The 72089-nt window shown below is 36.7% G+C and overlaps 3 protein-coding genes across 4 annotated transcripts; all 3 read left to right on the top strand.

Annotated features, from left to right (window-relative positions):
* The first annotated feature begins 16703 nt into the window (after nt 1-16703).
* On the top strand, nt 16704-43281 carry LOC140170111 (interleukin-1 receptor accessory protein-like). 2 transcript variants are annotated; one of them, XM_072193439.1, is made up of 8 exons: nt 16704-16969; nt 18132-18345; nt 19860-20177; nt 24372-24642; nt 27145-27305; nt 29354-29521; nt 33610-33750; nt 41893-43281. In XM_072193439.1, the coding sequence occupies exons 2-8, from the start codon at nt 18264-18266 to the stop codon at nt 42522-42524; spliced, it is 1773 nt and encodes a 590-aa protein (XP_072049540.1). In that variant the 5' UTR covers nt 16704-16969; nt 18132-18263; the 3' UTR covers nt 42525-43281. The 2 variants fall into 2 exon arrangements, with proteins under 2 accessions (XP_072049540.1, XP_072049541.1); XM_072193440.1 differs by lacking the exon at nt 16704-16969 and adding an exon at nt 17503-17637.
* A 5759-nt stretch (nt 43282-49040) lies between these two features.
* On the top strand, nt 49041-58072 carry LOC140170109 (E3 ubiquitin-protein ligase TRIM56-like). Its single transcript, XM_072193438.1, has 3 exons — nt 49041-49143; nt 54140-54468; nt 55453-58072. The coding sequence occupies exons 2-3, from the start codon at nt 54147-54149 to the stop codon at nt 56007-56009; spliced, it is 879 nt and encodes a 292-aa protein (XP_072049539.1). The 5' UTR covers nt 49041-49143; nt 54140-54146; the 3' UTR covers nt 56010-58072.
* A 5980-nt stretch (nt 58073-64052) lies between these two features.
* LOC140169033 (uncharacterized) lies at nt 64053-67184 on the top strand. The gene is made up of 2 exons (XM_072192319.1): nt 64053-64374; nt 65307-67184. The coding sequence occupies exons 1-2, from the start codon at nt 64053-64055 to the stop codon at nt 67004-67006; spliced, it is 2022 nt and encodes a 673-aa protein (XP_072048420.1). The 3' UTR covers nt 67007-67184.
* Nucleotides 67185-72089: the final 4905 nt, after the last annotated feature.

Below are 72089 nucleotides of genomic sequence, written 5' to 3'. Positions count from 1 at the left end.
AATTAGAGCAAAAATTTGGCATAAACACAAGATTTTGAATGCTTAGACGTGTTCTGGGGAGGAGTAGATCATAATATGGAAGCAAAATTTACATATTAATGATGTTTAATTTACCCTATCCACACGGTTGAACAAATACACCTGATCCGTGAACTTTGTCTTTTTTAAAGACAATTCTTGTTATGGTTCTTTTAAACCGTAAAATTGAAAACAAATTTAAGTGAAAAGGTTCTACAATGGAGTGTTATATAGAGTTGAGACCATTTGGTTCGTCCTTCGATTGAAGCAAAAGTAAAGTGATGGAGAAGAAAACGATTTTGTTTGGCTTCCCTTTTCCGATATTTTCCTTGCATACATTTTTGTAAATAACAATGAAATAGTATCAGGCAGACAGAACACTTTGACTTAAGATCATTAAGGTTTGATAAGATCGCAAGTTTTCTGTTATTCTGGTTTCAAGCATTTTTATACAGGTTTTAAAAGTAACTATATACATAATGAGAATAAATATTTAATTGGCAGAAAATATTAGGCCTTCTCTAACAAGCAAGATAAGAACGGTTAGCGGAAGCGCGCGTCAACTCGTTATTTTTAATTGGGTAGCCATCAAAAAGAGAAAATATAAATAAATAAATAATTTAACATAGGATGCTGTAAATATTGGGTTTTACTGTAATACATTTCCTATAACAGGCTCATTATCCTTATCAGTGCGGCGATCATGGTTAAATAACGAATTTCATCATATAGGGCTTTACGGATATCCGATTTTGGTGAAAGGCTAGCAAGTCAAGCTTTTCCGCCACAACGACGAAAAGTCAGTGTGCTGCCGCGAGAGGCTTTTGTTGGAGTGGCGACAGAAAATTGACTTCTATTGTCACCGTGCGTGGTCGCCTGTCAGAAGAGTCACAGGGGGCGGAGTATTTGCGTTGGGGACAATACGATAGCGTCAAAATGTCACGCGTCAATCGGTAGTGACAAGTCAATGAGAAAATGACGATTGAAGTTTTTGCTGTTAAATCAGTGGTATTTTAAAAATTTTAAGGTGATGCGAAGAGTTTATATTTTCTTAGAGCGATATTGCAAGATTTTTCACAAAATTCTGATTTTTCACCGTGACTGTATGTACATAGCCCTACTTTAAGGGCTGGGGTATGAACGTTTGGACAGTATTTATTGTGGAACATTAGAGCACATCAGACATATCGAATTGCATTCTGATTACGAATAATGTCATTCTGATATCAAATACATATGATTTTTCGCAATTCGCAATTTAATACCCATTTTATGGCAAATCATTAAAAATTGATATTTTTGATATTTAACAGTACTTGAAGTAAACTTTATAAATCTGATGATTTATACTTAAAGTGTATGTAGGTGGGAAGAAAAGCCGACGATCAATTGAAATTTTTGATCTTTTGTATTGAAGATATGGATTTTTTTCCCAAAACACCAAAAAAAAAATTAGGTCTTTTGGGAAAAAATCCATATCTTCAATATGAAAGGTCAAAATTTTCAATTGACCGTCGGCTTTTCCTCCCTGCTACATACACTTTAAGAATATGTCATTAGATTTATATAATTTACTTCGAGGACTGTTATATATCAAAAATTTGAAAAATATCAAATTTTTATAATTTGTCGTAAAATTTGTATTATATTGTGATTTTCAAAAAATGAAAATTATTTGATATCAGGTGCTCTCATGTTCCACAAAAAATACTGTCGAAACTCAATAAACGCTCATTTTAGATCCCTTAATAATACTTTAATAATGAGTTATTACCGGTAGCTCATTAAATAAAAGTAAGGGCTACATTACAGTCACGGTGAAAAATCAAAATTGGCGGCGGAACATTTAGGCAGGGAGAACGAGCATATTATTTTGTGCCTGTTCGATGGACATTTGCGAAGCGCGTACAGGGCCAGATTTACCTTTTTGGGGGCTCTGGGCCAGGCCAAAATTTGGCCCAAATTAACCGCGAGGAAGGCTTGTGCACTCAAGTGGCTAAGTTTTGAGTTAGGCCGCGGGAGCATTACAATTTAGAGGGAGACGAGCATAGATGTGATTAAGATATTTGCGTGCGAAGCCCACGAAAAATTGCAATTTCAGACAAATAATAGGCCTATTTAGCCCCAAATGAAGGTGAATTTTGCTATATAATAGGCCAGTGCGCGCTAATTGCGCTAAATTTTGTAATGTTACACTATTTTGGGCCAAAATAGTGTTTTGGGACTAAAAATAATGAAAAAGAAAGATGCACTGGGCAATTTTGGGGCCCCCAAAGTTTGGGGTCCCTGGGCCCGGGCCCATCTGGCCTAATGGTAAATCCGGCCCTGAGCGCGTAAACAATTTTAAATTTGGTTAGTATTTGATGGTCCAGGGCGTGCAATTTTACCCTATTCTGGCCAGGGATTTTTTTTGTGGCTTAACAGGAAGATACGCAGAGCAATTGTTACTTCTATTTTGTTATTTCTATTAGGAATTTTTTTTATCTCACTGTATTAAATCCTGCTTAAAAAAGGTTTTGAACACTTCAATTGCTGCGAGAATTGCTGACTTGCCCCCTAAAAAATCATCCGGTTTCTTGGTTTGATTTTTCTGAATACTGCGAAGAAAGATGACACCCATTTGCGTCACCTTAAGTGGGAAGAGAACGACGATAGGGCCTACTGTAACCATAATATTAATAGTACAGTACAATTTAAAAGTGTGTCATAATTCTGTTGGTTCATTGCAGATCATTTTGGCAGTAAATTAGGACTATTGTTTAATAATTGTTTTGAGGAAACCACGCTCTGTTGATTTTGTTCAAATCGTTGCAGTAACAGAAATAGGTTGAATCCGTTCGTTGACTCTTATTCAAGTAGCATTAATATACCATGTTTACGAGAAAGCCTAAAAATTTGATATTTGGCCCATTATTTTATAGGACTACTTTCAATTAAGCAGATGCATAGGATTTCTGTCAAATTTTATTTTGGTTATTCTTTGCCAAATACATTTAGTAACAATTGTCAGGAAAGTTTTTTGGTCATTTTTAGCTAAACTAAAAATATACGGTATTGAAGAAAACTCACTATCTTAGCTGCTTCTGTTCTATGGGTGATGTAAAGTGATAATAATGTCTTTAATTCAAACTTGCTTCGTTTTCCCCAAAACAAGACGAATTTGATTCCATATAGGTGTAACTTAAGACATGTGCAAACTTCACAAATATACCAAAAAATATCAGATTTGAAAAAAAAAATGACCGACTCATTTTAAAAGATCATTCTGTGGCGGCGATAAAAAGTGGCAGTTGCGTAGCCTGGGGGGGGGGGTGACTGGGGCCGCCCCTAAACCACCAAAGGCCCAAAAGGTTTGCGAACGTAGTGACCGACAAAAACCCAGCTCCCCCCAATTACCAAAGGCCCAAAAGGTTTGCGAACGTAGTGAGCGACAAAAACCCAGGTTTTTAATGCAGTTTGTTCAAAAAAAGGTCAAAATTTCCGAGCATAGCGAGCGAAAAAAATAGGTTTTTATGCTTTCTTGGTTAAGGAAATCCAAAATTTGAGAAAAGGTTCAGTTTTGGGAAAAAATGTTCACTTTTTCAAAATCCGCTCCAAATATAATCTTGTCAAATTTGACAAGGGAAATTCTATTCAAATGGGGACATTTAACAGATTTCTCTTCATTCTTCTTGTCATTTAACAAAATGAATAGGCTCTTGTCAAAAATAAGCCAACTTATTGATCAAATATGAGTAGTTTGTCTTGTCAAAACAAAAAAAATCTAGTCAGAGGGGGACTTAAAGGAATTGCCTAGTAAGAGGGGGACTTAAAGGAATCTTGTCAAAATGAAATGGGTAATCTTGTCAAATAATGAGTTGGGGATCTTATCAATTTGAATAGTTAAGCCTACTAAGCCGAAAACTATTCATTTTGATACGATTGTCGGTTTAAAGTGATACAATCAAAGTGATCAATATACTTCATCAAAACGAATAGTTACGGGATCAAAAAGAAATGAGTATAGGGATTCTATATAAAAAGAAATTGAGAAAAGGTCCAGTTTTGGGAAATATTTTCACTTTTTCAAAATCCGCTCCAAATATAAACTTGTCAAATTTGACAAGGGAAATTCTATTCAAATGAGGACATTTAACAGATTTCTCTTCAAAATGAATCGGCTATTCTCATCAAAATGACAAGAAACTCATCAAATTTGAAAAGATTGCCTTGTCATTTAACAAAATGAATAGGCTCTTGTCAAAAATGAACCAACTTATCAAATATTAGTAGGCGTAGTTTGTCTTGTCAAAAATTACAAAAAAAAATCTCAAAAATCAAATTTGAATAGTTTGCCTAGTCAGAGGGGGACTTAAAGGAATCTTCTCAAAATAGAAATGGGTAATCTTGTCAAATAATGAGTTGGGGATGTTATCAATTTGAATAGTTAGACCTACTTGTTAAAAAAACCAAAACTATTAATTTTGATACGATTGTCGCTTTAAAGTGATATAATCAAAATGAACAATATACGTCATCAAAACGAATTACGGCTACGGGATCAAAAAGTAATGAGTATAGGGATTCTATAAAAAATATCTTCGATCTTTCAATAATTTAACATTTTTAATGAAGTTGTTTTGTTGAATTGCACTTAATTATGTTAATGATTTTTTTTTTAAATATTTGTCTCCGGGGTAGGCCCTATTTGTCTCAAAAACTGCAAGTCTTCAGTCCTTCTTGAGCACATGTGAAGGCATTTCACGAGATTCATAGACATTGAAATAAAATCGTTGTGCTATCAATGGTCAACATGCAGTCAATTTCAGTTGGTATACGATTGACGAGAAAGGGCATTTCGTGGTCCACAGCATCATCCCCTACTTTTCTCAACAACAACAAAAGTTGAAATTTTTATATCACTGGATACCTCTGGCTACATTGTTTATGTACAAAAAATTCTTGCAGATTAATTCGTTTTAGCAAAGATATCGTGAAATTTGAATTTCGTTCTGGTATATCAGAACGAAATCACAACACATTGTCTATGGAGCAGTGTAATATACATAATCGTGCATTTTTTTCGTGGATATTTACAGAAAAATGTCATAAAAAGAGAATGCTAGGATCACGAAATGCTCCTTTAACACCCTTATCATGTTTATGCTATACCGCGCCATTTTTGCCCTGATGTGCATGGCAGTGACGTTTTTAAAACGTTTTATATGAAAAATCACTACAGCAACTTTTCATTTAAATGTTGTTAAAATGTTATTGTAAAATATTTCTGGGCAAATTGTTTTTGTAAAATATATTCATAATATTTTGCAGCAAATTTTCATGAAATAATTTTGAATGATATTAAACGTTACATACCCTTTATTATCATTTTATACCCTTAAGGGATCTAAAATGAGCGTTTATTGCGTTTCGACAGTATTTTTTGTAGGACATGAGAGCACCTCAGACCTATCGAATTGCATTCTAAATACGAAGCATGTCTTTCTGATATCAAATATTTTTAATTTTTGAAAATCACAATATAATACAAATTTTATGACAAATTATAAAAATTTGATATTTTTCAAATTTTGATATATAACAGTCCTCGAAGTAAATTATATAAATCTAATGATATATTCTTAAAGTGTATGTAGCAGGAAGGAAATGCCGACGGTCAATTGAAAATTTTGACCTTTCATATTGAAGATATGGATTTTTTTCCCAAAAAGACCTAATTTTTTGGGTGTTTTTGGGAAAAAGTCCATTTCTTCAATACGAAAGGTCAAAATTTTCAATTGATCGTCGGCTTTTCATCCCACCTACATGCACTTGTAGATTTATAAAGTTTACTTCAAGTACTGTTAAATATCAAAAATATCAATCTTTAATGATTTGCCATAAAATGTGTATTAAATTGCGAATTTCAAAAAATCAAAATTATTCGATATCAGAAAGACATTCTTCGTATTCAGAATGCAATTCGATATGTCTGATGTGCTCTAATGTCCCAAAATAAATACTGTCCAAACGTTCATACCCCACCCCTTAATACTATAACCGTGGAAATTATCGTTATAAATAAAAGACAATGTCTGTCTCGAACCTTTAGTTTAATATGCATATAAAATGTTTCTGATATATAATTACCCCACAGTTCGAACAAGGATTGAATCAAATTTGAATTCCGTACAAATTAGATGACTTCGGGAAGTTCGTTCTGGTAGGCCTAAGGTTATATTGTTTTACAAGTAAACATCTCTCACATTTTAGAAGTTTCTGTACAATAAAAAGCGGCCAGTTTGTAGCCCTATTCTCTTATACATGTATGACAAATTAAAACTTACCAATTTTATCACACACCTCTGTCAGCTTTGGTCTGCTCGTCAACTCGTGGGGATTTCTGCAATTAACTCGTTTTGAAATTGGTACACTAATTAATTCCCTTGTATATAGTCGGATGAACAAAAACGTTCCCACAGTTGAAGAGGTTTTCACTACAAAACTCAAGACTGAAGTGATTATCATATAACTGGTTTGCTTTGGCTTTCAAAAACGACGTCTTCTGTAATGGCACCCTCTTATTTCCAAGTAGGCCTATTGTAGGCGCAAATTATAATACGCATGTGTATCGATATGTGTATCCACGATAGAAAATCATTTTGTCGTCTGCTCAAAATAATATCATGCCCCAAGTCGAAGTTCCTAAGCGTTTTAAATACCAAAGTGTGACCGTTCATTCGATACATTCGCAAATCGTGCGGAAGACGTTAAGGTCAAATTTGCTATGTGGGTATTAGTTAACCCTCACCCCTGATAGTGAGACTAATGAATTTCGTCTTATTTAGTTCCAGTAAGCTTAATTCGCTGTCGCCAAAGTCTGTTTGCAATTTGGTGTTGTTTTTGATACGGCGGCCGAGCTCTGGGCTTTCCGGCACCAACGTAAGGCCGGTAAGTTCCCCGCCATATCGACGGCAGGAAATATGCATTCAAGTATGACAAACCGATTTCAACGCAAATTCTTCATTCTTTTACTTGATTGTGTGTATGTATATACACCTCTTCATAACTAAAATTGTAAATTGTGTTGATTAAATATAAACAGAAACTTCAATAGAAAAAGTATAATATATAATCAAATATACTCTTTCACAATTGTTGAATGAAAGAATAGCGTGTGTTTTAGCGTATAATAGAGAAACTTCACAACTATTGTCACATAAAACTATGTTAACATAAATCATAGCGAACGTGATTATTTGAAAACGTGTAAAAATGCTCCTATTTGGCTAGAAAAATCATTTATATTAAATTAATCAAATTTCATCACGAATATTACAAAATGCGACTTAGGGTCTCTTTGTAATTAATTAATCTGTTAATTAATGTGGTCATTGTTATTATTAGGAATCAAATGAAAATCAATTGTACCCAGTCGTTCTGTCCGTTTGGAATTGACTATGCAATGCACGGTTGTTAATTAGGGCAATTACTATCTTCAGTAGATAGCATGCATGACACGCTTGAAATACCAGTGGCTTAATTAATTACTTGCACATACTGCACGCGGAGGGCTGAACTCGATATTGATGGCGCACTGAAGTATTGCAGCGAGGTTGTCGAAACTCGGGCTTACTAACTCAATTACATATATATTTGAAATACAGTACCTAAATGTGAATGATAATTCTATAGAAATCTTATATTATTTTAGTGCCTTTTCTAGCTAGGCACAAATTTAAGCTCTTCAAGATTAAGAAGCAGCTGCACAAAGGCCTGAACCTGAGGAAGTTTTTCTTCTCCCAGAGAGTGGTAGATACATGGAATAAACTTCCTAAAGAAGTAGTGAATGTTTAGACAACAAACCAATTCAAGGGCAGAATTGACAAGTTTTGGAGCAAGAACGGATGTGGGGAACTAAAAGACTTAAAACTATAATTTTAACCCATCAAATCTAAGTGTAAGTGTAGGTGACAAAATAAACCATATTCTACCGGTCCAAGTGAACCAGGTTTTAACAAAGTGGGGAAAATATTCTGTACAAAATGAAAACCGACCCAAATTTCGAAAATATGAGAGCTTTTTTAATTTATTTCAAAAAATTGCAAATATTTACAGATTTTGGTGATTTTTAGGCTCATTTGCAAAAACAACAACACGACTGACTCCAATTCCCTGACTTGAAAGGTCCGTCCGCCCATAGAGAACATGGTTTTTCGTCGTCATGAAGTGAAGAAAAAAGAGAGGGGAATTAAGAAGAAAGAAAGAGGAAATAATGATTAATATAAATTAATATATTTGAAAAGAGATATGAACAGATTAGACAAAATTTCATTTAATTACCTTCCATGCGATATGCGCTACCTTTAGTAAAACAAGTTAATAACCAGATTAGTTTCACTGTCGCAAATATAGGAATAGGCCTATCAGTAGACTGATCAGCCCAGACATGAAAAATAAACCGTTAAATAAACATGGACAAATATTTGAAATAATCAAAAAGATAATTTTTTTACTGTCAATCATTGTTATAATATGGTATGAAATTTACCTTGTAAAGGTGGAATACATGCAAACTTAGGCGACGAAAAAAAAACCGGTTGTCCGGGCGAACTTTGTGTTTAATGATAAATCGAAATGCTTATACAGTTTTTAATATGTTTTATATGTTATTGTTAACATATTAAATGTTTATGAAAACGTTCAGGTAGGTGTTTATAACGTTTTGATGTGTTTAAGTGCCAAAATTGAGTTCTCTTATTTAAAAAGGAAATTATGGTTTTGGATTTTTATTGGGGTTTGTAGGAGCAAAGTCCAAGAAAATGTCAATATTTTTTTTCACTGTAGATACATGTATTAATTATTATCATAAACGTGTCAATGTATTAAAAACTTTACAGAAGTCCAAACGATTCTATGGTGTTTCACGAGGTATTTATTTTTCTCAGAAAAATATTTTTCCTGATGTAGGCTACTAAACAAATAATATTCATCCCAGAAACAAAATCTCAGAAACAAAATTTCTCCCCCTTGTATTTATTTTAAATTTTTGTATTAGTCTCAAAAAAATATTTATCCCAGAAAAAATATTTCTCGACAGAAAATTGAAACTTAAATAATTTAATGAAAATTTTAGCTTCAAAGTGAACACATAGACGTCGTCTGTCTACCTTGTTTACAGACTGATTTACTTGGCTCCAGTTTTCCAGCGGATTACACGGTATTAGTCCAATAATAACGAAAGATAAGTAATAAGTAGTATATAATTGCAAACGTAAATAATAAATAACCCCAATCAACCCGTGTTTTCAAATCCAGATTGAAGTTGGCTGGCCCAGATCGGATTAAATTTTGACATACATCTTTATGAACATGATAAGCGTGTGCACTGGTACATTTTGTTGCCAAAGATCGAGAGGTTGTGATAAAAAGAAAGAAAAAAGAATAATATAAAAACCCGAAAAAAGCCTCATCTCAAGTTTTTAACTTATTTACGTACCTGAACGTATATAGCCAACGCAGTTAAGTTTTGATGCAGTTTTTGGTTAAATAAATAATCCATGTAAAAATAATAAGTTTTGGCTGGACCCCAACTAATTAGGCTTACTTTTTAACCGTGTATTTATGGATTTAAACTATTTTACTCCTTTTGGAAAGTTGCCATAGGATGTGGGAGAAAAAAAAAACTAATTTAATTGCCAATTACCGTGAATATTTTACCATGTCTAACTTAGGCCTATTTATACCACCCAATCATTAATTTACTTATTTGATGCAGTATCATAATGATAGGCCTACTCCGGAAATCTTACTTCGATTCAGGATATTTTGATTGTGAATGCAGGGTTGCCATACCTGCGATTTGGTATCCCAATTGGGCCGCTTTTGGGCTACTTAAGTTTTTCAGCGAGTTTTAGTTTTGCTATTAAAAACAAAGCAACAATGTTTTTGAGCATGATTTTTGGATCAAATTCACATAAAAATTCAATTTTAATTGGTCTCGAAATGCTCCCTATAATGGATTCTGACATTAAATTTTGGGTGACTTTTTGTAAATTTGTGCGACATTTCAAATATCGCGCCCGTGAACTGGGCTGAAAAGTTACCATATTTTAATTGCCAATTATCATGAACATTTCGATTTATCAAAGTCCGTCTTTCTTGTTCTTTTCCGGTTATCCAAAATGAATGTTGCTGCCAGTGATCGAATGATTCGATCTCCGAACTTTTGCATTCAGTTAATTTTTTTTTAATTGAATGGTATATATAGGCCTACTAGTAATCAACCAATGAACTGTCTAGAATTTGTGAGTAATGAGGGTTAAAAAGTTGTTTCTCGTTGCTCGCATTTCGTTTTTGAGCAATTTTACCACGATTTCGGTTTTTAAAATTTTATTTAAGAAATCCAGAAGAACATATTTTCAAGCATTAAATGAATGGCAGATCATTTCAAAAGATTACATTTGATTGTTTGATAATTATGGAATCAATAAATTCTATGAATATTAAACCAAAAACACTTTTCGTATCTAACCTACTCTGCATTGATTTGTCCAATAGAAATATCCAAAAGGGAGAGAATTGGTGACAATGCATTCAACAAGTCCAAAAGGGCAATTTTTAGAGGTTATGTCCACTTTTTACACCCACAAAACTATCCACTTTCTTTTTCGAAAAGGGCACACTTTTTGGAAGTCCATCCAGTACCCTCCATCCAGACCTGCGTACGAATTATAAGCACAAAATAGGCAAAACTATTATTTTCAAGGGTACGAGAGAGGGCGATATACCGTTTTGGTCGCATCAGTGATATTAAAAATATGACAAATTAAAGCTATTAAAACTGATTAAAAACGTTGATCATATCTTGTTTAATTATCATTGTAGTGAATTCAAGGAAAACAGCCAAAGCTATTGATTTCAATCTTCCTTCAGCGGCGGAAATTCGGTTTATTTTTAGATTTTCATCATCATCACCATCGTTATCATCATCTTCATCTTCATCATCATCATCATCATCATCATCATCATCATCATCATCATCATCATCATCATCATCATCATCATCATCATCATCATCATCATCATCATCATCATCATCTTCACCTTCATCTTCATCTATCATCATTATCATCGTGTTACATTATATCATGTTTTTTCAACTATGTGCTTCATGTCTTTTTTCCGCAACAGGCTAATGATCTACATTTTCAGGACGGACGTCTCTTTGCTGCCCTCATCATAGTCTAGGATAGGAAACGCTCTTTATGTATTTTGTCAGGAAATGAATTCAAAAGGTAAGAACCGCTGTGCATTAATAGAAACAAAATCAAAGAGAAAATCGCCGCTTGCATGTTACAGAAATTGTTACAAAGAAATAATTCATTGAATTTTTTATACCATAATTTTCCACTTTCATATTTGTTTTTATTATTCAAAACAAATGTCCAGTTTTCTTACTTACACAATCATGTTCAGAATTTTTACCCCCTTCCCCTCTCTTACGTGCGCATTATAAATAGTGTCAGAGAAACTCGTGGCTGCTATTGAAAACACCTATGAGAACACTGCCCATGTTACCACACCAAATGGAATCACTGACGACTTCCTAATTCAGGCTGGAGTCCCGGGCGCGGGCTGGAGTAGTACAGGGGGACACCTGTGTACCATTTCTATTCATAATGTTTACAGTCGACTATGCTCGCAGGAAACATGGGAATGAAGATAGTCTAGGGCTGACACTAAAAACCAGAAAAAGTCGGAGGATAGGCCCGCAAACAATTACAGACCTCGACTTCGCTGATGACATAGCACTATTGGACGACAGTCTCAGAGATGCCCAAGAGCTACTCCATCTTGTTGAGACTGCAGCACTTACAGTCGGTCTCAGCATGAATACCAAGAAAACCAACACCAAGGCAATGGTTTGCAATATGGCCCATCCCCAATCCAAACGCTTGATGACAGCGATCTTGAAATAGGTGACGACTTAAAATACCTTAGCGCTTTGATTGGTCATGTTGGTAGCAGTGAAAGGGACTTTAATTTAAGGAGGGCCTGCAAGTATATGAAAATGAGCAAGATATGTAAGAGACTAAGAGCAGCCTGCTTAGAAATCTAAAACCAAGTTTTTCACCACCATAGTTGAATCAGTCCTGATGAATGGTGAAGAAACCTGGACAATTATATACATCAAAGTTTAGGAAGGCGCTTGATGGTTGTTACACAAGACTACTGAGAAAAGCACATGAGGAGCTGTTCTGCAATCTCTCCCCAATTTCCGACCGAAAGACTGAAAATGAAAAGGCTGAGATTTGCTGGACACTTTAGAAGTGAAACAGAGGCAGCTTCCAGAGTTTTGCTGCCAGTGACAGCCTATACGCATTACATGTAAAAGATCAAGAGGACAACCACGGAAGGACTACATTAAGCAATTAATCAGTGGGCTAGAAAGACGAGACATTTGGAACTGCATGCAGAACAGAGTTTGTTTGGAGACAACCACGGAAGGACTATATTTTATCGAGGATACTGGGCTAGAAAGACAAGACAGTTGGAACTGCATGCAGAACAGAGTCGTGTGGAGACAACCACGGAAGGACTACATTTTATCGAGGATACTTGGCTAGAAAGACAGGATATTTGGAACTGCATGCAGAAGAGAGTCGTGTGGAGAGCCATCAACAGAGTTCGACAAAACAAGTCGACCTAAGCAAACAAGTAAACAAGTAAATAACTTAAAGGATGATTTCGTGATCCTAACATCCTCTTTTTATGACATTTTTCAGTAGATATCCATGAAAAAAGCTTATTCCCAAAATTTGAGTTGATTCCGATTTTGCGTTTGTGAGTTATGCATGAGTATGTGTGTACGTATGACACGGCTCCATCTAGGCCACTGTTGTAATTTCGTTCGGGTATACCAGAACGAAATTCAAATTTGACGATATTTGTGCTAAACGAATTAATCTGCAAGAATTTTTTGGGGGGGGGGTGTGGTTGTGGATCACGAAAAGTATGCCCTTTTAAAATTTCGAAAATCATGGACGGCCACTAAAGAAGAGGACATTCTTAGCCTTATCAACAAAAAACAAAAACATTTGAAAAAGGGACCCATCCATAGGCTGTCACGTCAGATTTGAGTTTCGTGAAAATATTTAGCCATTAAATAATAGTTCCCTCGATTTGTGCTATGCGTCCAAGAGTTGTATAGATTCAATGCCTATAGAGGGTATTCATTACTACGTCATTGATGTGATTGCTCATGCATAAAATTCCTCCACATAGGTTGTTTAGCTTAATCGGGAGAGTGACCTCTTGAAATGATGATCACAGTTATCTTTGAGTTATTACAGTGAGGCCCACGTACAATGTTCAACACAAAGTGAACAATGCTATAACTTGGAGGACAAACAAACCAACACCGCCAAATTCGACTGACATGTGTACAGCGTGGGAAGCTATGGGGAAATTGAACACTCGTTGTCTGATCATGCATGTGTTTATGGTTCGGGTAGCGGTTACTTAGCAACTCTCGTTCCGCTTGGGTTTATTGCATACACTCTATTGACCGTGTTCAGTCAAAAGCGAAATCGGAGCAACGAAACGGCGATCGGGAAAACTTCAGAACAATAAAAAGTAGATGTTCGGATGCGAATACCAATTGTTTAGTTTTGTACGGGAAAGGCCGAGGCAGGGATCGATATAATGGGATAGGCATCGTAGTATTACGTAACACACTGGAAGATGTAGTTTAACTCTAGACAATAGGCGCCATATTGCAGGAGGGTTAGAGTTCATAGAGGAAACGTTTAAGGTTAGTAGATTAGGTCACCCAGGCACATCCCCGGGGCACATCACTAATGTGTTTCACGAGTTGTAATACCGACAGGTAAAAACATTGATTTTGATGAATCTATGCAATATGACGGTAATTTTTGAAACATCTAAAAATCAATCTTAAACATCTTCATGATATTCATTTTTTTGCGCATGGTCAAAGCATGCTCTTGCGCTATCCACAGACTATCCGGTGGAAACTTCAAAGCAACGATCATGCGTTAATATTTACAAAATGGCGAATGATGTAGTTTAAGTCGAACAATAGCGTGACCGGCGTGACGTAGTTTTTGGCATTGTTCCTATATATGCACTTTCACCCTCCTGGCCGAGGTTTCGAATCCCGCTGAATGATAGCGCGTGGATGACTGGGTGGGTCACTTGATCATTAACATCCAACGAGGAAAGACGTGGTTTTCAATCTATACCACCTCCCCGAATAATCGGGTTTGATTTCAATGAGTCGCGTAAAAGGCCACTAATACATACTATAAATTGCATCCAAGCAAATTATACGAGAGTATGTACATAAATAATGGTTCCAATAAAGGTATTGGTACGAATGTAATTATGTGGTTGCGAGCTCAAGGGGTGCCGTCTAGAGGTCTTGCATCTGTGTTTGATGATGGCAGTACCGAGAAATTGACCACCGTGTGAGGGGAAGTCGTTCAAGTCACCATTTTTTTGTTTGGATCCAATTCCACCGTTTTGTTCCTGTAATTATCTGATTATCCTGAGTTTGGAAAACCGGAAACAACTGGGGTCAAAGTCAAGTCTACATGAGGGTCAACTAGGTCAACTCAACATTTCATCTCAGAACTCTTCGCTACAATTTTATGAACTGTATTTCTCCGTAATTACAACGATTATTCAAGTCATCGCTTCAATGCATTTTCAGACGTTATATTCGCCTGCATGGTATTTATAAAATTATAAAAGATTCTTCGAAATCCATCGCTATTAATTATCGCGAATGTGCACAAGTAAATTAAGTTTGGGGTTTATATCAAAATTGTTAAAAATGTAGTACACTAAGGAAGGGAAAAGTATTTAAACAATAATCTTGGTGTTTACAATTTTTCATCAAAATTCACGTTTGGACTTAGAATATTTTTGAGATCGATTGTCATCAACATTCATATTTGGACTTGCAATATTTTATAGTTGATTATTATTCAACAAAGATCCTATTTGTACTTTGAAAATATTTGTAATTTGAATTTTGGAATCAAAAGTGTTTGTACTTTGACAAATTTTGGAATGTTCATGAAGTAATTAATTAATCCAGGTCATTGTGGACTTAGTCCATTTTCATAACAAATTATATTAGGAAATCAGTGTGGTTTAATAAGATCATAAACATAAGGTTATATCATCCGGTAACCAGTTTTCTGGTTAACTCTGTATTGTTTTTTTTTATTGATGGAGAAAAACTCAATGAATTATTATTATTATTATTAATTAAATTACTTGTAAATAATTTATAGTATACACTGGTCCGTCTGATTGTTTTTCCTAGTGTCCTTACTGAGCTATATTAGGGTTTTAATTGCACTTCGGTTGGGAGTGACATAGCCCTACACCAGAGTTGTCCTAGAAAAAAGGGTCTTTGATAATAGTATAGCAAAATGACACCCATGTTTGCAACATGTCCCCATTTGTTCATTTGTACAGAGTCAGTGGCGTAGCTGGGGGGGGGGGCAGGGGGGGAATTGTCTATTTGGGCCCCCGCCCCCTAGTGCAAGGAAAAAAGAGGAAAAGGAGGAGAAAGAGGAAAAGAGAGGAGAGGAGGGACAGAGAGATGGGGAATCCATACGATATGCAAGACCATGCGATTGGGCTATTCCAGAAAATAGATGCACACCCCCTATAGAGGAGTTCGGATATCCGGACTTTGTGTCCAGTCGTGACTGTTGGAAATCCAGACTTTTAAATTGCCCAAAGGCAAACAAATCCGGCAGAAAAATAGTTTTAAATCAGAAATCCTCAATATGAGAGCTCATTTTCAACATTTCCGTGATTTTTCCTTCATTTGATTGGATTTCCAAGCTTTTTCCAGTAACATTGGCAACTGGAAATCCAGTCGTTTTCAGAAAGCAAACTTGGAAATCCGGACATTTTTTTGATTGAAAATTTACTCCTCTATAGGGGGTGTGCACCTATTTTCTGGAATAGCCCATTATTACCGTATCAATAAGCCTGATCAAAAATTGTCTATATGGGTCCCCCCCCTCCCAAGTGCAGGGAAATTTGGTGGATATGGGCCCCCGCCCCATACAGGCTTGCCCCCACCCTGGAAAAACCCAGCTACGCCGCTGTACAGAGGCCCCCCCCCCCCCGAATATAAACAACCGATAATTTCAGGTGACCAATGTGTTGTGACATAGGCCTATACTGAATAAAAATAGGTTGAGTCATATAACATTAGTCAAGCCTTCTGTTTGAATTGAAACGTAGGCCTAATTAATTATAGGCTAGGTCTACATGTGCAAAGAAAAGTGGGTATATGCATGAATATATACCAGATGATCGCCAATAGCCGCCAATGTCAATGATCGCTTTAAAAATGGATTGTAGGCCTACGCGTGAAGCTGGACATACTGGAGTAGAGGTCCGTGTAAAGGTATCCTAGTGTTTTTCATGAACAAATCACCCTTGACGATGTTTGTTTATATTAGTTTCAGGAATGAGCAATTTAGCTTTGAATCGGTGCAGAAGGGCTATATTGTTGTTTTTTTACTTTTAAAAATTTTCGCGGCAAGATGTTTCAGGTGTTTTGCGCATGTGTATACAGCGCCATGCTCCCTCTCGGTCGCTTCCTACGCATGCGCACACTAGTTAGGGAATGACCCGGAACCCGGAACAAGGAACAACAACGATGGATTTACTTGGAATTGGAGCAAAGTCCATTGTGGTCCGTCATCGTTTCATGCATACATGAATGTACCAAGTCTATATCGTTTATTTCCTGCATACATGAAATAGTTGGATGTACCGTCAGATGGCTGTTTGTAAATCAGCAAAACTCGTACCTTACTGCAGTTAGGTCGAGATTTCGGGTGTCCGTGTATTTTTTAGTTCAAGTTGCCCATGAACTAAAATGTACAAGTAGACATAAGTTTAAGCTTACAACGTAAGTTACACAGGCATGATAGATAAGTCGTAATGCTATGACCACGGGTCCACACAGCTTAACTTACTGGATAACTATATAGCTTCAAATATAAACACCGTACTTCATTACTCGAGAACTCTAGCTTTGAATTTGCACACGATAGTTACGCATTCGATGCTAGAGTACGTTGCTATTATTTTTTGGTCGGATACCGTTGACAGTTTTTGCAATGGATTTCGATGAGTCAATTGTATCTTGACTCGGAGTAAAATTTGCCAATTTTCAACAGTCTACTTAAAGTTTGTTGAAGTGCAATTTTAGTAACATTGATGTTTTCACCCGTCATGATCTGCTGTGTTTACTTCTGAACTTCCATTGCCTTATATATCATGCTTTAGCGAATCCCACTAGATGTTGAATGCAATGGTTTCTAGATTCGAATGTGAAGCTATCCATGAGCAAATTTGTGGCTAGATAGATTTCTCGAGCAAATTCAATGCTAAAGTCACATCCATTACTATCGTTTTCTGTAGATCAGCGTTGGCGTACATCTTTTGTAACAGATGTAACTTACTGATTATTCTGTTGATCTTTAAATTTGGATGGAGGCTATTTCGATGAGTCATCTGTATCTTGTCTGCAGGGCCCCGTGTTAGACCAGCTTCGGCTGAATCGGGCTACCCTGGGTAAACATGTATTAAATAAATAAATAAATCTTTGGAGTAAAGGGTGCCTATTTTGAACAGTCTACATTGTAAAATTTAGTTGAAGTGCAATTTTTGCAACATTTTTGATGCGATCACCCACTGTGATCGGCTGCGTTTTACTTATAGAACTTACATTGCTTTACATGGTGTATGTAATGCATCATCAATTTTTACTAAATTTCGATAGCAGTGGACTCTACCAAGAATTTAGAAAGAATAGACAATTGGGTAACCGTAACTTCCATTTGAAATACTCACTCCAGTTGTGGAAGATATAAGTAAAGACATAATACATGTAGTATGAGTTGCAAAATGATTAACCCTCACCAATAACATTTGAAAATATACTCCCCTGTGAAAGATATTTCCAAAATCTTCCACAGTGGAAGTGTGGATTGTAAACGGAATAGCCCAGTGTTACTCTTACTAGTTTGGTCAAATAAATAAACCAATTTTGCATTTTTAATTCACAGGTTCACAGTAAGCAGTCTTGAAGCTCTATATTACAGTCACCGAAATTGGTGAGACACCAAAAAAGGCTCTACTATCAAATATCATCAACTTTGCTAAATATTTTTGATCAAATTTACGGCTCCCTGCTCACCATGTACCTGCTAGTACTTCTGTTTCTTCACTTGCAGCTTGTTTTGGCACAGAATAGGTCATGTTATGTGTATAATAACAATGGTAAGTACTGGTACTGTGAGTAAGGTTTAATGTTTCCCTAGAGAAGTCCTTTTCAGAGGGCTGAGCTTTCTTAAGATGGCACTCGCTAGAGTCCAAAAAGCTCAGCCCTCTGAAAAGGACTTCTTTATAGGGAAAGATATCAAACCTTACTCATGTTTACCGACATAGAGTACCAAGTAATTTCAAATCGTAATGGTAAGTACTGTACTACTCTTGTTATATTAAAAGCAAGTACGAAACAAGTCCACATAATTTGTTCAAATTACCATTTTAGCCTAAGTCTCCTATCCGACTATTGTTCCAACATTATTGTGCTTGAAATGCGTAAGTAGTATTGATCAATGGGACTTATCCATTGCAGCCATTTTTATATATCCCATTTTCGCTGAAAATGGGTTCCAGTTGAAATCCATAAACCCCTTAGGCCGTGTAAAATTAATATTTTGGTTCTCGTCCCCTCCCTCCTCAATTTCTGGGATTTGTCAGATTTTTTTTTTTTTTTAGATTTTTCAATTTTTTTAGACTTTGGAATGATTTATGAAATCTTCATACATATAAATAAGTTTATTAGAGAACAAGCATCACTTCCAAGTCTTTTTGTGGTACTCTAGGGGTTTATCCTCAGAATCTCACATTTGAAAAAAAAAAAAAAAGGCCTCATCGCTTCCTCGAGCACTGTTGGAGAAGACCGAAAACTACTGACAATGCTAATTTTACATTGAAAAAAAACAAAACAAAAAACAAAACACCTCCCTCCCTCATCAATTCATGAAAATCCTCTGGACGAGAACCAAAACATTAATTTTATACGGCCTTATGAAAGACCTAACCTTAAATTCCTTAATCGCCAGGGGGTGTAGATTTGAAATGGAGTAACCCATTCAGGTAACCTTATTTGAAATTCATACTTCTTGTGTGGAAGATGGAGGTCATATATTTCATAAGGGGTACAATGTATATAAACTTGAACTGCCCTAAAATATTGTTTGTAATGTTCTCTTCTGGAGATCATTTTTTGTGAGCAGTGGGGACACTGAGGGAGGTGGGATTTTGGCCCCAAAATTGGGCTTCCCATGGTTTCTCCATAGTTAAAACAAAAATCATTGATAATCCCACTATTCCTAAATTGAATGAGTGGTTCCATTTGAAATCTACACCCCCTGTGCGGGAGATTAAGGTCAGATCTTACACGGGGATCTTACATAAGGGGTGTATGAATTTCAACTGGAATAGTGTGAAATTTCCAAAAAGTGGACCTTTTCCCTAAATAAATTAATTGCTTGCATGCTAAAAGTTGACTGCAAAACATAACCCCCTAAAATGGACCTTTTCAGGCTAATTTGAATGGTTTTTAAGCGTTATAAAGTGAACCCTTTTAATATTTCTTTATAATTTGGACCTTCTCATGTATATTTTCAATATTTTTCCCTAAAAAAGTGCACATTTTGTCAATTGAGGAGGGGGGTACAATCCCTATACCCCCTTCAGTATTCTATTTATGTTGTATTTTACAGGAGGAGAGTTAAACATTACAGAAACACAAACCACACCGCAAGAAATAGTGCATGACCGACTCCTCTCGCTATACTGTTATGCAGATAACTTCTGTCAAATCGACTGGTTCAGAGAGGGTATTCCAATGAATGGCTATAAAAATCTGTGGGATTTTCCCTCTGATTACCAGGAGCAATGGATGCATCTGCCGCCAACGGATGATAACAACCAGACGCTGACGTTTGATAAGTTTACCTGTGATGCGGAGGGGAGATGGACCTGTGCCGTGTCAGGAGAGGAGAATCAATTGAACCGTACTATGGAAATTATAGTCACAGGTACTAATTTGTGTTATATTTATGTTGTATTTATTCAGGAGGAGAAATAAACATTACAGATACACAAACCACACCACAAAAAGTAGTGAATAAACGAAGCCTAACATTATACTGTCATGCAAAAAATTTCTGTCGAATCGACTGGTTCATAAACGGTAAACCAATGAGTGGTCCTGGCTTTGAACATCCGTGGAATTTCCGATCAGATAGGCAGAAGCAATGGCTGCGTTTGCCGCCAACGGATGATAACAACCAGACTTTGCGGTTTGATAGAGTTTACTGCGAGGCGGAGGGACAGTGGACTTGTGCCGTGTCGGGAGAGGAAAAACAGGTGAATCATACCATGGCAATTATAGTCACAGGTAGATATGACATTATCAGGGACATCAGATCAGCTAACCTGGGATGCCATGCAAGCCTAATAAACAAGAAAAAATGGTAATCATAAAAGCATTCTAATAAAGACAAAATGAGCTATTCCAGGTGAAATCCATACCCCCTATGGAAAACATAACCTAAACATGACCTATACCAGTGAATGGTCCTGACTTTGAGCATCTGCGGAATTTCCCTTCTGATGACCAGAAGCAATGGATGCATTGGCTGCCAACATAAACAAAGATATTTAACAACCAGACGTTGATGTTTGATCAAGTTTTCTGTGAGGCGAAGGGACAGTGGACTTGTGCTGTGTCAGGAGAAGAAAAACAGGTGAACCATGCTTTGGAAATAATAGTCACAGCTAGATATCCAGTGGCGTACCGCACCCCAGGGGGCTGAAGAAAAGGTAAATTTTGCCACCCCCTTCATCAACAGTTGGAAAAGGTTGACCAATTTTTTTCCGATGGTTTGAAAAAGTGAAGAGCAAAAGAAAAAAGAAAAGAAAAAAGGTTTATAGGTGCTAGCAACCTAAAAGCACTAAATTTTGATGTATAGTCCCATTTTTTCAAAATTTTCATACATTTTCATAATTCTTCACCCCCTTTTTTTTAAATAATTCTTTTTGCAGCGCTTCTTGTTTTGCAGCGCCTTCTTTTTTTGCCGCCCTCTGCTTTTACCATTTTACCCCCCCCCCAATACGTGCATGATATCACACTAACATTGGGACATCAGGTCTGCTAACCCGGGATTCCAAAATGGTGAAAATGGTGAACAAGCTGTCTAATAAAAACAAAATCGAGTTATTCCAATTGAAGTCCACACACCCCCTATGGAAGACATGACCTTAATTTTTCCACACTGGGTTTCAAATAGCGTTACCAGAATGGGTGAATCTATTTGAAATCTACACCCCCTGTGTGGGAGATCAAGGTCATGTACTTCATAGGGGGTGTATGGATTTCAACTGGAATTGTCCGTTAAATGCCTTTTTAAAACTGCTGTTGTTAAGGGGGGACCACAGGTCAACTTCCCAAACCCTTGTAAAAATGGAGATTTTGTCAGAGGTAAATTGTACTATTTCTGAGCTTTAATTTGGTCTTTGTTTGGTTACAATCGGACATTCCTATCTAAAGTTATTGCCAATACAAGATGATAAGTCACGGAAAAGTACTGGAAATAGCAGCTCGTTCTTATGTTATTACTATATAAATCATTTCTTTTGTATTTTATTGTTTTACAAGCTGCGATAGTTAAGGAATTTCATAAAAATATTATTTACAGCAAAGTAAACAGCAATTTATGTTGTAAACTGTTTTAGTAATTTGGGAAAAATATAAATTATAAATCAATACAAATATCAATATTTAAATGCAAGTCTTTCTAAAATGTGAATTAGAAAAATTATTTAGTGTTTCTAGACTAAAAATGCTATTATCTCAAAATGGTAATTCGGCGATGTCAGAATTTTGCCCCCAAAAACTTTTCCACTTCCCATAGGACTATGACCATGAAATTTGGCACACATGTACTATTTGTAATGCTCTACCACTTAATGGGAGCTTTTGCTGATATCTGCTTCATTTTTTGATTTATAGGTCTTCAAAGTCAAATCCAGATGAAAAAAATCAGTTTTTTCAACAAACGGTTGCCATGGCAACAGAAAGCAAAAATTTCAAAATGTCTCTCCATTAAGTTGCAAAGCTATACCTAAATAACATATCTGGATAGTAAATAGTAAGTTAAATGTTCTCCTTAATCATTATTTTTTGGGGGCAAAATTCACATTTTTCCTATGCCTCATTTGAACATTTTTGACCTTTGACCTCGCCTCATTTGCATATACATATCGACACGCACAAAAAAATATAATTTTCTGAAACTTCAATCTTTGTGTGTTACATTGATATATATCAAGCCATACTTCTATTATTAATAGTCTATAAACAAGGCCATTCAAAATTTCACCTAAAAACGACCTGTGGTCCCAATGTATTCTTTCCCTTAAGTCGATCAAGAACAAAAATGATCTACTTGATCTCTGGAAATAAGGGCCAAAAACATGTGTTTTTAAGACATTTTTCATATGCTGTGACAATATAAAGCCCTAAGACTTGTACAAAGACACATTTTCAAATCTTTTTTTTTAAATTATGAGTTAACTCTTAGCTAATACTAAAAGATTTTGAATGCTTAGACTTGTATCAAGCCGTAGAATTTGGTGACTACAATTGTAAGAAAGTGTGCAAAATTGCACATTTCTCCTCAAATTGTTAAAATATTAAAATTGCCAGTTAGCTCTGTTTCATTTAGCAAAACAAGATAATATTTGTTTTATTCCAAAAGAATTAGTGCTGAGGATAAATAATGTATTAAATCAAGAGAAAATATTGTGATCAAGATTTCAATTCAAATCCTGCGCAAGGTTTTTAAAAATTAGTTTCTTCTTTTGACCGACTCGAAAGAATGAATTTAGTCCTTGTTCAGTAGGTAATGGGACTGCGCATCCTGCATAAGAACATATAAACACAATGGGGAATGATTGTTTGCTACAAGAGGAAACTGATTAAATTAAAAGAAAGAAAGTTTACCAACCCACAGACTTGTAGTATTGGGACCGCCATGGGTACGGGTATGGATCCGAAATCAAAATAGGGCGTGAGTACGGGTCCGGGTCCAATTGAGACTCGAGTATGGAAACGAGTGTTACAATTATACAAAACAACAAATATTCACAAATCCCGACTGGCACTCGAGTATTAAAACGAGTGTTACAATTAAACAAAACAACAAATATTCACAAATCCCAACTTGGAAAAAGTAAGGTAATGTACCGGTATGGGATTCGAACCCACAAGCTTCTGATTTCTAGATGATTCCTTGGACCCCATTTTCTGCCCACACTTGGTCACCATATCTTCATTGAAATATTCTCAAACAATATAAAACTTATACAAATACGTCATGAGTGGTTTGGGCATCTTATGCGCATGCCCCCAAAGCAACCAGCTCTACCGTAACAGACCTACTACAGTCAACTATCTGGTTCCAGACCCAAGGGAAGACCCAAAGCAAAGTGGTTTGAGGGAAACTGCTGCTGATCAGGCACAACACCAACATGACAGTTGCTACTCATGGAGCCCAAGAGAGACTACCTATAATTTCCTTACGACTTTGTATCGAACAAGTGGCAGCCAAAAATAAATTACAAATACCTAAAAGACACAGAAGGAAAATTATGTTATATGAAATTAACTTCTGAATCAAAACGTAAGGATACTTTTAATAATATAATATGGACAAATGTTACACCAGTGGCATAGGCAGGGTGAGGGCACCAGTTGGGGCCAGTGCCCCACTCCCCACTTATTATGACCGTTGGTAGATGTCAGGCTGTCGGTACTGGACATGCTTTGGATGAAAAAAATTAGGGGTCAACAATAGACAATTTTATGTGCACTGATTGTGTGGGTGAAGAAACAAAGTGTGTGTTAATCAAATTTGGTTGTGACCCTTGCTTTTATGCATGTGCACATTTGCTACCCCCCCCAGCCCCTCCCCTGCACTTTTTAGATTTTTGAGCGTACTGGGCAAACAAATCGGGGTCAACAATTGACAACTTCCGTTGGCAAAAATATTTCCGTTGGTACATTTACAAGTTTACAAGGTTGTGCCACTCTGATTCGGAAAACCTGGCTATGCCACTGTACGTGTTCCACACTGTGCCCCCCCCTGCAACCCTATTATATGACCTATTATACTAATTATCTTGTTATTAACTATTGTTTTTGTTGCATGTTATTTTGTACGTAACAGGTGTTCAATATGAAGTTTCACCACTATGTCCCTTACACGATAATTGCATAGACACAGAGAAAGAGTTTGGAGAAGAGGTAACTTTATTCTGCCCATGTACAGCTGGTGAAGCCACATCAGAGGTCAAGATTGAGTGGTTCAAGTGGGTGGAAGAGATGGGGGCGGATGAAGAGGAGGATGATGGGGATGAGCATGGACAATGGGTCCCTGTGTCCGAGTTGGGTCCAAATGGCACTACTTATACATTGTCACAGCCACATTTTAATCTTCAGTAAGTATATATATTATACTCATAAAACAGGTGTGGTTGCACTTTTTGCATTTTTTTTTCAGCTTCATTCACTCCGCTTTCATCGTAACTCTGGGTGCCTAATTTTTTGTCACCTTACTACGTGCCTGCTATGAATAAACTTATTCAATTTAATGACAGTTAAAATGTAAACAGGCCTTGCGATTTAGATATTCCAGGCATGCTACAAACCACACTCCTCAAGATGTAAACCCACTCCACAAAAGTGTCGACTGCAGATGACAATTGTTCCAAATTTTAAAATTTAATATTAATTTTTTTATTGTAAAATTGTGCATTTTTCATGGCCATATTTGTAATCAGCACGAAAAATGCATTAAAATGAGTACAAACAACCATAGTAATTCAAGTGCAATATCAAAAATTCCTGTCAGAACATCCAGATTTGCTAAGTCCAGTACCATATTTTATTGATTTATTGAATCAGTAGTTATCCTTTTGCACTTGCCATTTTTAGTGCTTTTAAACAGTTTTGATGTATTACATGTATGTGCAGGTGTCATTATTTATATAATTTATTATGATCTCTTTATTTGTATGTGTGAGTGGGAGCACGAGGGAGTACCAGGTGTTTTCGCCAGCCCATTCGGGCTGGTACCTGTTTCAGGTTTGGGGTCAGTTTACTCAAGAGATTATATTTTAGTGGTATTGGAATGATTTTTTTTTTTTACTTTTTGTGGTTAAATTTTTTTAAAAATATTTTAATTCGATTTGTTAGGAAAAGTTAGTATGTTTTGCCGTTTCAACGAACGAAAACGAGTGAGTATGCCATGTCCATAGCTTCGCAGGAGTTTCCGACTAGCAATGAACATGATCAGCACATTCAGAAAAACACAGTTTAAGAGTGAAGATTGTAGTGAGTAACCAGTCCTTTATAAATGTGCTGGCCACTATCTATTATAATATAGTAGGCTTAAACTATACATTGCGAATTAATTAAGTTATTTTAAAATAAAATGTACATGTAAGTTAACTCAAACCGGCAGTGTATATATCGAAAGCAGTGAAATCGGACATTCCTAAGCGAAGATATTGAGTTCGTAAGTTCTGGTATTACAAAATTGGAAATTGAGATATCGTGGGTAAAAAGCTGAAAAGACAAAAAAACCCAACGACAACAACAACAACAACAACAACAAAACAAACAGACCAGAACAATTTGGAGTACATGTAATGAATTAAAAGAGTTGACATGAGATTAGGAATTAATGTTTTCTGCTGTTTCAGTGTGCATGTTCTCATCGTTGATGGTTTGGTGGACTGTCATGTAGATGTAAGCGTGATCCTAAAAATGCCTTTCACATTGACCAAAACTAATTACAAGACCTCTTCTACATTGAGGCTGGCTTTCCCTTTTAAAGGGAATTTTTATTTGAGTTTGTTTGAGCCAGTGATATGTGTCGTGTGAATTAGGTATGTGAGCGTGCGTGTTCGCCGACAAACGAGGACACACACAAGATTTTTCACCCTAAACTGTGGACCTACTTCCAACCGAGGACTGTCCTCGGTCTCAAACTGCTGCAAAAGACCTCAAATGCATGCTAGATGCTTTAAACGCTATTTGCCTGAAACCGAGGTTTCGTATATACACACAAAAAATCCGCCATTTTAGTCCACGGTTAGGCGATGAAAACATCATACACACGTCCTCGGTTAGATAGCAAAACGCAATGTCCACGTTTGGAGGCGAACACAGACAGGGGTGTGCAGGTGTGAGTGGCTGTTTTCTGTGGTGTTTGGGTGTTGTATGTGTTCAGAGATGAAGAGACCATGTGTGCTGGCGTGCCGTTGTGTTTGCATCTGCATGCGTGCATTCATGCACCCTTCACCTGTGTACCCCTTTTCCACCCACACCGACTCCCGGAACCGACTCACACCTGCATGCTGATGTTTTAATATGTAGCAATATCCATTTATGCTTTATATGTGCAATATTTTTCATCTTTTATCTTGCATTATTTGAATTTAAATTTGTTGTTTATATATTTTGTATTTGTAATTTAGTAATATTTTGATGTCTTTTAATTTTGTAAAAATTGCTCAATTTGGCCTTAAGGCCACGATGCTTTTTCTAATAAAATGAAATGAAATGAAATGAAGTATTGGTGTGTAGTGAAAATTTGGACTTGAAGCCTATATGGCTAGCATCTCAGCAAAAAACAATGTTCTTAATGGCTGTGTCTCGCCGCCGTAATGAAAATTCCTAGTTCCGCCCCTATATGAGCTGTGCTTGGGAATTAAAAGTAATGTAGTCCCTTCTCCTTGTACATGTAAAAGCAAGTTGGACACATTTTATCAAAAAATTGGCTGGCAGGATTGTGTGTTATGGCAAGTTTTGGTGTAATCTGCCTCAAACAGAAAAATAACACTGCTTTCTATCCATATGTAACTCAGAATTTGACTAATCAAAATACCCGGTTTATACAAATTATTTACTTTTTTCATTATCACATTTTTTCCCAGTTCATACTGTGAATATTCAGACGAGCCTTCCACTGTTGGTCAGTACCTTACCATTAATAGCCTCTCTGAGAAGGAAGTAGGTGATTATCGAGTAGTTGCAACCAGAATGGATGAGGGCATATACAAGGGCTTAAATAAGTCAGAGATTATTCATGTTTCAAGTAAGTTGTTAACATTTATTGAAAAATTTGATGTATAAATTGTATGGTGTAGGCCCTATACAGTTGAGGCGCCAAGAATTTTGGAGGGGGGAATTCGGGAGTAAAAGTGAATTTCAGGGGGAGAAAATCACCAAATTTTGAGCAATATTACTGCAAAGAGTTTAAATTTTCCGTAATTTTGGGTTTTTACGGGGTGGGGGCAATTTAAAAGCTCTGACTGGGGAGGCATTTGCTCCCCATGCCCCCAGGGCACCGCCACTGGGTGTATACCTTTTTTAAAACCATAATGTACAATCCTGTGATATGAAATTAGTTTTGTTTAAACTGATTTTTTGTTATATTTATAATGTTTTCACATTTGCCAAACTACACCTAAATCACGGTTGTTTGATGTGATCATTTATTAGTTTTATTAACAAAACATCATGTAAAACCCAATTTTTAGACTTTAACAGCTTAAAGCGGTCAATATTAATGTATACAGATGCTTTTGAGTCATTTTCAACTTAAATTTCCTCTTATTTACAACATTATTCACTTTTACAGCATTTTTAAAAGCTTTTTCGGATATAAAATGTATCTATTTATGACAAGATTGGTGGCGGTATTTAGATACTGGAAATTACTCTTTCAGGCTTTTAATAATAATAATTACATTTATTTTTTGATGAAATTTGTTTACAAAATTTCTTTGTTGCTTGTTTCACCTATTCCACCTGCTTAAATGGCAGTATTGATTACCTACCCCTTGCAAATTAAGAAATATGATTTATGATAAATAGCGCCATCTATAGTTCGCATTTTCTTAATAATGAAGCCAATTCTGTATACATCAAACAACCGTGAAATAGAATCAGCCAAATGTGTTGTGTTTATAGTGCAACAGAGCAATTGCGACATACGGTTGTAATACAACATTAAAGGCCTATTCAGAGATAAGCAACTCATTGCGAGGATTATAAAACCATCAAAATGGTAATTTTGGCACATTTGTTAGTGTCATAGATGTGCTAACATAGCATGCTAGTGGTTAAGCCGAAGGAAAACTTGAGGTTTTGACTTTTAAAACCTACATTTTGGTCAAAAATTGTGCTGGGATAGGTTAATTGTTTTCAACAAATTTACCACATTAAGCCTTGCTATAAACATTGAATTGCATTATCTGTTGACCTAATGAAAAAAAACTGATTTTTTGGGAAGTGCTTGCTTTCGTTTGATAAAAAAAAATGAGGGGAACACTTAAGGTTTGTACAAAAACCAATAACAGATGCCTATTTTCCACTAGATCTCGCACAGCTCTTACGATGCTTCACACTCGACCATGTACATGGTGTAGTATAAACATTTACATAGACTGCAAGGAGGCTAGACTCGCTGTGCTTGGAAATATCTGTGTGCTCGGGCGGGTGTATCAAGGTGGAAACTGTGCATAGATGCATTTATAAGAGAATCATTTTTGTAGTCAAACTTTTTAATATAGCAATTTGGTGTCTGGTTTGCTCTCAGATCCCACAAAAAGTATAGGATACAGGTTGAGGATGGGTTTCAAAATAATTACCCTTAGCCAATACCATTTTAAAACTTACTCCCTCTGTGGAAGACTTTTCTTAAATCTTCCACAGGGGTACGGCAAATTTCAAATAGAATAGAGCCTTTCTGTATGTAGTTCCCATGGGGATAAGTGATAGCTGCACATGTTGAAGCTCTCCGAAATAAGAATCAGATTCAGAAGTCAATGTATAAGTGATACCATGGATGGTGAAGGGGATGGGGTAAGGTATACAGGGATGTGCCTAAAAATCCCTAAATATGGGTCCATTTTGAAAAAAAAAAGGCTCAAAACTGTCAAATGAGCCATTTTTATGTAAACAAATCCCTGAACTTTCGATTTGAAAAAAAACCCTGTCAAATCAGTTTTTTTAGGTAAAAGAATTCCTAAATATGGGTATGGGATTTGATAATTTTCTGCCCTTTTTTCATTAGTAACTGTAACCCCCCGCTTTTATTGCACAGAATGACAGTTTCATGATGTTTGATTTATTTCATAGGAAAAATTCCACAAGCTCCTATACTAAGCAACACCATAGCAATAGTGATGGCTGTATGTTTTGCAGTTGTTCTTGTAATTGCTGTAGCAATGAGCATCTTATGGTATTTCAGACGGACGGACATTAAATTGTTCATCAAAGACAGATATGGAATGCTGGAAAGTGGAGGTAAGCAAAGATACAGGACTTCATGAAGAACATGTAAGGTTGGTACCCTGCAAACACAAAACATTTTACAGAAAATGTTTAAATGTGGGGTTCAGGCCTGTAGCTAAGGGGGTCAAGTGGGGGTGGATCCCCAAAAATAAATCTGCAAAAGGTCTGCTTTGTCTGTAAAAAAATAGCATAATTGGACCAAAAATGTCAAACATTTTGATAAATATACCCAAAATCATGAACTTTCTGTGAAATTTGTTAAAAATAGAATACAAAAATCTAATGCAGAGGAGATGAAGGCCAGAATGAAAATTTCTCTTTAAAGGTGAACCTCATTGAAAATAAAGTTATATATCAATGGAAAGCTTATGATGTCAGGAAGCAGAAAAGAATATTTTTATTTGCCTAACGTATTGCAGGCTAGACAAAATCTCCATGCAAAGATTGGATATTGGCACCCCCCCTAAATTACAAAACGAAATCGTTCAAATTGGGCGCTTTAGTTGATGACGTCAGCTCGGGGACACACAGTTACTTCCGGGTTTGATTGTAAACACAATGTCCATGCATTACTGTGGCATGCATCGGGCCAATGTACGAATTAAGTCATTGTCAACTTACTTTACATGAAAAATATCTTCAATAAAATAAGAATAACATGAAGGAAACATCATGATCAAATCAAGAATGAAGTTCCTGAATATAAAAGTGTGTGATAAAAATGGAAAAAGTGCTGGCCGGAGTGATTTGGGATAGGCCAAGCCATCCACGATATGCATAGGGAATATTACAGTAAAGCACGAAGAGCGAAGATTCGCCGCAGAACCGGATTGAAAACAGATTGCAAAAAATAACTGCTAGTGCTACCTGTTCAGATCGTCACACCAAGTTGAGATAAACTTATCACAATGAGAAAATGAAGGAATAGAATAAGGTACATGTACAGGATTTTTTAATTATTTCTTAGCTTTACAACCGGTCATGTATGATAGGCGAACTCGTAGATACATCCCGGGAGATACATACGGGATGAACTCAGTGGCCGTCGCCGAGTGTTCGGTATCCGCGACTGTACTGTACTTGCAGACAAAATGACCGACTTGATATTCACTTTCTGATATTTCCAACTTATTGCTACTTCATCAGCAAAATTTGTTCCTGTAAATGTTCCAAATATCAAGGAACGATTGATATAATATACAGAGAAGTGCTCCCGGAAGACGAAGCGCTGTTTGGGCATATCCGCCTCGCAGACATCAGCTCCTGCAATTTCTTCAGTATTTCGCTACTACCATCATCCATACAACAATTTATACATGGATGTTTTTCTTTTTCAGTAGGGCTACACCGATTGTGCTATCATCAAGAACTGTGACAGAAATGACAATATTATAATTTAGATTTCAGAATTCCATCAAATAACGGTCTACCAAGCCTAAATTGTATTTATAAAGTATTTGTTTCTTTCAATTGTCAATTCATGGAAAGAATATTTTCCGCAATGAATGATATCCGACCGGGAATGATCACGGCGCTAGATATGAAAACCTTTTTATGAGCTGGATTTAATGAAATCTTTTTTTGATTACTGCAAGACAATATTTTTTAGAAATCAGATATTTTAAAATGAATCAAGAACAGGGAATGTCACTTGATAAGCAAGTATTTAATTTGATGTTTATTATTATGCCATGACCGGTCACCGGTCGCAGCAAGCATTTGCGCATGGAATTGATCACAGCCAAATTCGAACTCAATAACCCAATTATACCCAGCCAGTTTCGACTGATTTTGTCCAAAATTTACGGAAAATTTATGTTTTGACAATAATTCTATTATTTGCAACTTGAATATTCCTCTAATTTCAAGCTTAATTGCGAAAATGCATACAAAAGCAGCCTTGATCACACCTGCTGCAACACACACCGCACCGCAAGTGCTATACCGGAGGACGAACTTGGCGACTCGCTGTGTTTGCGCATATCCACCTTGGTCGGGTAAATGCTATTTCTTCAGCAGTAATTTACGCATCGTGTTCGGTATTAATCCATGAAACATTCTGTTTCACTTTTTCAGTACCGTACACTGATTGTACTATCATTAAAGAATCGTGACACAAGTGACAATATTTTAATTTTATTCAGATTTCAGAATTCCATCTACTAAGCCTCAATTGTACTTATTTTATAACAAAGTATGTTTCTTTCAATCGTATGATTATGGAAAGAATGTATTTACCGCAATGCGCTAAATACATGTATGAAAACCTTTATGGGCTGGATTTGATGAAATCGGCGTTTTTTTTTTATTAAATTTTTGATTACTGCAAGACGATATTTTTAAATATCAGATATTTTCAAATGAATCAAGAATAGAAATGTCACAAACAAGTATGTAATTTGTTTTTCGATCATGTTTATTCAGTCCATGACATGAGCGGTAGCAACAAGTTTGCGCATGGAATTGATCCCAGCGCCAAATTCAAACTCAATTACCCAATTATACCCAGCGAGTTATGACTGATTTTGTCAAAAATTTACTGAAAAATGTATGTGCTGACAATAATTCTATTATTTCTAATATATATAGAAGGAACCAGCAACTTGAAGATTCCTCTAATTTCAAGCTTTATTGTGAAAATCAGACTTGCCGGGCAGCTTGCAAAGTACAGGAAGCAAGTCTTGTTTACATGTTTCCGAGTAGGATCACGTGACTCATGTAACCCTGAGCTCACGTCCACGAGCATTCTCAAGGTCATAGACGATTGATTTGGGTGCTTTTTGGGCGCTTTAAAAAAGACCAAAAATTCATTCATTTTTTTAATTTTTCAGCTTTATTGGCCATCAAAAAATCGGAAAAAATAATTTTTAGTATCCTGACATCATAAGCTTTCCATTGATATATAACTTTATTTTCAATGAGGTTCACCTTTAAATTCCATTTGAAATTCATACTCCCCTGTGGAAGATATTTCCAAAATCTTCCACAGGGTAGTGTGGATCTTAAATGGAATAGCCCAATATGCATGTAAAATCTTTCATGGACCTTTTCAGGACTTTTACAAAAAACACCGATTATGGGTACTCATCAAAGCAGTTACAGCCTGCTATGTGGTAGGGTCGCTATGTCAAAAATCAGGTTTGCTATGTCTAACATGAAATGGGGATTTGCTATATCCATACATTGGGCTATTCCAGGTAATATCCATACACCCCCTATGGAAGACATGACCTTAATCTTCTACACAGGGAGTGTGAATTTCAAATGGGGTTACCTGAATGGATAACTCCATTTGAAATCTACACTCCCTCTGTGGGATATTATGGTCATGTCTTCCATAGGGGCGTATGGATTTCAACTGGAATAGCCCATTTTTGTGAAAATATCTCATGAATGTTTTGAGGATCTCAAACTTATTTTGACTGAGTTTGAATCAGAAAAAAAGAAGGGGGAAAGTCATTCCATTCCGCATTATATTTAAGAAATAAAGGGTAATGCATGATCCTTTACACGAAAATAATGTGTCCGAGGCAGTAAAAACGTAATAATGGGTGAGGCGCAGCCGAACCCATTATTTAAACGCTTTTACTGCCGAGGACACATTATTTTGCGTAAAGGATAATGCTGCACCCTTTATTTCTATTCTATTACCACAAAATAGTGTCATTTAAAGAGAAAATATCAAATTTTTTGCCTAAACATTTCAAGTTGTTTACCTCAAGGTGGAGCGCATATGCGTAGCCAAAGCGTATGCACATTCCAATAACACAACCTAACATTCCATTCTCCCCTATAAGCAGGTATGCACATACAATAACACACCCCTGACATTCCATTCTCCCCTACATAAGCAGGTGTGATGTGCGCTCTGCTGTGCGCTGTGATGATAGAAGAACATAAAGTTTGTTGCCCTTGACACTTTATCGCTAATTAATGGTCTGTTACGTGACGCGTTTCAACAAATCACAGTGCGCGATTTTGAATAATGGGTCATGGGGGTAATAGAATTTAAAATCTTTGCCAGCATTGAGACATACATACTATATTTCAGGCCTTATTTCTTAAATTATGCTAAATTCTTATTTGTTTTTCAATACCAGATGGTAAAACAATAGACGCATACATTGCCTACAGTGAGAGCGATTCAGATCTTAACTTCGTGTTACACACCCTGATGCCTGCATTACAGAAAGCTGGTTATGTGCCGTTTGTAAAAGACATCGATGCAATACCCGGTGAAAGTAAGTTTATGCTATTTAAAAAGTTAACATGGTTTCAGGGTTGTTGATTTTTTTTATTTAAAAAAATAAATTTAAAAAAATCAGATTTAAAAAAATTTAAATCAGATTTAAAAAAAATTTAAATCCATTTTTTCAATTTTTTGATTCCAAGAACTGCTATACCCCATGATAAAGTTAAAAAAGAGTACCAGTGGAATGCTAGTTATATGCACAATCCTATCAGAAAAAATCAGAACATGTTTTTACATGTGAAAATTTCAAAGAAAAAATTTGGTAAAATCATGGGGAACAAACATGTTGAATTCTGCACCTTGAAGATGAATTTTTAGCAAAGTGACATCATAGAGGTATTTTAATTGTATCCAAAAGTTGTAGAAGCATTATGAATGAAGTAAAACAGTCAATTTAAGCAAGAAATTAACTTGTATTAATATAAAAAAAATCAATGATTTAAATGATAGTGATTTAAATCAAACAACCCTGCATGGTTTGGAGCATGTTTTGATCACATGGAGGGTATTTTTCCAAAGTGTTTTTATAAGAAAGGGTTGTTTGTCCGAACACACTTTTCTCCAAAAGGGTATTAGTTTGATGATTTTTTAAAATCTAAAATGGGCATAAGTCTGAAAATGTAAAAACCCTTCTGAAGGATATTTTCTGAGAAACAACCCTTTAGTGCAAAAACCTTTCAGAGCAAATCAGAGTGCTATCTACTGAAGATAACAATAGGGTCTGTGAGTGCTATGTACTGAAGATAACAGCATGGTTTGTGAGTACTATGTACTGAAGATAGCAATATGGTCATTGAGTGCTATCTGTAAAAGATAATAAATTCATTGAGTGCTATCTGCTGAAGATAGCAGTATAGTCATGGAGTGCTATCTGCTGAAGGTATCAAATTATGGTCATGAAGTGCTATCTGCTGAAGATAGTAATATGTTCAGTGAGTACTATCTACTGGAAATGGCAATATGGTCATTGATTGCTATCTACTGAAGATAGCAATGTGGTCATTGAGTGCTATCTGTTGAAGATCCATATGGTCATTGCTATCTGCTGAATATATCAATATGGCCATCGAGTGCTATCTGCTGAAGATAGCATTATGTTCAGTGAGTGCTATCTACTCAAAATGGTAATAAATTATGGTCATTGAATGCTATCTACCGAAGATAGTAATAATATGATCAGTGAATGCTATCTAATGTAGATAGCAATATATTCAGTGCATGTTATATACTTCATTAATATATTCTTGTTCATTGATTGGTTAAAAGTGGATCACATGACCAAAAATAGTTCTACCATCAGTACTCCTATCCGTAAATAGTACCTGTAAGCCGTAAATAGTATTTTCAATGTCCCGGATGAGCCGTAAATAGTACCTCCAAGCCGTAAATAGTACTTTTGACCATGCCTTCCGCATGCGCGCATTGGATGCGACGGAACAGTTCACGCACACGAAACTGCCATAGCGTGATTTCGCGCTGCTGTAATTGGTTAGCCCGATTTTAGCCTATTCGATTTTTTTTGAAGGGCAAAATATAGGTTGTGCTTAAATTAGTCGTGCTGTTCACTCAGGATAGAAGCTGGAGAGTCAAAATGTCAAATAATTTTCTTTTAACCAATCAATGAACAAAGAACATATTAATGAAGTATATAAAACAAATATATACTGCCTTTATTCGAAGTTCTGGTTAAAACTATGGTCCCTCGTTGAGATCAATTAATACTATTTTCCTTCGGGGCTGTGCCCCTCAGGAAAATAGTACTATTGATCTCACCTCGGGCCCATAGTTTTAACCAGAACCTCTCATGGCAGTATATATTTGTATACTATCTACTGAAGATAGCAGTATGGTCATCAGTGCTATCTGCTGAAGATAGCAATATGTTCAGTGAGTGCTATCTACTGAAGATAGCAGTATGGTCATTGAGTGCTATCTACTGAAGATAGCAATATGACCATTGAGTGCTATCTACTGAAGATAGCAATATGGTCATTGAGTGCTATCTACTGAAGATAGCAATATGGTCATTGAGTGCTATCTACTGAAGATAGCAGTATGGTCATTGAGTGCTATCTACTGAAAATACCAATATGGTCACTGAGTGCAATCTGCTGAAGATAGCATTATGGTTATTGAGTGCTATCTACTGAAGATAGCAATATGGTCATTGAGTGCTCTCTACTGAAAATACCAATATGGTCACTGAGTGCAATCTGCTGAAGATAGCATTATGGTTATTGAGTGTTATCTGCTGAAGATAGCAATATGGTTATTGAGTGCTATATTAAAGATAAGATAGCAATATGCTCTTTGAGTGATATCTACTGAAGATAGCAGTATTGTCATTGAGTGCTATTTATTGAAGATATCAATACGAGTGAGGCAATAGGCCTATAATCAGCTGAGACGAATATAACTAAATCGTCTCAGACGATCAGTGAGTGTTATCTGCTGAAGGTACAAAATGGTCAGAGACTGCTGTTTACCAAGTTATCAATATAGGCATTAAAGGGGAAGCCCTGCTAGAGCAGTTCTTCTGCGGTGAACCAAATCTGCCTGGTTATCAAATTAATCAGTGAAAAGGTTATCTATGAATTTGACAGTTGCTAATTGATGTTTTAATGTTATTGCATCAATTAGCACCTGACAAATTCAGAGATAATCTTGTCACTGATTAATTTGATAACCAGGCAGGTTTGGTTTACCTCAGAAGAACTGATCTGACGGGGCTTCCTCTTTAAGTGCTAACTACTGGAGATAGCAATGTGGTCAGTGGATGCTAGACATATGATCAGGCAGCATAGTAGTATGGACAGCGATATCTACTGAATATAGCAATATTGTATTATCTACTGATGATAGCAATATGGGCATTAGTTAATTTACCGGTAAATTAAAAATGGCGGTAAATTACCGGTAAAAAATGGTAAAATAAGTAAATTAAGTAAATTATAAAAGAGTTATATTGAACAATAACAATTCAATTCTTTTCATATTAAGAGCTACATAGATACTTGAACACAGTCCTGTTTTGTTGAATACGCAAAAAAAATTGTCAGGCTGTGTTCATGCAATTGAAATTTCCACTGTAGACCCTATCTCATGACTGATGGTAATGAACCTGGTCATTAATAATATTTGGATCTGGTTTAAAAACCTAGTAAACTTGTCAAAAGTTATACTTCAAGGATGCTAATTACAAACAACTTACATGTAAAGTCTGCACAAAAAGTAACTCAGCTGTTATAAATACCAGGGTTGGCGATTTTTTTTTTAATTTATTTGATTTTTTTGATTAAAAAAATCGATTTATTTGATTTAAATTGGATTTTTTTATATTTAAATTGATTTTTTTTTTATTCCAAGAACTGCTATACCCCATGATAAAGTCAAAAGAGACCAGTGGAATGCTAGACATATGCACAATTCTATCAGGTATTTACAAAAAATCAAAACACATTTTTAGATGTGAAAATTTCAATGAAAAAATTTGGTTAAATCATCATGGGGAAAAAACCTGCTGAATTCTGCACCTTGAAAATGATTTGTTAGCAATAGATAAAATGACATCATAGAGGTATTTAATTGTATCCAAAAGGTGTAGAAGCATTACAAATGAAGTAAAACAGTCAATTGAAGATAGAAATTAACTTAAATTTATAAAAAATGGTAAAGTTGATTTAAATCAGTGATTTAAATCAGGATTTAAATCAATTGATTTAAATTGCGCCAACCCTGATAAATACGCCTACAGATTCAGAACCAATAACTGTTTTCACAATATTTCAACATAGAGAGAAGCATGATTTATTTACACACATTTTGATACCCCATTCGTCAAATGCCGTTCAATATTAAAACAACACAGTAGTGCTTTTACAGAAAAAATACCAGAATTTAAAAGTTGCAGTTTACAGCGATCAATGGTTATAATGCCAGCACTGTAAACACGTAAAGCCCGCCATTATCTTCGCGCTTACTTCAAATCAATACAAATAACTGCAACTTTTAAATTGGGGTATTTTTCTTTCAAAACACTGCTGTATTGTCAATATTGAACAAAATTGGACAAATGGGTTATAAAATCAAAATGCGCGTAAATAAATCATCCTTCTTTTTATGTTGAAATTGAAATATTGTCAGCAGGGCTCGAAATAAGGAGGGCCCTCGGCCCCCGAAAATCAGTGAGGGCCCACAAAAGACACATCCGGCGGGCCCAAATGGCCCGCAAATTTGTGGCAATTTGCTCACTTTTTTGTGGGGTTCATAGGTTTTAAACCAATGGCCCAAATTTGTGAGGGCCCTCAAACATTTAAGATCAAGGGCCCAAATGGCCCTCAGAAATTCTGGCTTATTTCGATGCCTGAATATTGTGAAAACAATTATTAGTTCTGAATCTATAGGCGTATTTATAACAGCTGAGTTACTTGTTGTGCAGACTTTAGAATGAAATGATGTTTTACAGTGGTACCCAAAATATGCAGGGAATACTTTGGTAAAAAAGAGACAAAGAGCATTTATATTCAGAATGATGTGAAATCAAAACAGTCATTCTTTAGTCACAAATGCACTCATATTTGTGACCAAAAATATGGGAAATTTTACCTTGAGGAGTATAGACCACTTGACATCACTGTTTATCAACAAAGGCGAGGGACTCATCTGTCGATATGGTAGAACGAGCCGCTACACTGTTCAATGGCTTTCCTGTACTATATGAAATGTTCCGGGCGATTTAAAATGCACATGCCCTTAGCAGACTACGATGCGTCGCACACTGCAGGGCAAAGAACAATGGAAATTGCCATAATGCGCGCGCATACTGCCGGGCAATGACGTCACATGGCAAGTGGTCTATAGTTCCTTAAAATGTTTTATAAAATATAGAAAGCTCATGACATAGTCAAGCCATGGTCAACCCCTCAAAATTTGGAAGTACCATCAAGGGGGCTTGGGAGCGGGTGCTGCTTTCAGTGCTTTCATAATGAAGTGTTGTTTTATTTCTTGCATATGAGTGTTAAAATGCAGTAAATGAACATGTTGATCAGCTGAATGCACAATCACTGACACTTTCTCTACTTGCTACTTTAGTCTATTGTACACTATGTAGTACAGTGTAGGACCTATGGGCAGTTATTTTATAGGTAGTAGGGTCTACAAAATCATTATTTCAAGTATGTTGTGCAAATATTGCAAACAAAATGGGCATCTACTATAAAATAAACAAATAAAAACAATATTATTAGAAGTATTAATAAATTATTTCATATTTTACTTAATTTACTTATTTTACCCTATTTTACCACGGTAAATTAAGGTGGCGGTAAATTACCGGTAATTTACCATGTAAATTAACCGGTAATTTACCGACTCACAACACTGGCATTGAGTGCTATCTACTGCAGATAGCAATATGGTCAATTGGTCAGTGAGTGCTATCTACTGAAGATAGCAATAATTATGGTCTTTGAGTGCTATCTACTAAATGTAGCAATATGATCAGTGAGTGCTATCTACTAAAGATAGCAATATGATACATCAGTACTATCTACTGAAGTTTGCAATATGATCAGTGTTTGAAAATAGCAATATGGTCAGCAAGTATTATCAACTGAAGATAGCCACATGGTCAGAGACTGCTATTTACCAAAGGTAGCAACATTGTCAGTCATTTTTATCTATTGGAGATAGCAATGCATATAGTGACTGCTCAACTAAATAGAACAATATGGGTCTGAGATTGCTATCTGTTGAAGATAGCAATATGTTCAGAGACTGGTGTTTACTAAACTTACCAATAAGTGATATCCAGTGAGTGCTATCTACTGAAAATAGCAATATGATCAGTGAGTGCTATCTAATGAAGATAGCAATATGTTCAGTAAGTGCTATCTACTGAAGGTAGCAGTAAGTTCAGTATGTGCTATCTACTTAAGATAGCAATATGATCAGTAAGTGCTATCTACTGAAGATAGCAATATGATCAGTGTGTGCTATGTGTGCTATGCAGGGTTGGCACGATTTAAATCAATTGATTTAAATCATGATTTAAATCAAGTGTTTGTTTTTATATTGATTTAAACCAAGTTTATCCATTTTTGATAAATGTAAGTTAATTTCTTTCTAATGCTTCTACAACTTTTGGATACAATTAAATACCTCTATGGTGTAATTTTATCTATTGTTACAAATTATTCTTCAAGGTGCAGAATTCAACAGGTTTTCTCTAATGATTTTGCCAAATTATTTCTTTGAAATTTTCACACATTAAAACATGTTTGATTTTTTTGTAACCTAATATGATTCCACATAATTATGTCTAGCATTCCACAAGTCTCTTTTGGCTTTATCATGGAGTGTAGCAGTTCTTAGAATTATAAAAAAAAAAGAAAAATTGATTTAAATGAAAATCTGATTTAAATTGATATTCTATCTACTGAAGATAGCAATATCATATGATCAATGAGTGCTATCTAGTGAAGTTAGCAATATGGTCATTGAGTGCTATGTGCTGAAGATACCAATAATGGTCAGTGAGTGCTATCTACTGAAGATAACAATAATGGTCATCAGTGCTATCTACTGACGATAGCAATATGGTCAGTGAGTGCTATCTACTGAAGATAGCAGTATGGTCATAGAGTGCTATCTACTGAAGATAGCAATATGGTCATTGAGTGCTATCTACTGAAGATAGCAATATGATCTTTGAGCGCTATCAGCTGAAAATAGCAATATGATCAGTGAGTGCTATCTGCTGAAGATAGCAATATGATCAGTAAGAGATATCTGCAGAAGATAGCAATATGATAAGTGAGTGCTATCTGCACATATGATCAGTGAGTAGACAATAATATGAATCAAATAACAGACTCAACAACAATTTTAAGTAACATTGCGAACCGTTCACCAGGTTTTCATCAGACGGCGGAGAGACTAATGGTTTGGGCATGTGATAGTAAAAATTACTAAAAAAATTTGGGTGAGTTCAGAATTAGATTCATATTATTGTCTATTTTATATTATATCACTCATACATAAATTCTAGACAGTTCATTGGTTGATTACCATTTATCATTTTTACTATCACCCTCTCCATGTGATAGTCTTTAACATCATAGTGCTCTGCCGTAGTGCGCCAAGCCGTGCCGTGCGCTGACTCTTGGACTTGTCGATTTAGTTCTGGGGTGGACCCCAAAATGTGAAGTATATCACGACAAAACATGGTGTTATGTTGATGAAAAATGTATTTGCTACCTTAAATAGTATTTTAGTAATAGAATTTATGCATGATTCTTATTCAATGGGTGCGTCTTGTAAAGAATTCACGTAATTTGATTGGTTTTCGGTGTATAATATCTCACAATAGTTGATAGTGATATTAGTCAGGCGCGCTACCGCCACGCAAACGGCGGCACGCTTGTTGCTCCTCAATGATCGCGCTAGCGATAATGCGTTCGCGTAATACACGTCGCGAGAACTAAGAACGCGATTCGGCGGCTTAGATGTTCGTGATGGTTTCGTTCATTTAAAACAACGGGATGTCCTCACAAAAGTAACTTTATTTTTTTCTGAAAAGGGCAGTTTTTCTCGCAAAAATTACATTAAAACTGAATAAGAATGAGAATAAATGATAGGATTTTGTCTTTTGCCTATCAATATCGTGTCATAATGGATGGGCTGGCCAATATTTTTATCGTAGTGGATACCGGCTGCGCGGCATCCACTACTCAAAATATTGGCCAGCCCATCCATTATGACACGATATTGATAGGCAAAAGACAAAAATCCTATCATTTATTCTCTAAATGATATAAAACAAATATTAACTGTCTTAAATTGTAATGGTCAAAATATAATCACTTTCGGTGAAAGATGTATTGTTCCATTCCACTCGCCGTTCCAGCTTTCACCTCGTGATTAAATTTCAACCACCACACTCATAGACAGTTAATATTTGTATACTACTGGTAGTACTGGACGACTCAAAACATTCATAACCATGATCAGGGAGTGCTATCTACTGAAGATAGTCAATATTATCAGTGAGTGCTCCCTGCTGAAGAAATTCACAGTAATGACAGTGAATATAGATAATCATATTTTCCATGTTCCTGTTTTGTTCTTTCAGCCCTTGTGGAACAGCTTCTGACAGCATTGACCAACAGTCGTCGGTGCATACTAGTCATATCGCCCGATTTCCTGCAAGCCCGACATACTGCCCTCCAGCTAGAAGTTGCCACAGACCAGATGCTACGCCATCAAAGCAAGATAATACCGCTCCTATTCAAGAGCGTGAACACAGACGATCTGAAGAAAGTCAGAGGACTCAAACGAATCTTGGCGGTATTAAAAGAACTTCGATGGGATGATGGTGAAAATGCCAAAAACGAAGGCATCTTTAAAAAGTTGCTACTGCGAATGCCTCGTGTGGACCCTGATAAGCTGCAGTTGCCAGCAGATATGCCTTTGAGCTCCCGTTTACTTGGTGGTTTATATGGGAACTCAACGTTGTTTTTAGACGGGAGCCAGTCTTTGAATAGCAGTCAACAGAGTTTGGTCCCTGAGGTGAGCTGTGCGACTGTGGGCAAGACTATACCAAATAACACTTGCCACCATGGTGACAATGATGAAGAGAGACCAGTGGCTGTGGGAGAGACAATACCAAATAACACTGGTGATCATAGTGCCAATGATAATACAGTGGTCGGTACTTCATTACATGCAACTGTGCCCACAAGAACTGATGCTACTATTGCATAGAGAAAAATGTGTACTTAGAACAGAAAATGTATTTTTATATCTTTTTTACCCACAACTTTATTCCCTGTACTTGAGTCCGTTGAGGGGAGGAAACATGCAATGTAACCACCAGACCCCTTCATTAACATGTATAGTATGCTTATATATATATATAAAAATATATAATACATAGTTTTGCAATAATATTGAAGCCATAATGGGATATTCCAGATAATAAATACACACCTTGGAAGAGTAATTAAGGTTTCAATAAAAAAAAATGTCTGGATTTCCAAGTTTACTTTCTGAAAACGACTGGAATTTCAGTCACCAATTTGGCTTGAAAATGCTTGGAAATGCAAATAAATTAATTTAAAAAACGGAATTGTCAAAATATGCCTCTCAAATTGAGGATGTCTGATTTTGAACTATTTTTCTGCTGGATTTCTTCGCTTTTGGACACTTTAAAAGTCTGGATTTCCAAAAATCATTACTGGATATTGGATAAAAAGTTTCGGAAATCTGAATCCCTCTATAGGGGGTGTGCATCTTTTTTTTTTGGAATAGCCCAATAAGTGATTTGCTCCACCAGGGACACCTCAATTTTTCTTGAATTTCTACTTTTTGCATGATTGTAATGCCCAATGATGTTGTTAAATACCATGTGAAAGGCTCAGCCTGAAGATTTCACATCACCAAATAGTATGTGCCCTTGATTTCAATTCTCAGAAAAAGTCATTAAGGGATCTAGAATGAGCGTTTATTATGCTTCGACAGTATTTTTGTGGGACATGAGAGCACCTCAGACCTATCGATTGCATTCTGAATACTGATATGTCTTTCTGATATCAAATAATTTTCATTTTTTGAAAATCACAATATAATACAAATTTTATGACAAATTATAAAAATTTGATATTTTTCAAATTTTGATATATAACAGTCCTCGGTTAATTATATAAATCTAATGATATATTCTTAAAGTGTATGTAGCTGGGAGGAAAAGCCGATGGTCAATTGAAAATTTTGACCTTTCATATTGAAGATATGGATTTTTTTCCCAAAAAGACCTAATTTTTTTTGGTGTTTTGGGAAAAAATCCATATCTTCAATACTGGTTTAAAATTTCTATTGATCGTCAGCTTTTCATCCCACCTACATACACTTTAAGTATAAATCATCAGATCTATAAAGTTTACTTCGAGTACTGTTAAATATCAAAAATATCAATTTTTAATGATTTGCCATAAAATGTGTATTAAATTGCGAATTTCAAAAATCAAAATTATTCGATATCAGAAGGACATTCTTCGTATTCAGTTCGCAATTCGATATGTCTGACATGCTCTAATGTCTCAAAATAAATACTGTCCAAACGTTCATACCCCAGCCCTTAATGCCTAAAGTAAGCATAATTTTGGCTAAATTTGGATTGGTCATGATTAGTAATGTTAAATACAGTGTACCACAGATGGGAGAGATCAAGTAATTGCTAATGATTTTAAGCTGCCGTTTTCTTTACGAAACACTGGCATAACTTTGCATGTAAATTAGGTAATTCCCAGACATCATAGACTTTGAGGGCCAGTCGTAAAATAATGACGTTTATATTATTTTCCCACCCGGAGGGATCAGGCAAAGGCTGATTTCAACCATCATAGTAGTTGCTAAAGAACTGAGTTGCACTGTTTTCTTTTGGCAAATTTAGCACATATCTCTATGTGACTCAGATTTGGTGGTGTGAGATCTGAAGTGCTTTAATTACAGTACAATTTAAGTTTTTATATTAAATCCGGAGATCTCTGGTTTTATTCTGAGTTCACCAATTGAGTGATGGCTAAACACATCACGTACATGTGCATTATTGAATCAGTGACTTATAAACTGTGTGCATATCGCTATTCATCTTACATCTTGAAGTATAAACTGTGTGCATATCACTATTCCTCTTACGTCTTGTTTGTACATCCCAGCTGTGTGAAGTTCCGCCAATAATCATGATAATAATACATGCATTGTAGGTGCTGGTATAAAATGTTTTAGTAGCAAAAAAGGGCATAATTGTCGGTTTTTAAAATGTGTACAAAGAATATGAAAAAAAAATTGTAATTGGTTAAGTTTTTTTAATGTGTTTTGTTTTTACCAGGACTCCTACACTCTTAAAATTAACCTACAAATGAATAGAATCTATTCAAATTTGACAAATATAACTATTCCGAAGAGGACACAACAGAATCTTGTCAAAATGACAAGTCCAAATTTCAGCTAGCCTAAACATCAAGCACTCATGGCCGAGTGGTTAAGGCACAGGTCTTATAAACCTGAGGTTCTGGGTTTGATTCCCGGGTGTGATCACTTTTTCTTTTCCCATGTTATCCGATTCATTCAAATATTTGAATAGATTGGCCTTGCCATTTTGACAAACATTTTATACCCTTTAATTACTTTTATATAATTCAACATTTAAACGTTTGTTAAATATTTGCTGGGAAGTGACCTCAAATTTTAAAAAAATACATCAAACAAAAACATCGCACAACATTTACAACAACATGACACTAGTATGACTAGGGGCTGGCATTTTCTTCAGAAGGGGAGTCCCAAATTTACAAAAGGTTGGTGACAATAAAATTGACCCCCCCCCCTATTTCGGCAACCAAAAATTTTATGACCCCTCCCCCACCACTGATACACCTTACCCCCTAAACAGGCTAAAATTGTATTGAAATGAGTCTTTTTGAATAAAATAAACAAATTATCTGTGGTCATCTTGTGACTCCCTACATTTTGGTCCTCAAATATTTTATGACCCCCCATTTTCTTTCCAAAAATTTATGACCCCCCCAGTATATTTGGGACCCACCCCTTCCTAAGAAAATGCTAGCCCCCTAAAGGCCAAAGTCACTTCTAAGGCTGAAACAGGGTTTTCCCCTTCACAATCCCTTGATTCATTTGAAATGGCATGATTTTTAACTTAATATTAAAACTGGGCCTATATATTAAAGCAATAATAAGTTATTTGCATATTGAGAATAAATTCCTATTTGAATGTTAGTGTTCATTGATAACTACTGATAACATTGTCCCGCTTTCATTTCGAGTCAAACAAATGAGATAAGAATGAAGAAAATTGCTATTTCATTTCAGCGCCTACAATGCATGTATTAGCTCGCTGTTTATAGCATAAGGATAAGATTTTGAATACTGTGATTTGAAAAGAAGTTAGTTCAATGGAAATACCCTAGTATTTGGGGGCAAGATCCCGGTTAAAGGGATTATTCTTACAGGCTGCAAGCTTTATGGGATTTTTTTTTAATTTCAGGAAAGCTTTATTTTGAAAAACTATATCTGAAGAGCTTGTTTCCAAACCATGTTAAGTCCACAACCACATGTTTCTCATTTACCTGTGTGATACAATCACAATTATAGTTTCGGAATTAAATCTAATTACATCACAAACATCACAATTACTTTGACAAGTTTGACATTAACAACAATGATTTGTGCCATCAACAAGCTGTTATTTACCACAACAATGCTGCTTAACAATATGTAGACTATAATTGTTCTCATTTGGAAACCAAAGGCCTCACACAGTATTGTTACTTTGCATCCACTGTTTGTTTTGTAATGGTGCATCCAACTGAAATTCATATATCTATAGCATCACAACCCATTGCAATATCGCACAGGTAAAAATGTGTTTGTGGACTTAAGGGATGGGGTATGAACCTTTGGACAGTAGTTATTGTGGGACATGAGAGCACATCAGACATATCGAATTGCATTCTGAATACGAAGAATGTCCTGATGATATCAAATAATTTTGATTCTTTGAAATTCGCAATGTAATACACATTTTATGGCAAATGATTAAAAATTGATATTTTTGATATTTAACAGTACTCGAAGTAAACTTTATAAATCTAATAATATGTACTTTTAAGTACACCTACATACACTTTAAAAAGTGTATGTAGGTGGGATGAAAAGCTGACGATCAATTGAAAATTTTGACCTTTCGTATTGAAGGTATGGATTTTTTTCCCAAAACACCAAAAAAAAATTAGGTCTTTTAGGGAAAAAATCTATATCTTAAATATGAAAGGTCAAAATTTTCAAAAGTTATTTGATATCAAAAAGACATTCTTCGTATTCAGAATGCAATTCGATATGTCTGATGTGCTCTCATGTCCCACAAAAAATACTGTCGAAACGCTCATTCCACATCCCTTAACATGATTTGAAAAATCCTCCATTATAGACTTAGCTCCTACTGATAGTGCATCTAATTTCCATTTTTGCATTAGTATAATTATACTTCTCCATTGCTAGTGATTTCATTAAAGAACTGCACAGGATAATCTCTAAGTAGCGCCTATGTGTACATCATGCAGGTCATGAATTAATTTTTTTTTAAGTCTTTGAAAAGGGACTTAAAGTCTTTGAATTCATTGTGGTCTTGACACTAGGAACCAGGGTTAGCGGTGACCTGCGGAGGCCAGGGGTCCAAATTGGCAAATAAAGGGGTCCAGGCATCTAATTCTACACAGATGCACAAAATTAAGGGGTCCAAATCACGGGGACCTGCCAAATCAAGGAGTCCTGGACCCCAAGACCCCTTAAAACGCTACCCCTGCTAGGAACCCTCTGTAGCTCTGTTTCAACATGGGTGAAGCAGCTCTAAAACACTTCTCACAGGTCAAAGGTCAGGGAATAATTCCTTACTATGGTCATAGAAAGTCATGAAATGTCGGTGGCCAGAAAGTGTATGCGAACCCTGTAGTTCAAGATCATAATTGTGTAACATAATTCAACGGAATTCTTCCAGAGACAAAGTTGGTACCGGGTATGCTCCCCATCGCAATTTGGCAGCCTGAGAAACTCAAAACAAAATAGTTCAGTAGGCCTATATGAAGAGCTTTGTTGAAGAGCTTTGTTTCAAAACCCCTTACACCCACTTGAGCAATTTTGAGAACACATCAACAAATCACTGACAACAAATGCAGTTTGGTTGGATCCTCATCCTACCCAAGCATCCCGCCAAAAGCTGGTTTTGTTGCAAACCCTCTTATATCAGTGATCAGTGGGAAAAGGTTTTTTTTTAGTGTTGGTGGGGACTAGTTGTTGTTTTTTGCTCATGTTAGTGGGTTAGCCTAAGTTGTTTTTTTAACTTCCAACCCCCCCCCCCCTTGAAGTCTAAGTCGGATCCTGAGCTATCCTGACTCCATGTACATTTTAATTTCATCGCGCGATGTTTGAACAGCATTTGGGGTCTGCCTCTCCTTTTAAGGTCATTCTACCGACCTTGATTTTCCAGCAGCGAATCACAAGTGTGCACGGCTACGATGCGAAAAAGTTGCCAACTCCATCGCGGACCCTGGCTCAGATTACAGTTTTATAGCATCGCAGTTTTATAGCATTTAGAGTCAATAACGGGCTTCATGGTGCGACCCCTAGTGACTCCCAAGCCATACCATCTTGAAATATTTGCCCCCTGGGGGTTCACTCCCATTGTGGCCTGTACACCATCCGCGATAATGAAAACGCGTAAAAAGGGTAGTTTTTCGTGGGTAGGCACGATACGCGCGTATCGCGTTTTATTCAAAAACATGAAAAATTGGAAAAAAGGGTAGCAAAATTGCAATTGCTAAATAAGAGGAAATGAAATTTAGGGTATGAAATTTGATGTTAGGAATGAAATCCCTGTTTAGGGTGTCGTTTTAGCCAAGGGTTAAATCCTTGTTTAGGGTGCTTTTCAAAAGTTGATTATCGCGGATGGTGTACAGGCCACAATGGGAGTGACCCCCGGGATTTGCCCCCCCCCCCTCACCGCGGCCCCCCCTGTTTGTAGGCCTACATGCCAATTTTTTGGTTCCCATTGCAGATATGTGTGGCAAAAATTACTTAGTACCTATTTAATTACCCCCTGACAAAAATTGTCTGCCCCTCGGCCCCCTAATACCCCCCGTTCGTAATTTTGGCACAGTCCATATTTTGATACTGATCCCTAGGGCCTAGAAGCCTCCTATATGACACCTGCAACTAGCCTAAATGATTAATTATAGCTAATTATTTATTATTATTATAATTATTATAGCGTATTTAGCAAATAAAATAAACGGCGATATCTGAGATAGCTATGTCAGCATATTTATGATTAGTGTACAGGCAGGCATGGCAGCCTTTGCCTTTGCGTGAGCGAAAAAATTTATGGGGAAGTCCCCGCTATGGAAATTTTACGGAAGCTTGTGAAAGACATAGATTCAGATAATAAATTTGATAAAATGACGATTTTACCGAATACATAGCTACACGCATCCGCCAAAAGTGAGGAGAGGTTCTGACAAATTTAATTCACCACTTTGCCTAAATAACCTTAGGCCTGTCCATCCAGCTGAATTTTCAATTGCTTAACATTACCCTCCGCATTTCGCATGTCTTGTGTAGTTTTCCGTCCTGACGTGCATCACAATCCTGGGTCATCGTTGGTTCATAGTTCATTTTTATTAATAAACCTGCTTTTATTTGCTCATAAATGACTGCGTACATGATTCCATTGCATAGTACGATTCCAGATTTCTAGTGCAAGCAAGTGACCGTCTCGGAATAACTTGTGGTCTACTGTACAGTTCTCAAGGTAAGTTGGCTTTTGTTTGTGTCTGGTTGTATGGAGATGTTTGACCCCCCCCCGTGCAAGCTTTTCAATTCCCTCAAAATTGCAATTTTCATGTGTTACTTGTATAAATTCCCTTTATAAGGGAAAGTGTCTGGCATATTTTACAAACTAGAAAATTGATCGTGCCGTTTTTGTTATCGTAATTATTAAGCCCCATACCATTATCTTTGGATATCTACAACCTTGATTCTACATTTACCTTAATGTAAGCGATCACGAAATTAATGTAAATTTATGAAATACACACATTTTAGGGGCCTAGGCCTATAGCCTATAGGCCTATATATGTTTTGATATCGGGGGGGGCGGGTGCCCGTTTAGGGGTGGTGCAATAATTATGTGTACCCCTGGGGGTGAATTCTCAAAATGGTCTGCCAAAAACGCTTGCCCCCTTTGGCCATGCCAAAAATCTTTGCCCCCCCCCTTTCGACGTGCCAAAAATCTTTGCCCCCCCTTTCGACGTGCCAAAAACCTTTGCCCCCCTTTGACGTGCCAAAAATCTTTGCCCCCCCTTACACACGCAAGATTTTGGGGAACCCAAATTTAAAACCTGAAATTGTCTTATCATAAAATGCGAGCGCAGCGAGCAGGAAATTTTGCATATTTGAATGTGTTCCTAACGTTTTCCTACGCCTTTCTAGGGCGTAATATAGAAACGGTACCCAAAATATCTGTGCCAAAAATTGCTTGCCCCCCTTTCGACCTGCCAAAAATCGCTTGACCCCCTTTGACCTGCCAAAAATGCTTGCTCCCCCACCCCTTCTGGCCTGCAAAAAATCTTTGCCCCCTATAATTCACCCCCCTGGGGTACACATAATTATTGCACCACCCTTAATAAGGGCTGTATACCCCAGTAGGCCTAAACACAAAACAATTAACGTTTTTAACAGGTTTTAGGTATTTGGTTTTGGTAATAATGTTTTAATAACATTAATTGTTGGGTTATGGTTATATAAGGTCAAGAAAACGTTTTAAAACGTTTAGCATGAAAACACACTACAAAAATGTTTTCAAAGTGTTATTGAAAAATATTTTTTGCAAACATTATTTGCCAAAAATTTTGTCAACACTTAAATAACATGCTAGAATATTTGAAGTAAGTTATCAAAAACGTTTGTGAATATTATATAAACGTTTTGTACCCTTTATATACCCTTTGTATAACTCGACATTTAAACGTTTTCTGGCAACCTAACCTTTTGTGAAAGATGTCGAAAATATTTGTGTTTGCTGTGTACACTTCTACATATGGATACGATGTATGCATTTCAGGACATATCGGGCTGTGACATTTTTACCTTTAGAGGTAACTTTTACCGATAGCTTTTTGGTACTGCGATGGGCAGCCATGTATCACCAATTATAGGCCTACAGCTAACATATCCATGGAAGCTCTGGAACAACAGGTGATTCCTACCGGCGTCCCTAGATTGAAGTTATGGCTGCGTTAAGTGGATGACATTTTGGAAGTTATAAACAACGATAGCGTCCAGCAGCGTACTGACCATATCAACCAAGTTGATAAATCCATAAAGATTAGATTACCTTTGAACAATAATCTCAAGGCAGCTCATGGATACCTTGATTGTGAAAAAAGAAGACGGCGCCGTCAGGGCTTTGGTGTACCGCGTACCGTAAGCCAAAACATGCCAAAAACAATATATCAACTATCAGTCTCATCATACGCAATAACAGGAACGACTTGTTGTGACAGAAGAGGCGAGAACAAAGTAGGAGACGTAAAGAAAGTCCAAGAAGCCTTTTGAACATATTAAAATAATAAAATATATTTCGTAGTTATATAGCGCCTTTGTCCATGCGGGTAAACAGTGGCGTGTCCGTGGGAGGAGGCTTTGGGTGCTGAAGCCCCCCGCACTTGGTTAAAAATCATGTAAAATCAGCCGTTTTTTGGCGATTTTAGCTATTAAGCCCCCGACTCTGAAAGGCCCTCTGAGCCCCCCGCAGGGAAAAGATCCTGGGCACGCCGTTGGGTATCATGATTGGATCTTTAAAAAGGGTCAAGACCAGATACAAAGTGTCAAGCCGGTGAAAGGGAACAACAGGACTAATGATAACACCAAGAGTAAAGACATGGTTGTGCTTCCGAATATGAAAGTGTGTCACAGAAAGCATATCAAGAGCTAGGACGAATTATAGCATCTCTACTGCGATGAAACCGCACTACACACTCAGAAAACAGGTTGTACGCCCGAAAGACAAACGCGATCCACATAACACCACGGATGCAGTGTACAAGATTCCCTACACGAACTGCAATTTGTCCTACAGGAGAAACGGGAAGAAAGTTTGGCACATGAAGAGCACAGAAATGAGGTGGAGAAAGTTAGTAGAACAGTGAGGATTAGAGCGGGCAGAAAGGAATCTAACAATAACCCACAAGTCAGCCATAACAGATCATGTCATCAACAAGAATCTTGTCATTGGAATGGGGAGGCTGAGGTGATTAGCAGCTATTAGCACGGAGCAAAATAAAGTCTGCACAAAAAGTAACTCAGCTGTTATAAATACGCCTATAGATTCAGAACTAATAATTGTTTTCACAATATTTCAGCATAGAGAGAAGCATGATTTATTTACACGCATTTTGATACCCAATTCGTCAAATGTCGTTCAATATTAACAACACAGTAGTGCTTTTACAGAAAAATACCCGAATTTAAAAGTTGCAGTTTACAGCGATCAATGGTTATAATGCCAGCACTGTAAACACGTAAATCCCGCCATTATCTTCGCGCTTACTTCAAATCAATACAAATAAAAAAAACCCTTTAAAAGGGTTAAGCAGCGTCAAAGGAAATCTTTGAAATTTTGGAATCTGTGATGAATTTTTTTGTAAGGGGGTGGGGGGGGGGGTAGATGTTTTACTGTTGTATTTTATTACTTTTAAACAATTTTGGAACTCAACATGTCCGATGTTTAGGATCTTAATACTGTCATATGATTATTCTTTGTGTTTATGTGTTAACTTCAAGTTCATGTTTGCTTTGGTGTTTAGGTGTATTTACACTTAGTGTGAATTGGACAGGCCTAAATAAACACTTTTCAGTGTTAAAAAGTGTTACAAAAACTCTAAACACTTTGATAAAGTGTATGCTCAACGAAATGTTTGGCATTTAATAGGTTTGTGTTTTATGCACACTGTTTGAAGTGGAAGCAAAGGAGTTAAGCTATATACTGTGAGAACACTTTGGAGTAAAGCACTTGAACACAGAAATTGTACTTCGTGTAAGTTTATTTGGTGGAAAAATATAACGTTCAGATGTACATATAATTATAAAAAATATTAGTTACTGGCAAAAGTAAGGCTCTGTTGAAAGATTACATGAAAACTGGTTTGGCAGATGAGTTGTACAGTTTGTACTGGTAAATGTGGACATTATAAACGTATTTAAAGTTAGATGTGGAGAAGTACATTTATTACAAAGAACGCATATTATACATAAGTTAAAAGTTAAACTAATCTAAGTTATAAGCATTAAGTTACAATAATGATTTTGGTGTAAAATGTTAAAATGTTAAAGACCATGCTAATCGATAACCAAGGAGTTCAGGTTTGTTTACAAGTACATTGAATGAAGATTGAATGCTATAATCGCCCCTTGCCAATCGATAAACCAAGTTTTATAGTTTTTTGGACTCGTTACCAGTCTCCGCGCGTATCGTAGCGTAGCGTATCGTAGCGTAGCGTAGCGCGCTAGCGTAGCGTATCGGCTACCATGACTATGCGTTATAAAAGACATACCATTATATTTTTAGGGAAACATAAAATTGTAATCTGGCAAATCAAGAGTGTTCCTAAATTACACACAAAAGACACCATTATAATTGGTAAGGCCCTGTCAAGTTTCACTAAGTTTTCATCTGGTTTCACTAAGGGCACTGCAGTCACTTTATAAAATGGCGTGTCGTTTGTTTTTAATCAGAGTATAGTGCAAATTCACGACTGAATAATATAATATAACCCCTTCCAAATCTGGTGGTCTCACCTTAGTTAACCTCTACTTACACTGTCAATACATACTACAAACCGGCCAACCCTTGCACAGACTGTTAAAAAGACAAACTATGCTTATTCTCTTTCTCAGTCATGTACTGCCATGCAAATCAAACTCATAACAAAATACAGCATGTGCATGCGCCTAACCTGTAATATTCTAGGCTCATTTGAGCTCAATTATCGTAATGTATTTTGAATGGTGTATCAACGAAAGTTGAGGAATATCACCTAATCGTATGCAAGCCATTTCAGTGAAATTAAATAAATAGGGAAGCATCGCCTGCGGGCGCTGCTTCAATAACTGCAACTTTTAAATTGAGGATATTTTCTTTCAAAACACTGCTGTATTGTCAATATTGAATAAAATTGGACAAATGGGATATCAAAATGCGCGTAAATAAACCATCCTTCTTTTTATGTTGAAATATTGTGTAAACAATTATTAGTTCTGAATCTATAGGCGTATATATAACAGCTGAGTTACTTTTTGTGCAGACTTTAGATACTCGCTATATAAAAAAAGGCTATAGAAATAAGAAAGCGGATGGGTACCACCATGAACTGAGACGAAGGACAGCACCAGATACCAATTCTCTCACATTTGTGGCGAGGTTCTGAAACAGGGATCAAGAGAATCCCTTGAATACAAACTAATTGGCAACTCTAAGATCAGCGCTAGAACTATTTCTATTGTCAGTTACCAAGAAGTCACGCATGAAGCCAATTCAAGTCAAGTAATGATAAAGGCAACATCTGTTGCTGAAATGTACACAAGTAAGGGCCAATTTCTGAATCGGATACTAAGAACCACGTCTGCCGAGTTTACAATAACGATCCTGGTGAATCTGTTTATTATTATTATTATTATTATTATTATTATTATTATTATTATTATTATTATTATAATTATTATCCTTATTATAAATATTATTATTATAGATTAATCATGGCTGCATCATTGGTTACCCAATCTTGTGACCTGACCAAGTGCAGTAAATGCCATCAACTTCTTAAGTCTCCAATGACTCTTCCATGCTTGCACAGCTACTGCGAAAGCTGCTTAGAAGGACACGCCACCGACTCATTACCCAACAGCAAAGCGAAATGTGTTGAATGTGGAGAAGAATTCGACATACCACCAGGTGGCTTGAAAGAATGGCAACCACTGGCGATTGTTCATCGGTTAACTGAGCAGAAGGCTATGCAGATGCAATTGATGTCAGAAGAAACCATTCCTTGCACTGCTTGTGCTGGCGTCGGTGAGGAAGGTATAGTTTTTAGTTTTCAGATAGACATGACAAGCATAGTTACAGACTGGAAAATTGTACACCATTATTATAAATAAAATAAATAAATAAATGTCGGTGATTTAACGTGCGCTACACCTGAGTACCAGCACACTTCAACAATTATTCCGCTACCATTAGGATATATCAGAATCATTTCCGCTTCCACCGGTCTTTAGACTGCAAGTTTTCTAATACACATAACTAATAATTATGCCTGGTACTATCGCATGAATTACCAATCTGGTCTCAAATTAAAGACCTAACTAAAGGGGTTAAATCACATTGAGTGAATTTCGGGATAAATGACAAAGAAGGTTGTCATGGCCATGTAGTTGGAATTCAAGGAGGCGGGGGTTGTCTTTACAATTTCAATGCACTGCAACATAATTTCAAGACTCATTTTCATGATTTTGTGACTTAACCCCTTTTAGATCTGAGGTCTTCAATAGTTTGTCAATATATGTCGACAAATGAATGCTTGGTTTTCAACCAAATTTGACCAATTTTAATAGCAATTTGACCACTGTTAAACCCTTTTGTGTCGCATTTTGTGGACCTACATTTATGAAATTACACTTAAAAGATTCGGAATCAGCACCCCAATGTTAAACAAGACCACCTCTTACCAAAACCTTCTAAAATCTAAAAATCTGTATTAGAAGTTTGGTTCCTGTATAACAAATCAGTAAAATAATGTATCCATATTTAATTGTTGGTAATAATATTGATTGATCTTTGACCAAATATCTGTATCGGGCCAAAATGGTAACGGTTTGAATTTCTGTGCAATAAACAATAAAATATGTATTTTTTTTTTTTTGCCTTTAGAAAATAAGAACGGTTAATCAATACATTTAACGAAATGTACTACTCGGAATACTAGAACAATGTAACAGTCAATGCTTAGAGTAAATAAAAACAAATACTAATATCAGAATTTTCCGTTTTACATATTTTACACAGAAGAGCAAGGCGTCAAGTCTGACCTACCAACCGCCGTGGCTCGATGTACAGAATGTGACGACTACTTGTGTAAGCGTTGTGTTACTATGCACAAAATACTACGAGTCCTGAAAAACCACCCTATTGTTACTCTTGATGAGCTTCGCGAGGGGAAATTCCCGGAAGCCACTGCTATTGAGCAGAAAATGTGCGTGAAACACAAAGGTGAAGCTCTGCTTTTCTATTGTGAAACATGCGATGTTCCCATCTGTCGTCAGTGCGTCGTAATTACACATCGTCATCCAGAACATAAGCAAGCTGAGTTGGAACAGGTCGTCAAGGAGAAGAAGGAACAGCTTCAACAGATGCAAGAGAGCTGCGGGAAGAATGACGAAGAAATCAGTAAAGCTTTGCAGGAAATCCGTAAGATCAGACGTGATTTTGATCTAGCTGTTTCAGAAGCTAGGATCCAGATCAAAGATACCGTCAATAAATTGAAGTCTTCTTATTTGAAGCGTCTGGATGAGGCACGGAAGGCTACCGAAGAGGAGTTAAACATCATAGAGAGGAAGGTCTAGAAACCATCAAGAGCGCAGATAACCAGCTGACCTCCATCATATCCCGGATATCAACCGCAAAGGCAGTTACCAAATTACTGAAAGAAAGTGGATCTGAGTTTGAGGTCGCTTCTGATTACGGATCCCTGAAAACGGTTGTAGATGATGTTGTTGGAGTCGAGCCTGCGTCGATTATTCACACTGGGAAGAATTTGACTGATGTCAAATTTGAGGAAAACACAGTCCAGAATTCCGACAAGATAGCCATCGGCCGAGTTTGGTCGCGCAGTACACGCCGTACACGTGAGCTGAAAAATAAGACGCCTGTGTTGAAGATGGAATTCGGAAATGTTGGAAACGAGAAATTCTCCCTTCCACTTGATGTCGCCGTAACACCAACTAGAGATATCGCAGTAACGGATTTCAGGGCAGCGAAAGTCAAGATTTTTGATACCAACGGCGCATTTAAATCTGCATTCAACGTCAATGTAGGTGTCGACGCAGGGAGAGCGTCCAACCCATGGTGCATCCAAGTTAGCCCCGACCATTTGTTCTACGTTACCGATGACTCATCACCATATGTGAAAATATTTGACTTCCAAGGGACTTACAAACGGCACTTCCACACGGTATCCCCTGATAATGTTGCTTACAACACGCACGGATCAAGCAATCTACGTGGTTTAGCCATCAACTCAAAGTATGAGGTTCTTGCAGGAAATATCACCCACAATTTCATAAGTTGCCATTCGCTGGACGGATCGCATCTGTCGAGTATCAAGGTGACGATTGCGCCACATTTCCTCGCAGCCACATCAAAAGGAAACATCCTTGTCAGTCCTCATTCATCTGGTGAAGTTCATATCATAGACGAAGCAGGAAAGGTTCTATCAAAGCTTCAACCACCAATTGGCGTTTCATCTTGGAATCCTTCCGGTATTGTTATAAGCAAAGGCTTCAGCGTTGACGGCGACGAAGACGAGGTGTTTGTCGCTGATCAAGCCAACGGGCGCGCCGTCTATCGCTATTCTGCTTCTGGGAAATACATCGATTGCGTGACGAAAGGTTTTTCAAACTATATATACAGCATAGCGCTGTCTGCAGATGAGAAGTTACTTTTTGTGGCGAACGCAGCATCAGTGAAATGTTTTGAGATTTAAATTCAACTTGACGTGCTAAAAATACTTCGGGCGCCTTGAAACTGCACGTAAAGTTTACAAAATAGATTTTGATATCTTTGGGTTTTCATACCAGACTCCTAGGGTTAATCTATAAAATCTTAAATAACTTCATCACGAATTGCTTTGAAATTTCATGACCGTTATAGTTTACTTAAACCTGTTAGATATACGTGATCTTTACCACCTTTTCCCGTATGAACAATATTTTTTTTAAATATTATGCTTTTGTTTGTTTATGATTCTGGATGGTTGAAATGGTAAAATTCAACTGTTATATTAACAAATACTTTTAACTTTGACGGTGAACCTAAAATTCAACATTGGCTGCCAAAATACCAGTACATTATATCATAATATGTAAATTAAATCACTGGATTGCAACTTCTTTCACCAATTTGGATTTCAGTTTATCGAAATGAAGAAAGTTATCAAAACAAGAATTCAATCTACGATATGCAGCTTTGAGTTAATCATAAACCAAATGACTTGAACAATAATCATCAGATAAAATTTCGCATGCTTTTCTGGTCATTTTAGGAGAATGTATGTTTTGTGTAAGATGTAAGGAAAATGCGTTTCAATTCTTATTTTGCTAATTACAATAGATTAAATTTGATGAATTAAACTAAACTCTAAAATGGCAATCGAAATGATAATACAAATATTGTTGTTACTATAATATAACTAATTAGATATTGGTAATCATTTTAGACCAGGCCCGTAACCGGGGAGGTTGGGGCGGGCACGAATGCCCAAAAAGTCTCATTTCCGAGCTTAGCGAGGGGAATAAATAGTGGTTTTGATGCCCTTTTGGTCAAAAAAGGCCAAATTTAAAATCCGCCCCTAGTCCAAAGAGGTCCAAAATTTGAAAAAGTCCACCTTTTCAAAATCAGCCCCCCCCCCCCCAAAAAAAATCCTGGTTACGGGCCTGTTTTAGTTTACTGAGACTGACAAATGTTGCATCCAAAATATAAGAGTTGAATGTAATGATTGTTTAAACATTATTAAAAAGGTTAACAAGGAGACGTGTCAATATCACTTAGTACAATGTTGGTAAAATAATCATAATTCTGTTGTAAAATAATGTATCAATCATTTTCAATAAAATTTTGTGCAGTGTTTTGTAAGCACATAGTAAATATTTCGTTGGGAATGTTTTCAATCAGCCTTTATGCGATCAGAAAGCCAATTTATAATTGAATATATGAATACAAAACCCACCCAAGTCCATACGTTGGCTAAATTGAGTTAAGCATGGGAAATTGTTGCTATACATAGGCCTGTCATATGTATGAAAGAACAACTCAAATTCATCCTCTGTGTCTATTGAGCATGTTAAAAATAGCATGTATGAAAGAACCACTCAATTCCATGATTTGAGTCTTGTAACACATTGATTGAAATCCAGTATGTATAAAAGTCCACTTGTAACACATTCATTGCTAGAGAGTGACTTTTAAAAAAAATGGGTTTAATAAAGGAAAGTGTGTGGTTTATATTACATGGCAGAATGCTTATCAACATTATACATACCTGTGTGCATTATTTTGTATTACCTTACTAGTGGTAATCTCATTCTAACATTGTTGTCTTTGTATATGATTCAAAAAACCACCCAAGTCCTAAATTTAAAATGAACCCCACGAAGTCCCTGAAATGCTAATCGTCATACCTAATACAGGTTAATCCACTCATTTGCACGTAAAACTTACCATATTGACCAGGTAAATCTAACTGAAGGAATTCAAATGATACACAGGTTTTTCTCTCAAAATCACTTCCCATGGACTTGGGTGGGTTTTGTATTCATGTATTCAATTTGTTCTTGTCTACAGACGAATCCAATTTCACGCATTCCTACACCTCAATGGCAGCCGTAGCTGGGTCCCCCTTAGGTATATCCCCCTAAAATGTTAAATGATGTGGCCTTGGCGGGGATATTAAACTAAATTCCATCATCCGTGTTACACGTAGACAAAAGAATGATGAGAGTTTACAACACACAATACAATTCGACATCGATTTTTAAGCGGATTTAATCCACCCAATTGGGCAGTAACAACACCAGTTTGGTGTAGACGGGACCCAGTAATGGCCGACTGAATTCTTACCATGACTTGGCTCGTTGGATTCGTCTATAGACGAATCCAACGAGCCAAGTCATGGTCAGAATTTACTCGGCCATTACTGGGTCCCCAGCGCACCAAACTGGTGTTGTGACTGTCCAATTGGGTGGATTAAAACCGCATAAAAATCGATGTTACATTGTATTGTGTTGTAAATATTCGTCATTCTTTTGTCTACGTGTAACACGGGTGATGGAATGCAGATTAACATTTCCGCCAAGGACTTATCATTAAAATTCAGGGGGACCCAGTTATGGCTGCCATTGAGGTGTAGGAACGCGTGAAATTGGATTCGTCTTTATTGGATTTTTACACCGAGGAAACGTGTTGTACATTGGTTAGCCTGTGCCATAATTCCACATTCCCCTATATGAGTACGACCCCCTCAAATGTTCGTTTTGATATAGCAATTCAAATAAAGATCGAGTTTCGTTACGTAGGTAACACAGCGAAATAGGTCAAGTACCATTATTGACCTTGCCCTATGTGGTTGCATTACGTAGGTAACGACACGTTCATCTTAGACTGTTCAATCCTATCTTTACTTGAATCGTTATATCAAAACGAACATTTTGACACCTCATTTGTCAAAATCGGAGCACATTGATCATTTGACACCCATACAGCCAAAACGTGACCTTTGACCTTTTGGTAATAACCCAAGAACGGTACATTCTAGATAGATCAAACTATACGTTATCTAATCCTTGTGTCTAGAGATTATATTGGTATGGTCTTCAACATAATTTGAGCAAGTTTGAAATTTGACCATATTATCATATCAGTAACGTGCATGAGGTTGTGGCTAGGGGGCAAAGATGCAGAATAGCACTCCCTTCTAATTAGGAAACTGTTGGTAAGAATCAAGTTGAATTTCGTTCTTAAAATGGCCTTTCAAATAACTGCTTATGTTGAAATGTTGATGAATATTGTAATTCATTTTTTTTTTCAGATATTTTTAGCAGCACAACCCGAAGCAAGTATACATGTACAACAGTAAATATGTGGAATTATACAATATAATAAAGAGTATTGTTTCTCTCGTCTACCAAAGGGAGCGGGATTTTTCTGTCACGCCAAATCGGTGAAATTTACCACCTTATTGTGAGGCCATCCTTTGCATTCATTTTAGCAACAACATCAACAAATCGATCTACCACCCTACCCGGGCTAAGAGAGGCCCTCGGCACAAGAGGGTGGGGGTGGTGGATGCATCCCTACCATTATGTGTTTATCGTTTTTGCTCTAATGCAAATGTTCTAGGGTATATATATTTTAAACTTGATATTTAAATTAAAATAGGGACTTCCTTGCATATTTAGCTAATGGCAAAAGTCTTATTTTTCTATGATATTTTTAGCCATCAACCGATTTTGGTCCATTTTTGTGTCCAATAGATTTTCCATATTTCTTGGGTTGGGTGCACTCACATGCTGATGTCATAATGACATAATATGGATAGGTACTGATGGCACTTAACGGGTTAGGCAATTTTAAATTGATTTGCGAAAAGTGTTTTGATACGTTCATTAATTTCTCATAAAGTAAAAATTGCAGATTAACAAATAATGGTTCAAATGAAAGCCATTATCGGGGGCTAATTGTTGTATCACTATGAAAGGCCTGACACCAATATAAACATTTGTTTCGGTGACCCAAGTTCATGGTCATTTCTGCTCACGCACTTTTTTACAGATGGCCTGGAATTTCATATTTCGGTTTCAGCGATTTCCCGAAAAAGGTGGTATGTTTTTGAAAAGCATTTCCGCTTAGAATGTAGATAGTTATTGTTGATATTACTCTTCGCGATTTTATTTTATGCACTCTTTAGCCGACAATTTTCAATGCATTTCACACACTAGAAATGTCGCTTGCATAAATACCGATATTTTTAACAGTATCGTTTTTGTTAACCAAAATACCATCCACATTAGTTCCCAAGACTTTGATGAAACCATAGATACCAAATCGGACTGCAGGTGATGAACAGATTTTAAACTAGAATCAAAAGAACCAGCGTAGGCCCTCTCAAAATGTACTTTTTTAATATATCGCGTTGTGATAAAAAGGACTGCTTTTTACAACGAAAAGTTTTACTTACCCCAAACTTCTCACGTAGTGTTGTCTCGATGTTCGTTGCTGGTTGGTATTATTCCGATTAAGCGATTTTCATGATTTAGGCCTACTTAGCCTACATTTGACCAAATATTTGCCCACACCATGTCCGAATATATTCCAAAAATGGCGCCGCATTCGGTGTCACATTAACGACAAGCTTATGGTAAGATGTGTGATACTTTCTGACACTATATTCACGGTTTTTCTACTAGCTATTAAACCTATGACAAATTTGGCTGGTTTGCGATGTTCAATACCATTTTTTTCACCCTGATGTGGCAGCACTGCCACATCGGGGTGAAAAATGGCATAGGTAATAGATGACTATGAAACCTCAAACTTGCCCCTCGATAAAGGTTGGCAATTGAATTGAAGCAGGCGTCAGTTTAGCGAACTTTGCCTGTTTAATGCGAATGCAAGCGCCGCCCGGACTGTGAAGTTTTCCGCATACCGTATATGGGTTTAAATATCAAAATTTTAAATTACCAGTCATATTTAAGACCTGAAACCACATGATTTCAGAAGGAAAACACCTTGCAAAAGCTTACTAGGCAGTGAAGTCCATAAGAAATGGCTAAAACTTGATTTTCAAACTGAAGAACATCGACGTGTACAGCGTAGATAGCGTTGTTATGCAACCGCTTGATCCATCACTACGGAAGTAGTTGTGACCTCGGCAGGAAGTGACGTCGGACTACGACAGCGAATAGTGTGGTCATTTATAGTACGATCAGTACAAAAAGTCCAATGCGATTTTTAATGTATTTTCTAAAATTAAAAGAACCCCTTTTTAGCGGGAATTTTTGTAAGTTACACAGCTGAAGTTGTGAAAGGGTTGAAAGACTACAATATTACGGCATAAACAAGAATATGTTTGTTTGGTCTTAATTCCTATAGCTACATCCCTTAATTTGGTATCAATGGATAGAGTAGATCCATAACTATACGTTGGTTTGGCAAACGTTTGGTACAAAACATTCGTAAGGGTTGCAACCCTCTTCGTTTCATAGAGGTGTTGCATAAATGCCTTCGGATGACAAGGATTAAGCGCACAAAGTACTAATAGTACTCGCACAGGCAGGTATGTCGGGAGTTTTTACTCTGGTATATCTGCCTATGCATGTTATGTTTCCATTTGTAAATTCATGTTTAAATGTGCTAGTGTGCGATGCGTAATTGGTCTTTCCCCTGTATATTGATATATTAAGTATAACGATTAATTAATTTAAGCATCATTAATTTGATCTCGTGCGCTAGTTTGTAATGTTTGAATGTTTCCATATTCCAGTGTATGATGCGTAAGCCTCTTTCTCTGTTTTTAGTAATAATACTTCTTGATATATTCTTCGATACATTGTCGATGTGATTATTTCCATGTGAGCTTTTCGTCAATTTTAATAATATTCCCATAGACCTAAATCTAGTTTGTACCACTTGTTTGAGTTTCGTACCCAAGAGCATAGTATATTATTGCACCGCCCATAATTTGATATAGTAACACTCTTTATCAGCCTCCTATCATCTATGAAAACATACATGCAACTAGATATTATCAATTATTAAATTAACAATAAAAGTCATTTAATAGCGTACAACCAATAAGGTAAACGGCGATATCTGAGACTGATTATTTCACATGTTAACCTATATATTAGAGCTCTTATAGTGTACAGGCAGGCAGCATTTGCGTGAGCGGAAAATGTATGGGGAAGTCCCCGCTATGGAAATTTACGGAAGCGTGTAAAAGACATAGATCGAGATAATAAACGTGATAAAAAACGATTTCATATTTTGCCGAATACATAGCTATACGTATCAACCAAAAGTGACACCACGTCTTTCAGAAGTTTTGGCAAATTAAATTCACTACTATGTCTAACCATGGTCTAACAGTCTAAATGACCACAGGCATACAGCTGAATTTTCAAGTAATTGCTTTAACATTACCCTCTGCATTTCGCATGTCTTGTGTAGCTTTCCGTCATGATTTGAACCAACATCTTGGGTCATTGTTTGCATTGGTTCATAGTTCGCTTTTATTGATAAACCTGCATTTATTTGCTTACAAATGCCTGTGTACAAAGCTGTACAAGATTCTATTGCATTATTTTATAGTACGATTACACATTTTTGAAAGAAAACGTCTCGGAATAACTTGGACAACACTTCTCGACAACATCTAGCCTACAGCTCTAAAAGTAAGTTGTTTTTTGTCCAGGGTTTTTGTTTGTTTGTGTGTAGTTGTAGTAGTAGGAGAGAAAACACAATATGAGAATTTTTGATCCCCTTTCAAGCTTTACAATTCCCTAAAAATGTATTGTAATAAATTTAATAAACTCCTTTTAGAAGGGAAAGCTGGCTCGGAAAGGGTCTTGCATATTAATATATTTAATACGCAGGCCTATGTCAAAGTAGGAAATTGACGTTGTTTTTGTTAAATTATCGTAATTATTGGCAAGACCTATACCCTTATGAAAAGGATAATTCACCGAGCAGAGTGCATTCGTCAAGATAAACGCACGAGACCGTTATTATTAGTGTTATTATTATTATTATTATTATTATTATTATTATTATTATTATTATTATTATTATTATGATTATTATTATTATTATTTTTATGATTAGGGGGCCTAATCATGGCTGCGTCATTGGTTACCCAATCGTATGACCTGACCAAGTGCAGTAAATGCCATCAACCTCTAAACTCTCCAAAGACTCTTCCATGCTTGCACAGCTACTGCGAAATCTGCTTAGAAGGACACGCCACCGACTCATTACCCAACAGCAAAGTGAAATGTGTTGAATGTGGAGAAGAATTTGACATACCACCAGGTGGCTTGAAAGAATGGCAACCACTGGCGATTGTTCATCGGTTAACTGAGCAGAAGGCTATGCAGATGCAATTGATGTCAGAAGAAATCATTCATTGCACTGCTTGTGCTGGCGTCGGCGAGGAAGGTATGGTTTTTAACTAATAATTATGCCTGTTTGCTTAAATTACCAATCTGGTCTCAAATTAAAGACCTCCTAACCAAGGGGATTAAATCACATCGAGTGCATTTCGAGATAATGCAGTTCCAATGCTCTAAAACACGAAGTTCAAAACTCATTTTTCATGATTTTGTGACTTAACCCATTGTAGTTCTCCAGGGGCGTAGCCAGCTTTCTTGGTGGGGGTGGGCAAAATAAAATTTCAGGAGCACAGCTGAAAAAAATTGCAGTTGCAACATGCATTTCTTGTTTTTAGAGAGACTATACATATCTTCGAGCTTCCAAAAACGGCTTCATTGGAACGATGTGCGTGCGTTTTTTACACTATTTTGACCCATGATCGGGGTGAATTTTAATGGAAAAGGGACTCCTTACCCTTTTTCTTCACTTTTTTCTTTCATTTTGTGTCAGGGGGGGCAGTCTGCCCCCTTTTGGCTAACGGATAGTTTGCACTCTCTAGAATACTTGGTTTTCAACCAAATTTGACCAACTTTAATAGCAATTTGACCACTGTTCTACCTACCCTTTTGTGTCACATTTTGTGGACCTACTTTTATGAAATTGCACTTAAAAGATTCGGAATCAGCACCCCAAAGTTGAACAAGACCACCTTTTACCAAAACCTTCCAAAATCTATAAATCAGTATTACAAGTTTAGTTCCTGTATGACACATCAGTAAAATAATGTGTCCATTTTTTTTTAACTGTTGGTAATAATATTGATTGATCCTTGATCAAATATCTGTATCGGCCCAAAATAGTAATATTATTACTATTACCAACACAATACATTTAACGAAATGTACTACTCGGAATTCTAGAACAATGTAACAGTCAATGCTTAGAGTAAATAAAAACAAACACTACTATCAGAATATTCCGTTTTACATATTTTACAGAAGAGCAAGGCGTCAAGTCTGACCTACCTACCGCTGTGGCCCGATGTACAGAATGTGACGACTACTTATGTAAGCGTTGTGTTACTATGCACAAAATACTACGAGTCCTGAAAAACCACCCAGTAGTTACCCTTGATGAGCTTCGCGAGGGGAAATTCCCGGAAGCCACTGCTATTAAGCAGAAGATGTGCGTGAAACACAAAGGTGAAGCTTTGTTATTTTACTGTGAAACCTGCGATGTTCCCATCTGTCGTCAGTGCGTCGTAATCACACATCGTCATCCAGAACATAAGCAAGCTGAGTTGGAACAGGTCGTCAAGGAGAAGAAGGAACAGCTTCAACAGATGCAAGAGAGCTGCGGGAAGAATGATGAAGAAGTCAATAAAGCTTTGCAAGAAATCCGTAAAATCAGACGTGATTTTGATCTAGCTGTATCAGAAGCTAGGATCCAGATCAAAGATACCGTCCAGAAATTGAAGTCTTCTTATTTGAAGCGTCTCGATGAAGCACAGAAGGCTACTGAACAGGAGTTAAACAACATAGAGAAGGAAGGTCTAGAAACCATCAAGACCGCAGATAACCAGCTGACCTCCATCATATCCCGGATATCAACCGTAAAGGCAGTTACCAAATTACTGAACGACAGCGGATCTGACTTTGAGGTCGCTTCTGATTACGGATCCCTGAAAACTGTGGTAAATGATGTCGTTGGAGTCGAGCCTGCGTCGATTATTCACACTGGGAAGAATTTGACTGATGTAAAATTTGACGAAAACACAGTCCAGAATTCTGACAAGATAATCATTGGTCAGGTATGGTCGCGTAGTATACGCCGTAGACGGGAGCTGAAAAATGAGACACCTGTCTTGAAGATGGAAATCGGAAATGTTGGAAACGAAAAATTCTCCCTTGCACTTGATGTTGCCGTCACACCAACTAGAGATATTGCAGTAACGGATCACAGCGCAGCCAAAGTTAAGATTTTTAACGCCGACGGTGCATTTAAATCTGCATTCAACGTCAATGTAGGTGTCGACGCAGGGAGACAATCCTACCCATGGTGCATTCAGGTTGGCCCCAACAATACATTCTACGTCACCGACTCGTCATCACCATACGTGAAGATATTTGACTTCCAAGGGACTTATAAACGATACTTCCACACGGTATCCCCTGATAATGTTGCTTACAACACTCATGGATCAAGCAGTCTACGTGGGTTAGCCATCAACACAAAGAACACACAGGTTCTTGTTGGGAATGTCAATCACAATTTTTTAAGTTGCCATTCGCTTGACGGAACGCATCTGTCGAGTATCAAGTTGACGATTGCGCCACAGTTTCTTGCAGTCACATCAACGGGAAATATCCTTGTCAGTCCTTACTCAACCGGTGATGTTCAAATCATAGACGAAGCAGGAACGGTTCTATCGAAACTTCAGACACCGATTGGCGTTTCATCTTGGACTTCTTGCGGTCTCGTTATCAGCAAATGCTTCAGCGTTGACGGCGATGAAGACGAGGTGTTTGTCACTGACGGCGCCAACGGATACGCCGTATATCGCTATTCTGCTTCTGGAAAATACATCGATTGCGTGACGAAAGGGTTTTCAGACTATATATACAGCATGGCGTTGTCTGCTGACGAGAAGCTACTTTTTGTGGCGAACACAACATCAGTGAAATGTTTTGAGATTTAAATTAAAGTTGATATGCTAAATATTACCTCGGACGCCTTAAAATTGCACGTATAAGAACAAAACAGATTTTAATATCCTCGGGTTTTTCATATCGGACTCTTAACATGCCTAAGGTTAATCTATAAAATCTTAAATAATTACGTCACGAATTCCATTGAAATTTCGTGACCGTTTTAGGTGACTTAACCCTATTAGATGTACGTGATCTTTGCCGTCTTTTCCCGTATGAACAATATTTGTAAAAAATAGTATGCTAACATGGGTTTTAGTATATTGTTTATGATTTTGGATGATGGAAATGGTGGAATTCAGTTGTTGTATTAATAAATACATTTCAATTTGGCAGTGAACCTAACATTCAACATTGGTTGCCAAAATTCCAAGTACATTTATATCATAATAGCTAAGCTAACTCATTGTGTTGTAATGCCTTTCACCATTTTAGATTTCAGTTCATCAAAATGAATAAAGTTATCAAAATAAGAATTCAAATCTACGCTATGGGGCGTTCAGTTTATCACAAACCAATCACATAAAAAATAATCATCAAATAAAATTTTGCATGATTTTCTTGTCCCTGTAGAATATTTGATACTGGTGTATGTTTTGTTTACAACTTAATGAAAATGCATTTCACTTCTTGTTTTGCTATACCTGTCTGATCATCGCGTAAAAAGCACTAGGTCACGCGTTGCTACACAGCTTGACCAGCGAATGAGGTGCCGATGTGATTATGACGTGATTCAATTAGCCAATCAGAACGACAGTTTAGTATGCGCCATAAACTGCGTCAAATTGGCAGACCGCTGAAGTTCTCTGCTGAAAACTATAATTACAATAAATTCTTTCGATGAACTAAAATCTAAAATTGTGATCGAAATATAACTACAAATATTGTTGTTACTACATTATGATTATTATTTTAGATATCAACAGTCATTTTGAAATTATGTCGGCTGAGAGACTGACAAGTTTTTTATCTAAAATGTGAGAGCTAAATGTATTGATTTTTAAAAAGGTTAGCAAGGAAACATTTCAATATCACTTTGTACAATGTTTGTAAAATAATCATAATTTTGCTGTTGGAAAATATTGCATCAATTATTTTCAAAAATGTATTTGTTTTGTGTAATGTTTCTGCAGTGTTCTGTAAGTACATAATCCACCAAAAAAACGTTGACAACGTAAAGAAAGCAGCAAGTTTAAAAAGCCCCCACCTCGGCTCACTTTTTGAAACTTGGTCCCATTTGTAAAAGATACTGATTTAATCTTTGTCATAATCAACTTAAAACATTTCCAGAAGTGTTATGTATCTTTAATGTGCCGATGCGATATTAAGTTGTTAGCATTCTGGAACGATCAGAAAGGTTATTATGTTGTTCTTGGCCAATATCCTATATATGTTTTGTTTTATAATAATTATTAAGTTCATGACCAATGATTGAATTAAACGAATAACAAGTAGGCATGTTAATGGCAATGATGCTATTGTTTAAACGTTAAAAACACCGATTTGCTGTTGATATTCAAAATGGGACCAAGTTTCAAAAAGTGAGCCGAGGTGGGGGCTTTTAAACTTGCTGCTTTCTTTACGTTGTCAACGTTTTTTGGTGGATTTTCTTTCTTTTTATGAATGTAGCCAAGCAGCTCTAAGCTTGGAAAGTCATCGGGTTACGAAGTACTCCATAAAACGAATAAAACTAAAAATAGATGTTTGAAATTATGTTATCCTTGATTTATGACAGTAAATAATTTAATAAAACTTTATCAGCCGTTTATTTTGAAAACTTGCTGGTCACTGCTACCGCGTGACTGTAATGTTAATAGGGATACATATACATTTTTATATACTTTAATTATTCAAGGCAACTAAGAATATGTAAATATGAACAACACATACCCAATGTTGACGGTGCCAGCGAGACACAGAGTCAGTCCGATTTACTTCAAATTGAAACTATGTAGCAAGGCTTATACTGCGGAAGCGTCTAAGTGCCACGACTTAGCAAGATAATTATGTTTTAATGATTGTGGATAGTTGGATATCCAAATTTCGCGGTTGATAGTTCTTTGTAGCCCTGCGGGGCAATCAAGTTGGATTTCCCTATTAAGCGGCGGTTGTTGGCGGTCTTTCGCGGTTTGTAGTTTTAATTTCCCTCATTCTTCATGCCCTACCCTCTATCGGGGGTTAATTTATAGTTTAAGCTCGTTGGATAACTATACTTCGTGGTGTGGTTCTTTGTAGCCCTGCGGGCAATCTAGTTGGATATCCAAATTTTGCAGTTGATAGTTATTTAGATTTATAGATCTAGTTGGATTTCCCTATTAAGCGGCGGTTGTTGGCGGTCTTTCGCGGTTTGTGGTTTTGATTTCCCTCATTCTTTATGCCCTACCCTCTATCGGGGGTTAATTTATAGTTTAAGCTTGTTGGGTAACTATACTTCACAGTGTGTGGTTTTTGAAGCCCTGCGGAGCAATATAGCTGGATGTCTCTATTGAGCGGCGGTTGTTGGTTGTCTTTCGCAGTTTGTGGTTTTAATTTGTTGGATATCCAAATTTCGCGATTTGTGGTTCTTTGTAGCCCTGCGGGTCAATCTAGTTGGATATCCCTAGTGAGCGGCGGTTTTTGGCGTTCTTTCGCGGTTTGTGGTTTTAATTTCTCTACTTGTTCAGGCCCTGGCCTCTATCGGTGGCTAATATGTCTTTTAAACTGGTTGGATATCCATATTTCGCGGTTTGTGGTTCTTTCTAGCCCTGCGGGGCAATATAGTTTGATATCCCTATTGAGCGGCGGTTGTTGGCGGTCTTTCGCGGTTTGTGATTTTAATTTCCCTCATTCTTCAAGCCCTGCTCTCTATCGAGGGTTAATTAAATAGCTTCAGCTTGTTGGCTATCAAAATTGTGGAAAATCTTGTTGCACATTCCTATAGACTGTGCCAAGTTGATCTGTGTGTCTGTGGTGGGGACAGTCCCTCCTTTCAATAGGCCTTTGTGTATTTTTGCCGCTTTGCTAATTTGTCTTTACGTATGACTTTAATGGCCTTCCATATTTGGTTGTCTCTTTTTGGATACGTTTTTGTCCCTGCTGGCCTTCCATATTAGTGGAACAATTGTTCACACCTATAGAGTGTATGCAACAAACCAACCGGAACGGTATAACAATTGAAATGACAGTCATGTAGGAATACGGTTCTACGATAGCTGAAGATGACAGAGGGACATGTCTCAAGATCGATTCAACAACCATTCATACATATTACATGTTTTATTGTCCAATTATCATGCGAATCGCCCCGTGGTAGGACAGAACTTTATTTAAATGAGAAAATATTGGTAACCTGATCTAGTTTCTTGTGTTATTCAGATTGTTGTGTTGTTCAGATTTAAATAAATAAAGAAAGTAATAAAGAGGTTTCTTTTATTATTTGTTCTGCTAGCGGCTGCACTATAGGTTGTTTTTTTTAAATAGGCCCTTAATATAATAAATAATAAACCTGAGAATCAAACATCTTGCTTTGATAAAATAATGTCACAATAGCACTGGATGATTAAAATTGTGTTATCCTTGATTAATGACAATAAAATTATTGTTTAATACAATATTGAAAAAAAACACCCAGTTGGTCATCGGGTTTCGAACTCGGATAGAACAATATAAGTCAAGTGTTTTAATGTTAGGTGTAAATATAGTCTCGCGGGAGCATCTTATTAGTCTTCTTTAACAGTCTTTTTTTAAAAAAACTTGCTGGTCACGGCTACCGCGTGACTCTAATAATATTGAAATCCAAGTTGGTTGCTGTTTCAAATAAGTTTAAACAAATAAAAGTTGTGTACAAAATATTCGTAAGGGTTGCAACCCCCTCCGTCTCATCATGCGAGTATTTTTTTTTTGGGGGCTTTGGGGCGCCAGTCCCCGGGGTAAAAGCAGGGGCGGCCAAAATGAGGGGGCGGCAAACAGAGGGGCGGCAAAAAGAAGGGGCGGCAAAAAGAATTAGTAAAGAAAGAAGGGCGGAAAGAATTGGGAAAAAGCATAAAACATTGAATTTACAAAAAATGAATGGTACTATGCATCAAAATTTTTTTGCTCTTCACTTTTTCAAACCACCGTAAAAAAATTGGGTCAACCTTTTCGGGCTGTTGATGAAGGGGCGGCAAAATTGAATTTTCTTCAGCCCCCGGGGTAGGAGCGGCCACGATACGCCACTGCGTCTGGTAGCGGTGTTCCAGAAATATCTCCGGATAGTCGGGTATCTACCAGGCTTTAATGTGCATCCCCCAGGACTCTACCAAACCAACTTTTTTAGCTTCCTTTTATGGTCCTATAACACATTCAAGATGTTAACAAAAAATATGTCCCGTCCCGGCACTCCGGCCATATTCAAGGTTATAGGTCAACACAGGGGTCAAATTTCAAAGTTGCTCAAATCTGGTTAACAAGCACACCAAATTATTCCTCTCATTGCAAAGATTCAGAAAAAGTATAGTTTGACCTACCTGCGACTTACCGTTCTTGAGTTATAAGCAAAAAGGTCAAATTTTGAGCGGTGGTCAGTTTTTTTGGCCACACAGGGGCCAAAAATTAAAAATGCTCCGATTTCAACGCAAATGGTCTCAAATTGCTCGTCATGCAAAAGCAAGTCAAAAAAGGAATTGTTTGCACTGTCTAAAATGCTTCGTTATTGACAAAATTGGCCATAAAGGTCAATCCCCATTACAGCCTATTGACCACAACCTATGTTGTGACGTTTCCTAGGTAACGAAACATCCTACATGGTTACAACTATTCCTTATTTGACTAATTGGTACATAACAAGCATTTTGAGACCAATTTCGTTCAAATTGGAGCATTTTTAATTTTTGGCCCCTGTGTGGCCAAAAAAACTGACCACCACCCAAAATTTGACCTTTTTGCTTATAACTCAAGAACGGTATGTCGCAGGTAGGTCAAACTATACTTTTTCTGAATCCTTGCAATGAGAGAAATAATTTGATGTGCTTGTTAACCAGATCTTGAATGTGTTATAGGACCATCAAAGGGAGATAGAAAAGTTGGTTTGGTAGAGTCCTGGGGGGGGATGTACAT

The sequence above is a fragment of the Amphiura filiformis genome, chromosome 14 (genome assembly GCF_039555335.1).
Source record: "Amphiura filiformis chromosome 14, Afil_fr2py, whole genome shotgun sequence".
Lineage (NCBI taxonomy): Eukaryota > Metazoa > Echinodermata > Ophiuroidea > Amphilepidida > Amphiuridae > Amphiura > Amphiura filiformis.
This window is presented reverse-complemented; position numbering and strand designations above follow the sequence as displayed.

Excerpts from the sequence above, each read along its gene's own strand:
- LOC140170111 (XM_072193439.1), top strand. The coding sequence starts at position 18,264 with ATGTACCTGCTAGTACTTCTGTTTCTTCACTTGCAGCTTGTTTTGGCA. Across the intron at positions 18,346-19,859 it reads TTATGTGTATAATAACAATG|GAGGAGAGTTAAACATTACA; the intron begins GTAAGTACTGGT and ends TGTATTTTACAG. Across the intron at positions 27,306-29,353 it reads AGAGATTATTCATGTTTCAA|GAAAAATTCCACAAGCTCCT; the intron begins GTAAGTTGTTAA and ends TTTATTTCATAG.
- LOC140170109 (XM_072193438.1), top strand. The coding sequence starts at position 54,147 with ATGGCTGCATCATTGGTTACCCAATCTTGTGACCTGACCAAGTGCAGT. Across the intron at positions 54,469-55,452 it reads TGCTGGCGTCGGTGAGGAAG|AAGAGCAAGGCGTCAAGTCT; the intron begins GTATAGTTTTTA and ends TATTTTACACAG.
- LOC140169033 (XM_072192319.1), top strand. The coding sequence starts at position 64,053 with ATGGCTGCGTCATTGGTTACCCAATCGTATGACCTGACCAAGTGCAGT. Across the intron at positions 64,375-65,306 it reads TGCTGGCGTCGGCGAGGAAG|AAGAGCAAGGCGTCAAGTCT; the intron begins GTATGGTTTTTA and ends CATATTTTACAG.